General features: G+C 39.0%; 2 protein-coding genes across 2 annotated transcripts; one reads left to right on the top strand and one right to left on the bottom strand.

The window, feature by feature from the left end:
- Window positions 1-41,506: 41,506 nt before the first annotated feature.
- Window positions 41,507-42,675, top strand: LOC125472208 (cinnamoyl-CoA reductase 1-like). Its single transcript, XM_048573384.1, has 3 exons — window positions 41,507-41,687; window positions 41,737-41,843; window positions 42,163-42,675. The coding sequence occupies exons 1-3, from the start codon at window positions 41,507-41,509 to the stop codon at window positions 42,673-42,675; spliced, it is 801 nt and encodes a 266-aa protein (XP_048429341.1).
- Window positions 42,676-52,041: 9,366 nt separating this feature from the next.
- On the bottom strand, window positions 52,042-61,770 carry LOC103932373 (molybdopterin biosynthesis protein CNX1). Its single transcript, XM_048573408.1, is given in 14 exon segments — window positions 52,042-52,451; window positions 52,625-52,681; window positions 53,064-53,135; window positions 53,137-53,171; window positions 53,278-53,435; window positions 57,783-57,895; window positions 57,898-57,982; window positions 57,984-58,076; window positions 58,289-58,393; window positions 58,525-58,715; window positions 58,863-59,087; window positions 59,599-59,682; window positions 59,831-59,932; window positions 61,252-61,770. Coding segments are annotated over 14 exon segments (1,554 nt in total). The 5' UTR covers window positions 61,267-61,770; the 3' UTR covers window positions 52,042-52,232.
- Window positions 61,771-72,089: the final 10,319 nt, after the last annotated feature.

Below are 72,089 nucleotides of genomic sequence, written 5' to 3'. Positions count from 1 at the left end.
TTCTCCAAAAATGCCCATTTCATACTCTCCCATGATGTGACAGTTCCGGGGGCTAGTTCATACAACCAATCTTTAGCCTTTTTCAAGAGAGAAAAGGGAAAAGCCTTCATCTTCAAAATGCTCCCATCAACATTCACCGGGGTCATACTTGAGCAAACAACCTCAAACTCCTTCAAGTGCTTATTAGGATCTTCCATGGACAACCCATGGAACTTAGGAATATGGTGCAATAAGCTAGACTTGAGTTCAAACTCGTCGGTCTTGTCTGGGGCTGCCCTTGGATATTGAATGCATAGCGGCATGGCATTGTCCAATCCCGAAGCGGAAAGCTCCTTGATTGTTCGATTATCAGCTGCCATAACTTATTCTTCCTAAAAAATCTGAGCTGTGGCCTCCTCTCCCACTTGTATTTCGTCTTCTTCAAGATCTGGTGTAGGTTGAGGTGGTTGGGGCTCTTGTTGATTCTTCTTCCTTCTCAAAGTTCGCTCAAAATCGTCGTCAAAGTCTAAGATATGCGCATGAACCGGTTGAGAACTCCGAGTCATAAACTAGTGCCTAAAAAACAAGAAAACAAAACAAGGTCAAAAACTAGAACCAAAACACACGTACATAAACAAAAAGAAATAACAAGGGATTAGCAAAGTTGCTAATCCCTAGCAATGACGCCAAAATTTGAAGCGAAAATTAACTTAACACACAAATTAACCCTCTTTTGACCTAGTTCCTTATCCACTTTGTCTTGAGTTTAGTTCCTTCATCTTCTCATCATATTTCTAGCCTTTTGAACTCCAAATTCGTCCATCCATGTTGGCCCATATACAAGCTATCCACTTAGTGCCCAAAACTGCTCCAAAATGCACCAAAATGCACTTTCTTGGTACTTTAACCCTTTGGACCTACAAACACACGAAAATGAGTTGAAATACTATATTAACTAAGAAATAATAACACAAATGCACAAGAATAAGCTAGCTAAGTCGCCTAAATATGCTCCTATCACCAAACACCCTTGTGCTGCAACAAAGAAAGAGAAAGAAGAGAGGAGAAACCTTGGACGTTTTGGCCATTCAAGCTTGGATTGTTGGAGCGTTTCTAGGTGTATTCAATCTTTGTTTTCAATGTTTAATTTATATTCTCTTTGTTTTGTTGTAAACATGAGGAGCTAAACTTGTTTTAGCTAGGGGAGACTTGAAAACCATGATTATATTTGCAATATGAATTGATTAATTCCAGTTGTAACTTCATAAATTGTGAATGCAATTTACTAAACCGTTTGATGGATAACTTATTCTTGTTTGTTGATTAAGGGTGCACACTTAATTTGCATGCATGAATTTGGTGCTAGAATATAAGGGAGTTTCACATAATCGTCACAAACTTATATTCACAAGTAATTAAGGATGTTTTCACAATCATGTTAAGTAAATTCCTAGCATGAGTATCATGATGTCATAGTTACAAGTGCTTTGTCAATACTTATGATTTTCATTGAACGTAATGATCTTTGATTGTATCTCTATTATGATGTCATGGAGGGAACTTTTGAAGAATGCTTTGGGTTGTCGTACGATGTCATCCAATCCAATAACTTAAGGAAATTCTGAGGGTTAATTAGTGATGTCACGGTTAATCTGGGGTGTTGAGGTTCATGGTTTATTGGAAAAGCAACTGGAAATCAATTTGTGTTTGAATGTATCATGTGTGGAAAAGTATCCTTTAGCTATCTACCCATCCTTTGTTTTACTCAACTTCGTCCAAATCCTATTTAAGTCTTTTAATTACTTGTTTTTATCTTAAAATCGTCAAAAACCCAATCCCCTTTATTTAGTTGAGTCAAATCTGTCTTATTGTGTGTTTTTAAGTGTTTTGAGTCAAAACCAATTCTATTTTCGTCCAAATTGAGTCTTAGAGTGTAGATTGAGTCTTTTTGATTGTTTTGTGTTGTTTTGAGTCTTTTAAGTTTGTTTTGAGTCATATAAGTTTAGTTAAGAGTCTTTGAGTTTGTTTAAGTGTTTTTAAGCATATTTTTGTATCTTTGAGTCAGTTTTCATTAGATTAGCAATCCTCATAATCCCCGGCCTAGAATGATCCCTACTTATATCTATACTACAATTGTCAAAAAGAGGGTTTAATTTGAGTGCTATTATTTATCACATTAGAAAGAAAGCACAGACAGTGTGTGGAGACTGCCAGAATCTTACTTGTTTCTTCTAATGTTCCACATCTCTATTGGGTGGAAGCTTTCTCCACTGTTGTGTACCTCATTAATAGCTTGCCAATCTTTTAGATATCGAAGTCTCCTTGGGAATTACTTTTTCGAAAGCCACCAGACTACTCTAGACTAAAAGTGTTTGGATGCAGTTGTTCCCCATTACTCAAGCCCTATGTTCATTCAAAGTTTGATGCAAAAAGCAAAAGCTGTGTCTTTTTGGGGTATAGTTTACAACACAAGGGTTATAGATGTCTTGACCCACTAACTATCAGAATCTATATTTCAAGACATGTGCAGTTTGATGAAACTACATATCCTTTTCAATCTTTTACTAAGCGTACTGCTTCAATTCTGGAATCTACTTCATCTCCTATGGATCTTCAGTTCTCTGTTCCATTTTCAAGATCAAATTTAGGTTCTACCTCTTCAAGTTCTATCATTGGGGATGCTCAAAATCATGATTCTCTATGTTTTGTACAAAATTCAAGTTCTATTTCCATCGCAGAACCAATTTCTTCAAAGACACATCTATAACAATGCCTCCTGGTAATACTCATCCAATGGTCATTCATTCCAAAGCTGGTATACATAAGCCCAAAGTGTATGCAGCTACCAAGCATCCACTTCTATTAGATATTGATTTTGTACCAACTACAAACCTGCAAGCATCTAAACATGCTCATTGGAGATCTACCATGCAAAATGAATTCAATGCCTTGTAATCAACAGGTACTTTGACCTTAGTTCCTCCATCTTCTTCCCAAAATGTTGTTGGTTGCAAGTGGGTCTTCAGAGTAAAGAAAAAGACCGATGGTATTGTTGAGAGATTTAAAGCTCGTTTAGTAACAAAGGGATATCACCAGCAAGAAAGCATTGATTTTCAAGTGACTTTCAGTCCTGTTGCTAAACCAGTCACAATTAGAGTACTTTTATCACTTGTAGTGCAGCTTCATTGGTTTTTAAATCAATTAGACATAAGTAATGCATTTCTTCAAGGGGATTTAGAAGAAGATGTGTATGTGCAGTAGCCCCTAGGTTTCACTGATCTCAATATGCCAAATCATGTATGCAGATCGAGAAAACCTCTATATAACCTTAAACAGGCACCACGAGCTTGGTTTGACAAACACTTTCAAGCTCTTCTTCAATTCGAATTTGCGCAGTACTCCTCAGATGCCTCATTATTTGTTTTCAAGGGTCCTTCTCCAGTAATTGTACTAGTCTATGTCGATGACATATTAGTCACTTGCCCTAATCCTTCTTTATGCAATTTGTTCATCCAAAAGCTTAGTGTTATTTTTCCAGTCAAAGATTTAGGTCCATTGCACTATTTTTTGGGATTAGAAGTTCAGCGGTCTTCCGCAGGCATCTTCCTTCATCAAACTAAGTACTTACTGGATCTTCTTAGGAAAACCAATATAGATGGCGCTAGCCTTGTTGTACTCCACTTGGCTCTAAGAAACTTGATCATATAGGCTATTTTCTGTCCAATCCAACCGAGTACAGGTCCATTGTTGGTGGTTTACAATATTTAACATGGACACGCCTAGATGTTTCCTTTACAGTTAATCAAATCTACCAGTTCATGCATGCTCAATGAGAACAACACATGCGGGCTACCAAAAAGGTTTTTCAATATCTTAAAGGCACTGTCTCTGAAGGACTTTGCTTCAAAAAGGGTGATACCAAACTCATTGCCTTCTCTAATGCTGACTAGGCCGGGTGTACTTTTGATAGACACTCCACCAGTGGTTATTGTGTCTTTCTGGGATCCAACCTTATCACTTGGAGTGCCAAGAAACAATCCATCGTTGTACAATCATCCACTGAAGCTAAATACCATTCTCTAACACACACAGCTGCTGAACTTACTTAGATCTGCAAAATCTTCCGTGAAATTGGTTTCCCACTCTCTTAGGTTCTTAACCTATGGTGTGACGAAATTTCAGCTATCTCACTTGCTTCAAATTCGGTGTTTCATGCAAGAACCAAACATGTTGAAATCGACTACCATTATATCAAGGATTGGTATTGGCACATCTCATCAAAGTTCAATTTGTTTGTAGTCAAAATCAATTGGCTAACATTCACACCAAATCTCTATCTAAAAGTAGGTTTAGCTATCTCAAATCCAATCTTCCTCTTGGTTCAATAGTTAATCCCAAGCTCATCTTAAGGACGTGTATTAAGGCAGATGCCAAATCATTCAAACCAGTCACTACTTTGTTATAACCGTAAACAGTTAGTGTAATAAGCATGTGGCTATATATATATATATATATATCATCTTGTACTGTCATAATTATTCAATCAACGAAAATCAATATTGTACAAAAAGAATCTCAATTTGTATAGTTTCATCATTGTAAATTGGAAAAATAACACAGGAAGTTCCTAAGGTTAAAATCCTCGAATTTTAATTTGAATTCAGGCGCACAGAACAATAGAACTCGAAAATATCCAAATCTACAAGGATTAAGGTAGTAAACCCACTTGAGCTTTAGCAAGGTGGCTCAGAGATCTCAGATTCAAGAGTTTACTGCCATCTCAGCTTCACCTGAGCTTTAACGAGGTGGCTCAGAGATCTCAGATTCAAGAGTTCACTATCATCTCAACTTCAGATCGTCCATGAATGTGCATCACTATAATCCTTTGCCTCCCCAAGATTAGATTTGTGTGTCTGGGTTTGAGTTCAAGCCGGATTTGAAGGTTGTGGTGGTAGTTTCTCTTGGCAAAGAAAAGGGAGAGTGATAGAGAGAGTTTTCGAAGAGAAAGGTTAGAGAGAGAATTTTCAGAATAACTGAGGAGGAGAGAGACCGGATGTGGTTACCACTAGAAAATTTTCAATGTGAATTTTTGAATATGCTCTTCACTGATTTATTCATAACTCGTCTTTTCAAACTCCAAATTGGATTCCATCATCTTCCATGCACTCGGGGCTACAAAAACTAATTTAATAAAATAGAAAAATCTAAGAAATTGGAAATTAACTCAAAGGTTCATAATTCCTCAAGACACCTAACTAAGAGCATTTTTGTGACATCCCACATCGCCCAGGGGAGTGATCCTTATATGTATATTCTCATCTCTACCTAGCACGAGGCTTTTTGAGAGCTCACTGGCTTCGGGTTCCGTAGGAACTCCGAAGTTAAGCGAGAAGGGGGCTAGAGCAATCCCATGATGAGTGACCTACTGGGAAGTTGCTCGTGAGTTCCCAAAAACAAAACCGTGAGGGAATGGTAAGCCTAAAGCAAACAATATCGTGCTACGGTGGTAGAGCGGGCCCGGGAAGTGATCCGCCTCGGACAGGGATGTGACATTTTGGTCATTTCATATCTTTGGGGAACAAAATACAATATTTTAAGTTACAGGTTGTAATAAGTGTGTGCAATCTCGAAAGGCCAAACACCGGGCCCATGAATTGGACAACATAAACAATTACTCTATCAATGATGGAGTTTGTAACTGATAAGAGGTAATGAAAAAAACATAAGAGACATTTTAGATCTTGGGAACAAGTGTACCATGCCTAAGTGTTATCAATTCTGCCTAAAGATCCACTGCTTCCTTCTTTAGGCTTTAAGCACATCATCAGAGTCCTACACCTTCAACTTGCGAACATTCATTAATTTATACCATTCAACTTCATCATGGGTATTCATTAAAGTCATTTATTTTGTCCGCCCAAGGACCACCGATATTATTTTTCACCCTTTGGTAGCCACCACTCTCTTTGGAAATTAACTCAAAGGTTCATAATTACTCAAAACTCTCAACTAAGGGCATTTTGGTCATTTCACATCATGGAGTTTTAATCGCCCCAAAAAACTGCTTCTTCTTTATGAACTTGCCAACAGCCGAGTCCTCCTTCAAGAGTATATTGAAATTACCAATTAATTTCTTAAGAAAGTTATCAAGTTTTAAACCGATGATATTAAAAACTTCTTCAATCTTCGGTCTCGGACTTCATTGTAGAATGTATTGATGACACATAAGAATTTATGTACCAATCAATTACAATCAGGAGGGATTTCTGTCACAGATAACCAAATTCAGTCTTAGAGAGAATCACAGTTGATCAATTTTGGCACCATCGTTTCTGCTTTTTCATTCGAAATCTTACAAGAATGGACGATTCTCCAAAACCAATTTCAATCACGGAGATCCGACAAACTTTTCCACATATATCAAAAAGTCCAGAAAAAAATCCCACCAAGAATTTAACATAGTTATTTTCTACAAAATTTATATGTTGTTGAAGATAATGATTAACCGCTAGGATATTGGCCACATATCGCAACCGAAGAATTCTAATGTTATTTTCCTTCCATAAAATGTGTAACAGATAAACTTAAGTACGCCTTTTACAACTCAAAATCAATTTTCAGTGAACAAATCGTCAACTATCAATAACCTGCCTGATGCGTTCTTCCAGCGCTTCATAGTCTTTAATTGGTCTTTATCGTACACCTGTAGAGCTGCTCATCAAGAAACGTCTCCCAAGTCGTGTTCCAACCAGATGACTTCATTTCTCTTTTTGCAGTTCAACATTCAGTGGACAAATGCATAAACAATCCCATAAACTGTGTAACAAATCAACCTTATGTTCAAGCCTTTTACAACCCAATATCCAAAAAACAGAGACTTCAAAAAAGGCAAATCCTTTTTCAAGATGAGTTACCGTCTGTGGTTCACGTTGAATTTGACTTATGTTGTGGTAAATATGATTTTTATTTCAATTTGAATAAAGCAAATTTTTTGACTAAAAAAAAAACCTCTCTTTCAAAAGAAACAATGATTCATAATTTAAAATTTGAAATTTGAAATTGCTCTTGCATTCCTACGTGGGCTGACGTTGCTCATGGGGGCCACATCGACAAAAGTGATGAAGATCAACCTTATCATGAGTAATAGACACTTATGGTCAGGGGAGGCTGAAATACCTCTGTAAGTCTTTCCGGACTAAAAAAAGACGGATAACCGTAGTTTGCCACTAGCTGTCCCCTTTATATATATATATATATATATATAATTAAATAATTAAAATAAATTAAAATAAAATAAAAAACCCTTATCATGAGTAGTAGACACTTTCGGACATGTAAATTTATGTGTTATTTTCTTATTACAAGCGATATTCCACATTAATCTATATTAAGGAAAGAGGAATAGTTTAAACTTGAAAAGCAGTGAGTTGAAGAGAAACCCTAACCACCAAGGCAATTCACCACTTGTCACTTGGCCTGCTCTCGAACGTGTGTAGAAATATTTGTTGCATGACAAAGCAAGCGCAGTTTCTGGTTGACAACTACGTTCAAAAACTGCTTTGTGATATAAGATTTTCGGTTTTGGGTGGAGGGTTGCATACATATGACCTTAGGATTCGATATCTGTTTTTGACTTCCAAAAGAAGTTTTAAAAAAAAAAAAAAAAAATAGAAAAAATATAAAACAAAACTCTACAGTGAATCAAAATATGTAGTAAAGCTCTCTTATGATAATTTCATGGAGATTTATTTCCAGATAAGAAGATTATTTCCAAGCTGTTCGACAGTTGAACTATTTGAATTTTCACATATATATAATATATATGCCTTACAAAGATATCTTGTAATATTTCAACTTCTTGTTGTACTTTCAATTGGGATATCAGTCTCTACTTTATCTCAAAAAGGATCTGGATTGCTTGCAGCTTCCACATTCTTCAGTTTTGAGACGCAAAACACAGCCAAGTGTTCATCTCCTGCAACAAATTAGGCAGTTCAACATCAAAACATGAACAATTCCGTTTGCCAACAGAACATACTAGCAGTCTACAATTTAAGTAACACCATTCAACTAGGTTAATTTTAATCAAGAGGGCCAAAAGAAAGACAAGAAACATCAGACAGTCGATCTTCACCCATGCACTAGGTTTCTTATTTACTCCACTTATATCAATCCATGAAAATCTGAAAGAGAAAAAAAGGGTTAATGTACGTACCAAACGTAAGACAGGATCCAGGTGGCACAGTGGCAACAACTCCTGCGCTCAACTGTTTGTCGTCGATGATGTTGATGTTTAAGCTTTGCAGCTGCTTTCTGATTCAAGTTTCTTATTCTCCCTTGTAATTCAAGGTGTTCGTTCTTAGTTTGTAATGTAGGGCTCAGATTAAATCAAAGCTAATAGGCTAAATGTGTGCCACATGGCATAGCAACTCACTTATAGGTGAGCATGTGTTGTACACGTGAGTGTGTGAGGTGGATGAGTAAGTGTGCCTTCAATGGCTACACCTCACCCTCCACTCCACTGCTTTTGTAAGAAGTATCAATTCGGTTATAGCTGAAAAAGAATCCAATGGAGAAATCTCTCTGTCATCTTCTCACCTTCATTTCTTCATGCTCTTTGAGCAGAGATTATAATCTCATTTGATTTCTACTTTGATTTTGTGCTCTGATACTTCATAAAACCACATACCCAAATAAAATCATAAACTTTATCATGGCCTCAAAGCCAAGTTCATTGCTTTAATCTGGGCGTGAATCTGTGAATTCTGTGTTCTTCAGCGAATCGTTTGTCTTGAGCTTCATCACTAAAGAATCGTGTTTTTTTTTAAGCCTGTAAAAATCGAAGATCTTAGTCGAATATGGCTGGATCAACGAGTTCTGAGCTTCGCATTCCCATTTTCAATGATGAGAATTATGAATTCTAGAATATCAGAATGCGAACCATCCTCGAGTCTCATGGAATGTGGGAGCTCATAGAGTCTGGGTTCACTATCCCAAAATCATCTTCTATTGTTGTGGTAGCTGATGAAAAGAAGGAAAAGTATGCAGCTACTAAGACTCCAACAAACATTGAGATCATAATGAAGGATGCTAAGGCCCTTGGGTTGATCCAAGGAGCTGTGACCGATCAGATTTTTCCCAGGATCTTTAACGAAGAACCTCCAAGGGAGCTTGGGATATCATACAGCAAGAATTTAGAGGTGACAAATAGGTTAGAAATGTGAAATTACAAGGTTTACGCAAAGAATTTGAGTATACTAGGATGAGAGATAATGAATCCTTATCTGCATACCTTACTAAACTGTTTGACATCATGAATCAAATGAAGGGTTACGGTTAAGAACTATCTAGGGAGAGAGTTGTTCAAAAATTACTTATAAGCTTGCCTAGAAGTTATGACTCTATCTGTGCTAGTGATTGAACATTCAAAGGATATTGAAACCCTTGAAATCCAAGAAGTTGTTGCCTCTCTAAAAGGTTATGAACAAAGGCTAGATATGCATGCTGAGAGCTTTATTGAAAAGGCATTTGCTAGTCTAAATGTTGGGTCCAAGTTTCAAAAACCCAATGGGTTCTCTTGTACTCAAAAGTCAAGAAAAAATTGGAAGAACAAAGGAAAAAAATGGATACAAGCCTAACTTTGCTCCAAAGCAGAATAATTTTCATGATTCAAACAAAATAGCTTGTAAACATTGTGATAAACTGCACTATGGGAAGTGTAGGTTTAAAGGAAAACCTAAATGCACAAATTGCAATAAGGTTGGTCATGAAGCTAGAAACTACAATGGGAACAAAATGGTGCAGAAGGCCAACTATGCTTGCAATTCTGTGACTTAGGTGAAAGTCAATAATACTTGGTACATTAACAGTGGTTGCAGCAACCACATGACAGGAAATGAAAGTTTGCTAATGAATGTTAGTAGAAACCTGAATGCAAGAGTAAAAATGGGAACTGGTGAAGTTGTGAGTGTAGCAGGAATAGGTACACTTGTCATTGAAACTAAGATGGGAAGAAAACACATACAAGAAGTGATGCTGGTGCCTGGCTTGGAGGAAAATCTTCTAAGTGTGGGGCAAATGTTGGAACATGGTTACTACTTACTATTTGGTGGTAATGCAGTTTGTATCTATGATAACTAGAACTTGAATGAACTGGCTGCTAAAGTTCAAATGATTGGTAACAGGTGTTTTCCCTTAACTATAATGCCCGCTACACCACTAGCACTGAAAGCTAGTGTATCTCATTGTACTTAGACTTGGCACAAGAGGCTAGGTCATCTAAACACAAAAAGTTTGTTGCAACTTAGTGAGCAAGAAATGGTTCATTGACTACCTCACTTGGAAAATTCCAAGAATGTTTGTGAAGGATGTATGTTTGGCAAGCAACGTAGAGATGAATTTCCAAGAAAATAAGCTTGAAGAGCTAAATTCCCATTTGAATTGGTGCATACAGATATATGTGGACCAATGCAAATTGCTTCAAATGCTGGAAACAAGTACTTCATTCTGTTCACTGATGATTGTACTAGAATGGCATCGGTCTACTTTCTGAGATACAAATCTGAGGCATTTGAGTATTTCAAAAGGTTTAAAGCAATGACAGAATTGCAGTGTGGACACAAGGTCAAGTATCTAAGAAATGATAGAGGTGGTGAGTTCATGTCTTCTCTGGTATTCAAAGGTAACTAACCATGTCATACACACCACAACAGAATGGTGTGTCTGAAAGAAAGAATAGAACTATGGTGGAAATGGCAAAAACTATGCTACATGAAAAAGGCATGCCATACCAGTTTTGGGCAGAAGCTGCGCACACTACAATATATCTCCTCAACAGGTGTCCCACCAGGTCGTTGGATAAGATGACCCCTTTTGAAGCCTATAGTGGAAGAAAACCTGGAATTGCACACTTGAAGATCTTTGGTTCAGTATGCTATGTTCATGTTACCATGAATCTAAGACACAAGCTTGAGTGCAACAGTCATAAATGTGTCCTTGTGGGGTATGGAGCCAGTGAGAAAAGATACAGGGTATTTGATCCTATCACTAATAAAATTATGCTGTCTAAAGATGTAGTATTTGATGAGAGTGCCAAGTAGGATTACAATGTAAGCTCTTAAAAATATTACAATGCATCAATTATTACTAATATAGGAGAATCTGAACCAACTCAAGGATCGGAAGTTCAAGATGAAATTGTACTCCCTGAGATCACCTCTGATATTTCACAGGAAGGTTTGAGTTCTAATGCTGATGGTTCAAGCTCACAGATGGATATATCTCAGAGCTATGATTTTACTCCAAAGAAATGGAGACCCTTGAATGAAGTTCTTGCATAGTTTAACGTTTGCATTGTGGAACCTGAGAGTTATGAAGAGGCAATTCTAGATTCATCGTGGATGAAAGCTATGCAAGCTGAGCTAGACATGATTGAAAAGAATAATACATGGATGCTAATAAACAGACTATCTAGCAAACCTGTGATAGGTGTGAAGTGGGTATACAAAACAAAGCTGAACCTTAATGGAAGCATTCAGAAGAAAAAAAAAAGCTAGACTGGTTGCAAAAGGTTATTCACAGAAGCTAGGAATTGACTTTAATGAGACATTTGCACCAGTTGCTAGGCTTGACACCATAAGGACTTTGATAGCTCTTGCAGCTCAAAAAGAATGGCAACTATTTCAATTGGATGTAAAGTCTGCATTTCTCAATGGTGTACTCAAGGAAGAAGTCTATGTTGATCAACCTTAAGGATTTGTCATACAAGGCAAGGAGGATAAATTGTACAAGTTAAACAAGGCATTATATGGCCTTAAGCAAGCACCAAGAGCTTGGTATGATGAAATTGATTCCTATTTCACCAAGGCTGGTTTTAAAAGAAGTCCTGGTGAAGCTACTCTATACATTAAGATTGAACACTCAGGGATTCTTATTGTTTCTATGTATGTTGATGACATTATATACACTGGAAGTAGTGATACAATGCTTAACAAGTTTAAAAATGACATGATGCAGCACTATGAGATGACTGATTTGGGATTGCTGCACCATTTTCTTGGTATGGGAATTGTACAAATCAAGAAGAGCATCTTCATACATCAGAAGAAATATGCAATGAAGTTGCTGGAGAAATTTGGTCAAAAGGGTTGTAAATCTATGGGAACACCACTTGCAACAAATGACAGATTGTGCAAGAATGATGGAAGTGAAGCTGCAGATGAGTCTGAGTATAGGAAATTGGTGAGAAGCCTTTTGTACCTCACTGCCACTAGACCAGACATATTGTTTGGTGCCAGTCTTTTGGCAAGATTCATGTATGGTCCAACTAAGAAGCATATAAGAACAGAAAAAAGAGTACTGAGATACATTCAAGGTACTATGGATTTTGGCATTGAATATGTAAAAGGAAAGACAACATTTCTTATTAGATATTTTGATAGTGATTGGGCTGGGAGTATTGATGACATGAGAAGCACATCAGGGTATGCTTTCAATCTTGGCTCGGGTGTGTTCTCTTGGGCATCAATCAAACAAAACACAGTGGCATTATCCACTGCAGAAGCTGAATATGTAAGTGCTGCTAAAGCAAAGTCTCAGACCAAGTGGTTGAGGTTTGTTTTGGAAGATTTTGGGGAAGAACAGGTTGAACCTACTGTGCTAATGTGTGATAACACTTCAGCAATAGCTATTGCCAAGAATCCAGTGTTTCATCAGAAAATAAGACACATCAGTAGAAAATTTCATTTCATCAGGGATGTAATACAAGAGAAGTAGATTGAGCTTATTTACTGCAAATCTAAAGAACAAATGGCAGATATCTTGACTAAGGCCCTACCAAAGGAGAAGTTCATCTATTCAGAGAGATGTTAGGCGTCAAATCAGATGTCAGCTTAGAGGAGAGTGTTGATGTTTAAGCTTTGAAGCTACTTTCTGATTCAAGTTTCTTATTCTCCTTTGTAATTCAAGGTGTTTGTTCTTAGTTTGTAATGTAAGGCTCAGATTAAATCAAAGCTAATAGGTTAGATGTGTGCCACATGGCATAGCAACTCACTTATAGGTGAGCATGTGTTGTACACGTGAGTGTGTGAGGTGGATGAGTAACTGCGCCTTCAATGGCTACACCTCACCTTCCACTCCACTGCTTTTGTAAGAAGTATCAATTCAATTATAGCTGAAAAAGAATCCAAGGGAGAAATCTCTCCGTCTTCTTCGCACCTCCATTTCTTCATGCTCTTTGAGCAGAGATTATAATCTCATTTGATTTCTGCTTTGATTTTGTTCGCTGATACTTCATAAAACCACATACCCATATAAAATCATAAACTTTATCAACGTCCCATTTGTGCTGTCTAAGTCTATTACCAATAGCTTCCCTTATTTCTTTTGCAAGCATGTACACCAGATACTGTAAAGAAAGTTGGTTCTGGATATTCTTCAATATTAATTGACTCCAAGATTAATATTGAAGAATATCTGGAATTGCAGAAATATTAACTTAATATTTTGGGGATGATAACTTGTTGCCTCCATTGATTTAAAGAAAGTTGGTTCATATATCAGCTTATAAGTAATCATCTTGCTAACAAAGAATTAACGTCTAAAGAAAATTTTTACCACGAAATGAATGAATGTTTAATGTCTCACTAACAATGTATTGCTTATTTCTACAAATTAGTTTCATAAAGAATCCACTTTGAAAGCATCTTTTTCTTAAGTATACTAAAACATGTATGCTCATCTACTTAATCGAATTCAGGGTAGGATTACTAGGGACCTGTTGCAACTGGAATCACCATATCAGCTTTTTCTGGGAGGCGACCAACAGTCACCTCATTCTAAATTAGAATCAAAACAAGAAAGTCATCAATTGTTTCAGTACTTGAAATTTAGTATCAATACATATTTTAAAAAAAAATAAAGCCACAAAAGAATAACTTACAGAAGAAATTTCAAAAGCACTTGGCACCTATGTGCCTTGATTCTCCATCGCCTGTTAGGTACAAGATTTTCTACACAAATTAACCACATATGAAATCAAGAAATAATGAGACAGACATAGGTATATACATAACGTACAGACAGGCTCCAGAAGCCATGTATCTGGTGGAGTTTCAACCTCGGAAGAGGGGCAGGAGGAGGCATAAATTGTTAGGTGGTGTTTTGATTTTGGTTGGATCCTAAATACTAGAGATTCGATGTTGGAGGAGGAGCTGTGGACTTGTAATATTAATATTGTTGGAGCGCTGCTAAAAAGAAATAATGTGACTGTGAGCTGCTTGAGGAGGAAGAGGATGAAGCTTGGGAACAAGAGACTTGTAACAGTGGCAGTGAGCATTGATTTCCATTTCTTTTTCTTCGTGTATCTCCTTCTGCAGTTTCTATGGCAGTACATACGGCACTAAACTAGAAAACCACACAATGATTTGAGTATGTTGTAAAACATATTCTAAAATCACAACAACAAGACATTAAGATCACGAATAAATCAAATCAATGTAAAATAGAGATCGACTAATTATGTTAAATGTATCAGTAGAATATGGAAGACATAGTTATGAAGATGAAGCCATTGATCCTTGCGAACAAAGTAAAAGTAATCTTCTACTTCCAGTAACTCTCAATGACCTCTACTATCAAAATAGGCTTGTAATTTTCGTGAGTTTCAGTTGGTATGGAAGCAGGGACTATTCTTAGGTTATATAGCTAGGTTTTCAACCAATTCCTCCCCGTTATCGGAAATGATATCAACCCAAATCATATCTGATCAATTAGAGTCCCATCATGGATCTTATTTCTTGTATTTACTTAATAAAGGTCCATAACTGATCGCATTTAATTAGGACTCCAATATGTTTATTTCCTTAAGGCACCAAGAGTCCTAGAGATTTCATTAACTTGATTGCCAAGTCAATATTCCCTCAATTATTCTCGGCATAATTCATTGTCATTCACAAAAATGGTTTTACATTCTCCCACTTGAATGTCAATGAGAATACCTCAACGAGATAAATATATATGGTGATCATTTGAGTCCACTAAAGTATGCAATCATACCTTTCAAGTAACTTCTCACTTTGAGACTAAGTGCAGAACCAAAGAAAACAAGGCCCAAGGTACACATTGGACAGTTCCTTGCACTCCATGATTACACGCACACTTAACTCAAAGCACTATGTTACTAACAAAGTCATGATATCAAGAGCTAATAGTCAAAACATTAGCTCACAATACTCGAACTGAAAATATGAAAATATATTTCAATACAAAAGTAGTTCGCAAAAGAACTCAACAACATTGGTAACAAAATCCAACTTTTCTGTCAATTTAGAATATAATAAGAGAACAAGTAAAATAGGACATACTATTTACAAAATCAGGACCTCTTATTAAAACTTATGAACAAAATTTAAACAAAATTTACTCTTAAAGTATCAGTCACTAACACTTCAAATTTTTAACACAAAAGGTAATCTCTTACTTCCACTGATTAACAGAGACAAAATTATATATAGATAAATTATTATTACTCCCACTGATTAAGAGAGTAAAACAAAACTTTGTAAATGTCTATAAAATGAAACATATACCTTTCAAATACTCCCATTAGCAAAACATTAGTCATGGGATCTAAAACATAAAATTTGTGAGTTCAACATCTTTATTCTAGATATTTGTAGGGAAGTGACTCTTGTGACTAAAAAATTATACAAAATCATTTGGTCAGTTTTGTTCATCTAACATTTGACAAAAATAGAAAACTTTAACTAAATGTTTTCTTATCGCATTGAAAGCATATAATTCCATAATCATCTTTGGACAGAAACTAATTATATTAGGTTTGCATAGCTAAAATATAAAATGCAATGGCAAACGTATATAGGTTCAACACTTTTGAGTAGATGAAGTATATACCATCTTGTCAATTACATGCTTCACTATACATTGATTTATAGTTGTTCTGAATAAGAAAACACTTTTGAGAAGATTAATTATCCATCAATAACATATAAATCACAAGTCCAATTTCTTAAACAACAAACAAGAATTAATAAGCAAAACACTTTTGAGCAGAATATACTCATTAACCCTTCTTGAATTTCCTGCACGATTACTTGCATATATAAAATATAAACAAGTATGCTAATGTGCGTTTTATCTACCAAAACCATGACCATTAAAAGCATGCAAAATCAATGAGTGTGAAGCCCATAATACATTATTTCTCCCACTTGGGCATACACTCAATATTGCAAGATTAAACACTAGAGAAAGTGGTCATATAACAAAATATAGGCTAGTTGAATCAATAAAGATAGTGTACACAATCCATTATATAATATAACATGGCAAATTTTTACGAAGTTTGGAGTTGGAAAAATCTATCAAAATCATAATCAAATATGACACATTGCAAGGTATGCAAAACTCCATCAATATTTCCCAAGGTCTACCAAATTTTCAGATTTAATTATAATTTAAATAAGCCAATTTTGTGACATCCCACATCGCCTAGGGGAGTGATCCTTATATGTATATTCCCATCCTTACCTAGCACGAGGCCTTTTGGGAGCTCACTGGCTTCGGGTTCCGTAGGAACTCCGAAGTTAAGCGAGAAGGGGGCTAGAGCAATCCCATGATGGGTGACCCACTGGGAAGTTGCTCGTGAGTTCCCAAAAACAAAACCGTGAGGGAATGGTAAGCCCAAAGCGGACAATATCGTGCTACGGTGGTGGAGCGGGCCCAGGAAGTGATCCGTCCCAGGCCGGGATGTGACAATTTGGTATCAGAGCCTAATCTTGGTCGCGTGTGTGCCGACGAGGACGTCAGGCCCTTAAGGGGGGTGGATTGTGACATCCCACATCACCCAGGGGAGTCAAATTGTCATATCTCGGCCCGGGGCGGATCACTTCCCGGGCCCGCTCCACCACCGTAGCACAATATTGTCCGCTTTGGGCTTTACCATTCCTTCACGGTTTTGTTTTTGGGAACTCACGAGCAACTTCCCAGTGGGTCACCCATCATGGGATTGCTCTAACCCCCTTCTCGCTTAACTTCGAAGTTCCTATGGAACCCGAAGCCAGTGAGCTCCCAAAAGGCCTCGTGCTAGGTAGGGATTGGAATATACATTTAAGGATCACTCTCTTGGGCGATGTGGGATGTCACAAATTTACAATCTTTAATATGCTCAAAACACAAAAATTTCTTAAATAAATTAAAGGTTCATTTCATTAGATAAATAACCTTTAATATGCCCAAAACATTAAAATTTCTTAAACAAATTTGTTGAGTCACAAAATAGTTGGTTTGGACATAATAAACCAATCTATATGTATCAAAATTAGGCTTATATAAGGAACAATATCTCAACATTATTAATTGATCTAAAAGTGACAAATGATTAGATAAACCAATGGCTACAAAATTTATTTTAGTGTATGAGAGAAGACTCACATATGTGTTAAAGATTAGGTCATAAATTAAAAATGAAACCTAATAAGAGAATCCAACCTCAAAATTTATGTTTTAATTCTAAAACAAAGTCAACTAAAGTAAAGACATAGATATCTCAACAACAATCATTTTTCAACAATTATTTTAATCCAATTTGGAACTCACAAAAAATTAAGGCAAAAGATTCGCAAATTTACCTACTCATTCTCAATTCTGTAAGATTCATCATGGAAGTAGTCAAGTTGTGGAGGATTGAACCAACTCCAAATTGCATGATTGTTACACCTTTGGGCAGAAACTAATCATGCAAAGAAATACCTGCATAGCTAGCCAAAACATAAAATACACAAAATACATATAACTTCAACAGCTTTGGCCAGATGAAAATATGTTAGAAGTACCTTATTATTTGATATAATACCAATTTATAATTGGTGAGTGATTTCCTGTGACATCCCGCATCGCCCAGGGGAGTGATCCTTAATGTATATTCTCATCCCTACCTAGCACGAGGCCTTTTGGGAGCTCACTGGCTTTGGGTTCCGTAGGAACTCCGAAGTTAAGCGAGAAGGGGGCTAGAGCAATCCCATGATGGGTGACCCACTGGGAAGTTGCTCGTGAGTTCCCAAAAACAAAACCGTGAGGGAATGGTAAGCCCAAAGCGGACAATATCGTGCTACGGTGGTGGAGCGGGCCCGGGAAGTGATCCACTCCGGGCCGGGATGTGACAAATTGGTATCAGAGCCTAACCCTGGTGGCGCGTGTGCCGACGAGGACGTCGGGCCCCTAAGGGGGGGTGGATTGTGATATCCCGCATTGCCCAGGGGAGTGATCCTTAAATGTATATTCTCATCCCTACCTAGCACGAGGCCTTTTGGGAGCTCACTGGCTTCGGGTTCCGTAGGAACTCCGACGTTAAGCGAGAAGGGGGCTAGAGCAATCCCATGATGGGTGACCCACTGGGAAGTTGCTCGTGAGTTCCCAAAAACAAAACCGTGAGGGAATGGTAAGCCCAAAGCGGACAATATCGTGCTACGGTGGTGGAGCGGGCCCGGGAAGTGATCCGCTCCGGGCCGGGATGTGACATTTCCTGAAGTTCCTATTGGGACAAAAGTATTCACCATATAAATTATAATTATGATTTTTCAAAATAATCCTTTAGAACAGTATTAAATAACCGTTTCGTTGGATATTCAATGATTCTCAAAAGATTCAATCAGACACAAAAAGTATGTTGTTATTGATATTGAACAATAGAGTTCTCAAAAGAGGAAACATGTTTATTCAGTTATTCGATAGGGACCAAAATGATCAATTAGTAAACTAATGCCACTTTTCAATTTTCTCTCAAAAGACAATTATCATTACAATCAGAATTGATGACCAAACAAAACATTGGTTTAAGCAAAACAAACCAATACATCTTTAAATCAAAATTTAATCAGTGTTGTCTATAAAAGTCATTAGTATTGAGAATTTGCATAAAATAAGGACATATTGGAACCATAAACTTGTATAATAATTGTTACCAATAGATGTGCACAAATCAGTGAAACAAAATAACATAACAAAACTAGCTTTGAAGTACCAAAATTCCGCAGTACTACTTTAGTTTGCAAATTCACTAAAAACTCAATTCTATTTAGATTGTCATGAAATTTTTTAGGTATTCACTAGACATATATGGCTACTATTTCACAAAATTTCATAATTTAAAAAAAATTTAAGCCAGCCAGAAATGAATTCGAAAAGAAAGGTGCTTTAGAAACTGCAGAAAATGTTCAGTACATACCTGAACCCCAGTGTTAGTGCTCCCGCCCATGGACAGGGTATAGTCCTTCACGTGATGTTCACCTCCCGCACCTTACACTCACCTTGGACTCAAGGTAGGTACACAGTCCTGTCGTACAAACCACTATAGGTGGTTCCGACTCGTAGGTGACTTACGATTATTCACACAGTCTTCACGTGATCGTAACACTTGAGTGTACTTATTTACACCCAGTCCTGTTGTACAGACCACTAGAGGTGGTTCTGACTCATGTGCAGGGATATTGGTGAGATATGGATAAGTCGTACAGGTCACTATAGGTGACTCTCGACTCATATGCTAGCATTGATTGATGAGATATGAGTACAGTTGTACGGGTCACATTAGGTGATTCCAGCTGATGTATCATTTATATTAATCAAGTTCATTTGGACTACTTGTTAATGCATTGTAAAGTTGATGGACATGGCATACCCGTTGTTTTGGCCATTTTTTAGCATGGATGGATCTATATATATATATATATATATATATATATATTTGTGTGGAAATGTCCTATAGAAAACAATAAGGGATTTACTATGTGATGTGAAAATTAACTTGACACGCAAATTAAACCCTATTTGTGACAATTGTAGTAGATATGTAAGTAGGGATCGTTCTAGACCGGGGATTAACTAGGGATGCTAATCTATATAAATAAGACTCAAAAACACTAAACTAGACTCTATAGACTCAAAACTAACTTTAGACACTTAAAACAGCAACCAATAATCAAAAAGACTCAATTTTAGACTCAATAAGTGTTTTGGACGAAAATAGGACTTGACTTGACTCAAAAGACTCAAGGAAAACAAATATGAAGACTAAGTGAAATGGGGATTGTTTTTGACGAATTTCAATTTAGACACTCAAATATTCCACACATGATATATGCACACGAACCAATTTCTAGTTATTATTCCTTTAGACTATGAATGACAACGCCCCAAATTAGTTGCATCGTACAACTAACCCTCAAGTTTTCCTTATTTCATTGAATTGAATGAAAACGCATTACAACCAAAATATCTTTTTCAAGTTCTTTATATGAGACGCATAACAAAGATACATATCAAAAGTCATTAAGTTTTGTGAAAACTATAAGCATTGACAAGGCATTCATCACTATGAAACGCATGAGACTCATACCAAGGATTTACTTAACGTGATTGTGACTAGCAACCTCCACTACTTGTGAATATAAGTGAATAACTGTTACGTGAAACCCCCTTATACTCTAGCATCAAATTCATGCATGCAAATTAAGTGTTAACCCCCAACCCACATACATAAACCAGTTTTAATAACTTAGATAAGCAAATCACATTCATGCCTTAAGAAATAATAACTGGACGTAATCAATTCATATAAAACATATAATCATGGCTTCGAATTCACCTCTAACTAAAAAGAAATTAGTTCCACATGTTCATTATAATTGAAAACCAAATTAATATAAACATTGAACTAAAACTAAGGATAGAATACACCTAGAAACGCTCCACACTGCAATGGCAGATTTCGAACCCTCCTTGGATGGCAGATTGCACAAGTCTTCTTCTCCTTCCTTCCTTGCTTGCGGCACTAGGGTGGTGTAGGGTGAATTGTGGTGTTTGATGGCTGAAAGTATGAATGAATGAATGAGTGAATGGATGGATTGAAGGGTGTGGCATAGGGTTTTATTTATAGGCTAATTTATGCACAATTTCTGAAGGAAAAGGATTGCACAATCCAATGGGAAAAGGGTTAAGTCTTTGTAGAAACCAAAAGGGAAAAGGATAGGGAATTTTCGCCATAAATTAAGGGCTTCTAGAAACTAGGTATTTTTTGGCAGAATTTAGACTTCTAGAAGGGATAAAGGGTAGATTTCTGGACCTAAATGGATAAGGACTCATGATATAGGTGTAGAGGAAGGATAGCAACGCCTAAACCTACAAGGAATGGTCCACATGCGGCAAACAAATGGATAAGGCTTCTAGAAACTGAAATAGGTGTTTAAATGTGTAATTAATCCCCTCTAATTAGCTAGATTTAAGTCCTAACTTGATTTAGATAGGATAGGATAAGGTAATGTTAGAGTTAGGAAAGGATAAGGTTGGTTAGGATAGGATAAGATAAGGTTGGATAAGGTTCCTTATTTCTTGCTATTTCCTTATCTTCCTTGCATTAGGACTTCATCCACCAGATTTGTAGCCTTTCCTAGCCCTTCTTGACTTCAATTTCGTCCATCCTCTATGCTCCATAGTTAAGCTATCCAATCCATGCCCAAAACTACTCCATTTAGCTTCAAAATGCTCTTTCTTGCTCCTTTTGCCATTAGGACCTAAAAACATACGAAAATAGCTTAAAAGACTAAAATAAATAGTAATTAACTCACTAAATGCAAGGAAACAACATAACTAAGTAGCATAAATATGCTCCTATCACTGTGAGGAGTTATTACTATTAGAAAGGTAATAGTTTGGTTTTACTACTTACTCACACTTTCTGTTTTATACCCCTTCAGGTTTTAACTGCTGAGTTCGTATCGACGAGGATATATGGCTAATCTTAGTATTGGTGGCTACTTTTAAGGGTTCGATTCTTAACCATACTACTGTACTTTACTTATGCTCTGACATCGCATGTGAAATGGGTTCGCTCCCACTCGTAGCGCACTCTGGTATTTAGACACTTTTAGGTTCAAATTTATTCACATTATACACTATCACATTTTATGGCTTCGTCACCTTCCAGGTGTTGGCCAGCACAGCTCGATTCTATGTCCAAGTGGACTTTCCAGGTCGGGGTGTGTCAGTTTGGTATCAGAGCATAAGTTGGGTAGTATTGTGTTCATCTTACACGTGATGTGAGCATTCTTGGTTTTTGTGACTAATGTTCAAATCTTGCCATCTCGTTGAATACGGAAAAATATGTTAGCTTTTCTTCCGTTTTGGGGTAGTTATGTTGTCTTCACAACATTTTTGATGATTGTTTTGGCAATGTCCTTAAAATTAAAATGAAGATTTCCCTTGAGGGGGAAAGGTGTAGATTTTAGGCAAGTTGATGGCCTAAGTTAATGTATTGATAACCGTGTATCACTAGAGATTTTACCAACTAATTCCTTTATCATTCTTCCGTTGTTAGAATTGATCCTTTTGAGATTGGAAATCTCAGCTAGTTTTGATTTCTTGGTAGTACGGTTAGAATATCACTTAATAGTAATCTTGCGAAGTCCCCTTTTGTTAGGACTCTGTAAATGTCTCTTATGGCAATGTGGTGCTAAAGTGGTAACACTCAACGGAAGAACATGTTGGGAAATTTCTTTTGGTCCCTGGTAGTTTAATATTTTGTGACATTACTTTTTGATCATCAAGAAAGCTTGTTAGATTATTCTTAAATTTTACCTCTCTATTTTTGGCTTGGGACAATGTTGGAATTGTTCAGTTTTTTTTTATCATAACTCATCACTTTTGGAATCGTTTGACTTTTTAATATTAATCTACATCGGCTTTGTTCGTACCCTTAACTTCACCTCCTGGTATTAAAGGCAATTGGGTTGATTTAGAGTCACCGGCCTATTTCCCATATCAGTTGGATAGGGACAAACTATTCAAGAGGACCACTTAGACATTGAAATTGTATATTTAATCCGCATATCTTGTACTCTAGATTTCATGAACTATTTTGACCCTCAATTTCTTGAATGTTCTTTTAACCTTTATGACATGGTTTTACGCTCGGTTAGTGAGGAATTCATGACAGATCGATTTAGTAGGTGTATGCGCCACTTTCCCATCAATGCTAGCGAGAACCATTTGGAATGAACTATTTTATCCATGACTTGAAGTTAACATTTATTATTTTTGCTTAGAAATCAAATGGTATTTCTCGGTGGAGAACGTGTCCGAAATCTTTATCAACCTTAGAACTTCTTTGATACGCTCAAATTTTTGAAATGGACTAAGTTTTTGACAGTGGCAGTAGAAGAATTTAATCAGCAATTATGAGTATCGATATGGAATTACCTTTAACCTATCAAGAAATGGTTCGAATGACTTTGATCATTTTGTTATATAAGTGGAAGTTGGGAAGCATCATTATTCATTATCAGTTCAGGACATTTTGTATGTGTAGAGAATGTGAAAGTCAATAATTGGTGGTTGTTTTACTTAAGTAGAAAACAATATTCTTCCTACCCTAAAACTTGAATGGCAATAGTTATTTCCTTAAAATGGGAGTTGAAATTTCAACAACAAGACACTTGTGAAAACCACTAAGATAGAAGTGGGATGTAGTCAACCTCTTCGGGTGATGTGATCTAGAAGTTCTCTTTGTGACGTGATCAAATGTGGAAGTATGGAAGAGATAAAATCGAGGCTCCCTTTGATGTGTTTTAAATGAATCCTCACTCTAGATGTACCCTGCCTTTGAATAATGTTGTGGGGATATTAAGGATATAGAGTTCAAACTTCCTAGACAACTAGAGTTTTCTAATTGCGTCCAGAGGATGATGACTTTTTGAGAAAACAGCTCCTAGACTTCTATACAAATTCAGCAAATAGAAACCCGACAAGATTATCATCTTGGTGTATTTATATTTCATCGTGTTACATGTTTCACTTCCAAGCCTTTGGAAGTCTTTATGAAGGTTTTGAGTATTAGAAGTTGTTCGATATTGCATTTCTACCCCTAGATTAACGATTAGTTTGAAATGAGTTACTTAGACCTTTGTGGACATGTTGCATCTTGTTTGTTCCACCATTAGCATGGTTGCAGTATATCCTTATCTCTATTCTAGTCACTTGTAACAACGGTTACTATTTTGGGTTAACTATGGTATCATTGGAGTTGACGTATAGAGATTTTACGCATAGTGCATATTTAATAGACGCTCACTTTTGTTAGAATTATGGGTAACGACGGTTACATTCCTGTTTAGGAGTATGGTATCATTTCAAATATAATATAAATATTGTATGTTTGGCTTGTGATTTACAGAAGAATATTGCGAACAAATATTTGATTGACTGAGATTGTGATGTAGAAAATTTATGTTATTGACAATGTTGCCTAAGAAGGTAGCAAATGTGCACGATCGAGGCGTGTATGTGTATTTCCCAATGAGGGGCAAGATGTTAATATTGCACTCTCAGAAATTTTCACTGCTTATCCAGACAACAGTGAATTGTCGGTATTATGGACTGCAAACAGTAATATTAATAACTTATTAGTTGGGTTCGTTAAGCAGGTAAACAAGTAAATCATTCTACGTTAGTATTTGTATTTACTTATTTAATTAGTTATTTGTTGTTTGGGCTTGACCCAAATATTTTACATACTTAATTTTGAAGTACGTTATGCTATGAGTGCGCATGTGAATAATATTATATTTTGGCATGGTACTGATGAAGAGGGAAAGTTAAGCTTAGAGGCATAAAAGAGAAATCACTGCACTTCGATCGCGACGGAATGACATTCTCTTTTATGCAATCGCTCTAGTTTGATTTCTTCTTTACGTGTATATTTCTTATGAATTTTTTTTTTCAAAGTATTTTAAGTATAATTAGTGATCCCAAATTTCGAGGACGAAATTTTCTTAAGGTGGGTAGATTATGACAACCCGTTCCAAATTTTACGTTTTTATTTTATTCTAAAAACGTGAATTTACGAAAATGCCCTAGAGGCAAAGATTTTGACTTACGTTGACCATCGTCTAGAGAGACGTATGACTTATTCTTTTAACATATTCTCGTAGTACTCGTTGGTGTGAACGCATAGGCGAAAGCCGTTTGTGAGTCCAGATTATAACGGTATAGTTATGGACGTTTGAAAATTGTTAACTAAAGTTTAGTTATAAATTATTTGAATTCCCACCTTGTGGGAAAGTGGCCAATCATATTTTAGGCACAAATAGGAAGGACCAATCAAGTATAAGGTCAAGGAACCAATTAGAATTAGAGAGAGGGTGAGACCCAATCAGAAAAGAAAAAAAAAAAGGGAAAGCTTCCCGTGCACCCATGCCCAACCCTGTGTGACCACCCATTTTCCAAGGCCGATTTCGGCCAACTCCGGTGGAGTTTTTCGACGCCGCCACCTCCAACTTGAAGCTCTCATTCCCCTCTACAAAATCCACCCAAGAACCACCTTGATTAACCTTTGTATATGGCGGTTTGAGGCCAAGAAAGTTAACTGTTCTCACGGTGCCCCGGCCACCCTTTTTGATTTTTCGGCAAAACGGTAAAGCAATGGCCGATGCCACCACTTGGGCTTTGTAGCCCATCATCCCAAGAGCAAATCCCAACTAACCTTGACCCCGTTGGTCCACCGTAGACGACGAATCGACAGCGGGAAGTTTTAATCACTCCGGCTTTGTGGGAAAAATTGACCATCTTTCGTCCACTGTTGGACTTCGTGGTAGGTATAAAAGTTGCTCTACTCACTGAGATCTTCATTTCTGTGAAGTTTGAGAATTTTTGGAATTAGTAGGATTTTCTGACGAGTCGAGGCGGCCGACCGCCACCCACGGCGGTGCGTGCGGCGACGCATGGCCAATGGGCCACCAATGCTATTTTTAGGCTATGTCAAATGTCTTGAATTCAGTTTTGATATTTGAATGACGTAGGTTGATCGTTGGAACCTAAATTTGTTAAGATACGTTACTTGATAGAAATGTGAATTGACGATCTGACCGTTGGATCGTCACCAAACTTGGATACATTATAATACATAATATTTAAAGATCATAGGAATTTATGGATCAGGAATCTGACGTGCGAATATTCCCGAATTGGATTTGCAAGTTAGTAAAATAAATGTTAACCGCCACTTGGTTTTGGGCAATTGGCGGAGATCCGACCGTTGGATCGTAATGAAATTTCAATATGTTATTCTAGACGCATATGGTGGATCTTTGGGAGTTGCGGATTGGAAATCTAATATGCGGATCTTCTGGGCCGTGTTATACAAGGTGTAAATCCTACCGTCGATCTTTGATCGACGGTTGTCTTGTGGTCAATGGGTCTTGAACTATTTTAGAATGTCCTTGAGGATGTGTTTTACATGAATTACATATTCTATTGATAAGAGTTCTGAGATGTGATTCGATAATTGGTCACAGGCGCTAATCATTCAGGACGCCTCGATGCGTGCGCTAGAGAATCATAGCGTGGACTCCAGGTGAGTGGATCTTTTTATTTTTATCGTACATATTATTGATAGTTCCATCCACACTTAGGTATATTACCTTCATATAATTAATGTGAATGCTTGAAGTACTAATATGAACTACGAATAGCTTGATCCCTGTTTAGGGTACGTAGGCAGTCTAATGAGACGTTAGATGCAGCCATAATATATTTGAGACAAAAGCCTTATTTGGGAAATTGAGTAATGCGACGGAAATTGGTCAAGACAAGTTTTAGTTTTGTGAATTAGTTAGTTAAACTAATGTTAATTGTGCTTGTCACGGATAATTATCTATGAAAATAAGTAGTTCAAGAGTAGGGTGTTATTGATTGTACTTTTGACACCGTATTGTATGTAATTGGAAATGCTATGACATGGTTGAATATTAGATTGCATTATGGTATATCCATATGTATATTACTTGCACATAATTATTGTGAAGGCTTTGAAATGCAAAGGTGAACGCAGGACACCCAGGTAAGTTCAAGTGAGTTTATGGTATGAGTTGAATCGATGGAGTTATAGCATGACTACAGTTATGTGTTAGGCAACTCCGACACTGTCATACTGGTTGCCCATGAGTTGTACATGTTATATTGAGATGATTGGTGACATATGAATACCTGCACCCCGGTGTTAGTGCTTCCGCCCATGGACAGGGCATAGTCCTTCACGTGATGTTCACCTCCCACACCTTACGCTCACCTTGGATTCAAGGTAGGTTCACAGTCCTGTCGTACAGACCACTATAGGTGGTTCCGACTCGTAGGTGACCAGCGATTATTCGTACAGTCTTCACGTAATTGTAGCACTTGAGTGTACTTATTTACACCCTGTCCTGTCGTACAGACCACTAAAGGTGGTTCCGACTCGTGTGCAAGATGATTGGTGAGATATGGATACCTGCACCCCGGTGTTAGTGCTTCCGCCCATGGACAAGGCACAGTCTTTCACGTGATATTCACCTCCCGCGCCTTACGCTCACCTTGGACTCAAGGTAGGTGCACAATCCTGTCGTACATACCATTATAGGTGGTTCCGACTCGTAGGTGACCTGCAATTATTCGCACAGTCTTCACGTGATCATAGCACTTGAGCGTACTTATTTACACCCAGTCCTGTCATACAGACCGCTAGAGGAAGTTTTGACTCGTGTGCAGGGATGATTGGTGAGATATGGATACCTGCACCCCAGTGTTAGTGCTCCCGCCCATGGATAGAGCACAGTCCTTCACATGATGTTCACCTCTCTCACCTTACGCTTACCTTGGACTCAAGGTAAGTACACAGTCCTGTCGTATAGACCACTATAGGTGGTTCTGACTCGTAGGTGACCCGCGATTATTCTCACAGTCTTCACATGATCGTAGCACTTGAGCGTACTTATTTACACTCAATCCTGTCATACAAACCACTAGAGGTGGTTCCGACTCGTGTGCAAGGATGATTAGTGAGATATGGATAAGTTGTACAGGTCACAATAGGTGACTCCCGACTTATATGCTAGCATTGATTTATGAGATATGAGTACAGTCGTATGGGTCACATTAGGTGATTTCGGCTGATATATCATTTATATTGATCAAGTTCATTTGGACTACTTGTTAATGCATTGTAAAGTTGATGGACATGGCATACCCGTGGTTTTGGCCATTTTTTAGCATGGGTGGATCTATATATATATATATATATATATTCGTGTAGTACTGTCCTATAGAAAACAATAAGGGATTTACTATGAAGAGTTATTACTATTAGAAAGGTAATAGTTTGGTTTTACTGCTTACTCACACTTTCTCTTTTGTACCCCTTCAGGTTTTAACTGCTGAGTTCGTATCGACGAGGATATATGGCTAATCTTAGTATTGGTGGCTACTTTTAAGGGTTTGATTCTTACCCACACTACTGTACTTTACTTATGCTCTGATATCGCGTGTGAAATGGGTTCGCTCCCACTCGTAGCGCACTCTGGTATTTAGACACTTTTAGGTTCAAATTTATTCACATTATACACTATCACATTTTATGGCTTCGTCACCTTCCAAGTGTTAGCCAGCATAGCTTGATTCTATGTCCAAGTGGACTTTTCAAGTCGAGGTGTGTCATATATACTCAAGAAAACTGCATATTCTACCGAAAGGAAGAAAAAGGACAATTATCCGGTGATTAATTATGAACTTCAAATTCACCGTGTAGTTAAATTATTTCCCTTCTATTTTCCATGCCCAATTTCAATTTGTTTAGACCTAACCCTAAACAAAATTGCAGACTCAGTGATACAAAATTGCAGAAGCATCTTTATGAAGTCTCACGGGATCGAATAGTCAAAATAGCCAACCAAACGATAAACACAAATTATGCTTCACTTGTGTCAATCATCTATAGTTAATCAAATTACCGGTGAATCGAACCCTTAGCTTGTTGTGTGGCTTTGATAACACAAGTAAAACATATTCTGAAATCACAACAACAAGACATTAGGATCATGAATAAATCGAATCAATATAAAATAGAGATCGAATCAATATAGCCTAGTAGTTTTCATGAGTTTCAGTTGGTATGGAAGCATGGATTATTCTTAGGATATATAGCTAGGGTTTCAACCAATTACTCCCTATTACCGGAAAGGATATCAACCCAAATCATATCTAATCAATTAGCGTCCCATCATGATTCTTATTCCTTGTATTCACTTAATAAAGGTCCATAATTGATCGCATTTAATTAGGACTCCAATATGTTTATTTCCTTAAGGCATCGAGAGTCCTAGAGATTTCATTAACTTGATTGCCAAGTCAATATTCCCTCAATTATTCTCGGCATAATTCATTGTCATTCACAAAATGGTTTTACATATGTGGCAACCATTTAATGTGATGATGACAAAGCTTTTCGATAACTATTATCTTCAAACCTCATTTACCCACTATGGTGAAAATTAATTGGCGCATTTGTCCTCGAACCACTGTTATAAAAATTTCTGCCTAGTGCCGCCTAGGCTCCATCTAGGCGCTAGGCAGCTAGCCACCGACTCAATTAATCTCCAACTGTTTGAAAATTAAGAAATGGCGCCTACTGATAGGAGCATATTTATGCTACTTAGTTATGTTGTTTCCTTGTATTTAGTGAGTTAATTACTACTTATTTTAGTCTTTTAAGCTATTTTCGTATGTTTTTAGGTCCTAATGGCAAAAGGAGCAAGAAAGGGCATTTTGAAGCTAAATGGAGCAGTTTTGGGCATGGATTGGATAGCTTAACCATGGAGCAAAGAGGATGGACGAAATTGAAGTCAAGAAGGGCTAGGAAAGGCTAAAAAATTGGAGAAAGGAGTCCAAATGCAAAGAAGATAAGGAAATAGCAAGAAATAAGGAACCTTATCCAACCTTATCTTATCCTATCCTAAACAACCTTATCCTTTCCTAACTCTAACATTATCCTATCTTATCCTATCCAAATCAGGTTGTGCCTTAAATCTAGCTAATTAGAAGGGATTAGATGTATATTTAAACACATAGAACAGATTCTAGAAACCTCATTCCTTTGTATGCCGCATAGACACCATTCCTTGTAGGTTTTGGAGTTGCAATCCTTCCTCTACACCTATATCATATGTCCTTATCTCTTTAGGACCAAAAATCTGTTCTAAAACATTCTTTCTAGAACACCTTATCTTCTCCCTACATATGTGCCGCACCTATCCTTCTAGAAGGCCCTAAAACCATGCCGTGCATTACCTATCCCATTCCCCTTTGGTTTCTGCCTAGACTTAACCCTTGTCCCATGGGATTGTGCAATCCTTTTCCTTCACTAATTATGCACAATTAGCCTATAAATACAGCCATATGCCGCACCATTCAATTCATCCACTCACTCATTCATTCATTCATACTTTCAGCCATCAAACACCACAATTCACCCTATACCACACTAGTGCTGCAAGCAAGGAAGGAAGGAGATGAGGACTTGTGCAATCTACCATCCAAGGGAGTGTCGTGCATGCCATTGGAGTGTGGAGCGTTTCTTGGTTATTTCTATCCTTAGTTTTAGTTTAATGTTTATGTTAATTTGGTTTTTAATTATGATGAACATGAGGAACTAAGTTCTTTTTAGTTGGAGGTGAATTCGAAGCCATGATTATATGTTTCATATGAATTGGTTACGTCCGGTTATTGTTTCTTAAGGCATGAATGTGATTTGCTTATCTAAGTTATTAAAACTGGTTTATGTATGTGGGTTGGGGGTTGACACTTAATTTGCATGCATGAACTTGATGCTAGAGTATAAGGAGGTTTCACGTAATAGTTATTCACTTATATTCACGAGTAGTGGAGGTTGCTAGTCACAATCACATTAAGTAAATCCTTGGTGTGAGTCTCATGCGTTTCATAGTGATGAATACCTTGTCAATGCTTATGGTTTTCACAAAACTTAATGACTTTTGATATGTATCTTTGTTATGCGTTTCATATAAAGAACTTGAGAAAGATAATTTGGTTGTAATGCATTTTCATTCAATTCAATGAAATAAGGAAAACCTGAGGGTTAGTTGTGCGATGCAACTAATTTGGGGCATTGTTATTCATAGTCTAAAGGAAATATAACTGGAAGTTGGTTCATATGCATATATCATGTGTGGAGAAGGACCCTCTAACTAGCCTTTCACCCATTTATTTCACTTAAATTCGTTTTTCTAAAGTGTTTTCTATAAAGTTTGTGTTTTAAGTTTAAAATTCGTCAAAAACAATCCTCTTTTCATTTAGTCTTCATATTTGAGTCAAAACCTAATTTTCTTGAGTCTTTTGAGTCAAGTCAAGTCCTATTTTCGTCCAAAACACTTGTTGAGTCTAAAATTGAGTCTTTTTGATTGTTGGTTGCTGTTTTAAGTGTCTAAAGTTAGTTTTGAGTCTATAGAGTCTAGTTTAGTGTTTTTGAGTCTTAATTGTGTTGATTAGCATCCCTAGTTAATCCCCGGTCTAGAACGATCCCTACTTACATATCTACTACAATTGTCACAAATAGGGTTTAATTTGTGTGTCAAGTTAATTTTCACATCATCTACACTGCCTAGCCCACCCAAACCTGCCTAGGCACCTGCCTAGGTTGTGACTCTCCCTTAGACAAAAATTAAACTATCATGTTGTATTGGGATTTTTTATTTTGTAAATTGTAAGAGACTTGTTGAATACATATTATACACTTGTTCTCCATATTTTCATTGTGTTCTAATACTTTATAGGGTGAAGTGTCGATTTAATCCCTGAACTAGCACCTCAGCGAAAATTGGGTTCCTGAGTTATTTTTTCCGTAAAGTAAGTCCCTAAGTTCATTAAAATTGCTAATTTTATCCTTACTATTTTATCTAATTTTTTGTCAACTTAAGTCACTTGACACACTTTAGAGTGTAATAATGTTCTTTTCTCACCTATAAGCCCTTAACATGTCATATAGGTTGCAAATCTAATGTCTAATTTACCATCCAAAGTTAAGCAAATCTAACATCTAATTTACCGTCCAAAGTTAACTCCATATACTTGTTTTTATGTAAAATTACCAATCTACCCTCAAATGTGTATAACATGCAAGGAACATGACTTAAATTGACAAAAAATTGAATATAGTAGCTTCAAATATAATATTAGGGATCTAATTGGCAGATTTTTTTAATTCAATGACTAATTTTTCTGAAAAAAAAAAAATAGTTTAGGGACCTAATTTTCACTCAGGTGAAAATTCAGGGACTAAATTGGCAGTTCAACCTACTTTATAATCTATATATCATTCTATTTTGCAATTTATGTATCACAATGTATTTTGTATGTATAACCAAACGCTTATACTTACAATATATTAATAAATTTACATAAATCTACCTAGACCGCCTAAGCTTCCGCCTAGGCACTAGACCCCAGCCTGCCGTCAGACTAGCACAACGATGCCAATTTCTTGATACTATTTTTACCACCCGCAAAAGTATGGATAAAAGCACTTCAAAATACTTGCAAGAGAACGAGATAATCGTTGTATAGTCTGCTCTAGTAAGGTTGTTGTCCATAGGGATTGAATGAATAATTTATGTAAAACCAAATCTTAATTAATTATTTGAAACAAACTTTGGAAAATGTTGAATTTGAAATTTAAAATGTTAAAAATGAATTTTAAATAAAAACAATTTAAGAAATCAACTAGAAAACAATTTCAAGAAAATCAATTTGAAGAGAAATGCCACACCCCGACCGAGATCAAGGCGTGCTGGCTGTCACGTGAGGGTGACGTAGCCATGTGCACAATGCAGAAGCAAAAGATAATAAAAAAAAGTACGAATAAATAAAAACCAACTACTAAATAAACTAATTAAAGTAATACACTAGTGTGAGACTGTAGACATCAAAATTTCGGTGAAATGAATGTTGACCAATAATTAAAATTTCAACGCTCACGTGTCACATAAATTTTACATGTAGCGTGTGACTCAACGAAAAATCAAAATAAATTGGAAAAGTCATCAAATAGGACACGTGTCAATACCTGGCAGAAATGATTTATTTCATCTGATTATTTAAATCCAAAAATCAAGTTTTGGAATTCTATAAATAGAAGCCAAGGCATTCATTTTAAAAAAAAAAAAAAAGGAAGAGGAATTTACATTACACCAAAACCTTCAAGCCTTGAAACTCTAAAGCTCTCAAGCAAATCCCGAAGTATCAAGAAAGCACTCTTCGTTCTTCGTCAAATCCTCCTTCAAGATCAAGCCCCAACGGCCCTTGAAGAACTTCCACCAACTCAAGATCAAGCCCTGACGGCCCTTGAGGAAAGTGTTCATCGTTCATCATCCGTTCATCCTAAGATTAAGCCCCAACGGCCCTTTGGATCACCAACCTCAACAAATCCACACATCCAATCGTTCTTCAAGATTAAGCCCAAAAGCCCTTGAAGATCCGCTCATCCATCAACCTTCAAGATCAAGCCCCAACGGCCCTTGAAGAACTTCCACCAACTCAAGATCAAGCCCCGACGGCCCCTTGAAGAAAGTGTTCATCATTCATCATCCGTTCATCCTAAGATCAAGCCCCAACGGCCCTTTGGATCAACAACCTCAACAAACTCATACACCCATTCTTCAAGATCAAGCCCAACGCCCCTTGAAGATCCATTCATCAACTGTTCGTCCTTAGATCAAGCCCCGACGGCCCTTTGGATCAACAACTCATCCACAAACCTACACCCTACGAAGATAGAATCAGAGGATCAAATTACAAAGAGATTGTAACCCCAAAATCATTAATACAAAAATATATTTTGTACACGTATTCTTGTTTCTCGTTTCAGGAATTTTTCGTGTTTACAAATTTGGCACGCCCAGTGGGACAATCTCTACCTCTCATCTCTATCCTCAAATCATCGAAAAACGCAAATGGCATCAAGAAAGGATCAAGCTGTTCCTGCAACCAAAGCAAAGAACAAGAACATCATCGCCGCAAGTGGTGATATTTCGGGCATCATAACCCGAAGTAAGGCAAGAGATCTTTTTGCCGCGGCTTCCGCCCCTGCATTAACTCTGTCAAAGGAACAAGAGCACCGGAGGTACGAGCCTGTGATCACCCTAGCCTCGCTAAGGGCATCAAGGGGGGAAAGCCCGAGGAAATACTCAGAGTCCCTACTCTCCGACGCTGATTCGAGCGGCAGTACAACCATGCAAGTCATGACCACTGGAGCAACTTCAATCGAGGAGCAGCTAGCTCAGATGAATGAAGCAATCGCAAAGCTCACACGGACTGTGGAAGAGAAGGACTTGCAGATTGCCGCACTTGTCAACCAACTAGATGCGCTGCCCGACATGAAAGTCGACCCAAATGTTGGCCTATTAGAGAAAGAAGTCGACGAAGAAGAGAGCCACCAGCGTAGAATGATGTGTTTAGGATAGGGATGGATGTAGGGGATGGCAAGGCTTATTTTTGGGCAGAAAATATGAAGAATGGTGAAGTATGGATGTGTTATAGAGAGGGGATGAATTTCTGGCGTGAATTGGTGAATGAATGACTCCTTTGTGGCTGCAATGGAGGTTTATTTATAGATGGCTGAATGATTAAAGAGGGAATATGACAGCTAGGTTGGTTGGTGGCTGCCATCATGAAGAGTGCATGGATGTGGCTGAATAATCAAATGGGAAAGCATGTGGCTGAATGGGTTAAAGAGGGAATGATGATGGGAGAGCAGGTGGCTGATCACCTAAGCCGAATGGTGCATAATGAGGAGTCCCTACCCATTGCAGAGACATTCCCCGATGAACAATTGCTGTCCATAAAGGTTAGTACACCTTGGTATGCCGATATAGTCAATTTTTTGGTGTCAAAACGTATTCCAAGTGAGTTTAATAGGCACCAACGTGACAAACTTAGGCATGATGCACGGTTTTATGTATGGGATGATCCGTACTTATGGAAATTTTGCCCCAATCAGATTACACGTCGTTGTGTGCACGATTCTGAATGTCATTCAATTTTGAGTTTTTGTCACACATATGCATGTGGAGGGCACTTTGGCACACAACGCACAGCCCTCAAGGTGTTACAAAGTGGATTTTATTGGCCTAGTATTTTTAAAGATGCTAAAACTTTTTGCTTAACATGTGATAAATGCCAACGAATGGGTGGAATTAGTGCAAGGGACCAAAGGCCGCAGGTTTCTATCCTAAATGTTGAAATTTTTTATGTTTGGGGTATTGATTTTATGGGTCCCTTCCCTTCATCGTATGGTTTCATGTATATTTTGCTTGCGGTTGATTATGTGTCAAAATGGGTGGAAGCCAAGGCCACCCGGACTAATGATTCTAAAGTGGTTACAGATTTTATTAGAACTAACATTTTTGCAAGGTTTGGAATGCCACGAGTGATCATTAGTGATGGAGGGTCACACTTTTGCAATCGGACCATTGAAGCGTTATTGAGGAAATACCATGTCACCCATAAGGTTTCTACACCTTACCATCCTCAAACGAATGGCCAAGCCGAAGTTTCCAACCGAGAGATCAAGCAAATACTTGAGAAGACCGTTGGGCCAACAAGGAAGGATTGGAGCTTACGGTTAGATGATGCACTTTGGGCGTATCGTACGGCGTATAAAACCCCCATTGGGATGTCCCCCTTTCGACTTGTCTATGGCAAGGCGTGCCATCTTCCCGTTGAATTGGAGCACAAAGCACTTTGGGCCATCAAGAAGTTTAACATGAACCTCGATGAAGCATGAAGTCAAAGGAGATTGCAATTAAATGAGCTTGATGAGATAAGGCACGAGGCGTACGATAATGCAAGCATTTACAAGCAAAAGACCAAAGCTTTCCATGACAACATGATCCGTGGGAAATCATTCTCAATTGGGCAGAAAGTGCTATTGTTCAATTCCCGTTTACGTTTGTTTCCCGGTAAGTTACGTTCTAAGTGGATTGGACCATTTGTTATTACTAATGTTTTTGTTCATGGTGCAGTCCAAATCCAAAGCTTGAAAACGGGACACGAATTCAAGGTGAACGGGCATCGTTTGAAGCCCTATTATGACACCTTTGTGGAGCACACCGTGGATGACACCCCCTTGGGTGCCGTGGGCTCCAATCTGGAGTGATTGGGTTCTTCGTCCGGCTGCAAGACGTAAAAGAAAGCGCTACTTGGGAGGCAACCCATGCATTCAACAAAGGAAGACCTAGAAAGCACTCCAATTCCAGATTTGCTTCCCTAAACCTCTTCTCTTTGTTATTTACATTCTGCCATGTTTAATGAGTTTAGTTGCTGTTTATGTGTTTGCTTGTGTTTAGTGTGGTTTTAAGCTTGAAACATTGAGGATAATGTTTGATTTAAGTGTGGGGGGGTAACTAAGTATATTTGATGCAAATTCGTGGGATTTTATCACCCATAACTTCAAGTGTTGTTCCTTGCTGTTTTAAAATGTTTTTAAGCTGATTTGGAGTGTTTTAGTGTGTTCTGTTTTATAAATCCGAAAATCACATAAAAATTTGAAAAACATGTTTTGAAAAGCCTAAAAAGAGTGTTTTGAGTCGTTTTTGTGTGTTTGTGTCTTAGGGTACCTTCCAACACAATGATGAGGATTTGGTTTTTAATTGCATGACTGTTAAAAAGAGTTATAAACATGGAGAAAAGTTTGATTTACTCTTGGTATATGCTTGGTTTTGGTTATAATGTATGACTTCACATGCAATCATAAAAGAAAAATTGGTTTTTGTAACATGCTTGAAGGAAGGAACTCAAACAAACGCTACAACCTTGTGAGACTTGAGCCTAAACGTTATTTGGAGAGTTAAAATCTGTGCATTATTGTTTTCTAAAGTCGTTGCATGATCTCATTATTCTTTGCTTGGTTACTACTTAGAAGGCGTTTCATCATATAGTTCCAAATGCTAGAACTCATGCCCATTTCATTCAAAGCATGTTATTGATTTGCATAACACATATTCAAGAAGAAGTTGTGTAGTGACCACCACCAAAGCCAAATTGCCATGTATCCTACTTCATTATATGTTTAAGTTAACCCCATTGAGCCTTGTTAAGCTTACGTTCCTTGTTAACCCACACTATCCTCACCTAGCCTAGATTAGGACCATCCATACCCTTATTCTTGAAGCATAGCAAAGCATGATTTGAGTTGAACTCCTTTTGATTAATGTATGGCAGAAAACAAGTGTGGGGGAAGTAGTTTTCATGTGAGTTAGTGTGCCATAGGCACGGGTGGAAAAAGAAAAAGAAAAGAAAAAGTTGTGAAAAGAAAAAAAAAAGAGTATGAAATAAATGAAAATAAGTTCACATGTTTGTGGTAGTTGAGGAAAGGGTCCAAAAATGTTGAATATGGTCCTGAGTGTTGCTTAGATCTTCCCTTTGTGTTAAAAGTTGATTTCTGTGTTTTAAAGTGAGTTCTAAGTCTCAATTTCATTACTTCGCTTGCTATTGCTTTAAGAACCTTTGTTTTCCTTTATCCTTCCATTGTTAACCAATACCCCAAGCCCCATTACAACCCTTGACTTCTATTTTGAGTGTTGTGCATTTCAATTTGTGGAGTTTGAAGTTGGTATGAGCATATGGTGTCACTGGTTCTCGCATCTAAGTCGTAGCATTCCATTCATGAGATCATATCTAAACATGCTTATTGCTTTCTTTGTGATATATATATGTGAGTGTTCGTTTTCATGTTTACATTAATCTTCTCACATATAACTAGATTAAGGTGTGTAGTTAGAAAATCTGAGTGAAAATTGAGTGCATATCTTGTAAGGAATTGAGCAAATTCTCTAAGGCATGTTACTACATTCAAAACATGGTTTTAAATGCTTGATTGTGAACTAGTATGTGGTGACTATGATTAAGAATGTACATAAGTGTGAAGATGACTAAAATCTGTGGAGATAGTGAATTTTTAACATGTCATGTGCATTGGAAATCCCTGAGGCAACGTTGGAAGGTGTAGGTTGTGTTTTGTTCGTTTTGTCTAGTTTCGTGTTCTTTTGTTGTTTTGTTTTGCTCGAGGACTAGCAAAAGCTAAGTGTGGGGGAATTTGATAGGAGCATATTTATGCGACTTAGTTTGCTTGTTTTCGTACATTTATGTTATTAGTTCTTAGTTATTTTAGTTCTTTAAGCTTCTTTTGTGTGTTTTCAGGTTCATAAGACGTATTTGGCGAAAGGATGCATTTTGGAGCATTTTGGAGCACTTTTGGGCACAAATTGGATAGCTTATGCTTGGAGCAAAAGGAATGGACGAAATTGAAGAGTTGATGTCGCAAGGATTCCTACTACGACAAGGATTCCTACTATGACAAGGATTCCTACTACGATGAGGATTCCAATTACGAGATGGTTTCCAAATTGAAGGAGGTTTCCCACTCACATGAGGATTCCTAGTTGGACGAGGATTCCTAATCACACAAGGATTCCTACTTGAAGTAGGAAAGTTAAGCCAAAGTTTCCTATTTTGGTTGACCTTTCCTAAATCAAGAACGCTCTAAGTTTTAGCACTTAAGATGGCTCCCGAGCACCCTTGGACAACAAACAAAGGTTCTTTGCAAATTTTCCCTTCCTTGCCGTGCAAAGAAGGTGGTTTCCCTTTCTTTGTGCAAAGTTCCCTATTTTTCATATGTGTTAGGACCTTTCCCTTATCCTAACACCTCTTGTTTGGTGCCTTACCTTTCCCTAAACCTTATACCGCACCTCCCCTTATGTTTCCTGATTTCAAACTCTTATTTCCTAGTTTAATTCACTTTCCTAGTTCTAAAACTTTCCCTAAAGTCCTAATTTCTGATTTCTTGCAAGGAATTGGCTTTTCCTTCCTTCTTTTGCACCAATTTCGTTTCTTACCTTAAATCCCCTTTCCTTGCTGTGCAAGGGGTTTAATTTCTGATTCCTTGCAAGGCAAGGACATTCCCTATTTGTTTAAATTCGTGCATCCCCTTTTTCTGAAATTATTTGGACTTTATTCACTTACCTTTTCTATATAGACTAGGAAATCTGAATTCAAACTTAATTAGGTATGTTATTAACTTCCTAAAGCACATATATTCAGCCCTTGGCCGAACCCTAGAGGGGGATTCACACAGAAATTCGTCCATAGAGAACCTTCTAGCTAGCATTCATCCATATTTTCATCCAATTCACTAGACCAAGCAACGGCATTCATGGGATCTCTCTCTATCCAGCAGCTACAGGAGATGATCGCAAGCACTATCAAGACACAGTACGAAGGAAGCTCGCATGACTCCGTACTGTACTCAAAGCCTGACTCCACGAAGATTGATGCTTTGAAGATGCCAAGGGGTTATCAGCCCCCAAAATTCATGCAGTTCGATGGAAAAGGCAACCCGAAGCAACATGTCGCCCATTTCATTGAAACTTGCAACAATGCTGGGACAGAGGGAGACTACCTCGTCAAACAGTTCGTGCGTTCGCTGAAAAGTAATGCTTTTGACTGGTACACTGACCTCGAACCTGAGTCGATCAACAGTTGGGACCAGCTAGAAAGGGAATTCCTCAACCGTTTCTACAGCACTCGTCGTACTGTAAGCATGCTAGAGCTGACCAGTACGAAACAGTGGAAAGATGAACCTGTCGTCGACTACATAAATAGATGGCGTTCTTTAAGTCTGGATTGCAAAGATCGGCTTTCTGAAACCTCTGCCATTGAGATGTGCGTTCAAGGCATGCAGTGGGGACTACACTACATCCTTCAAGGCATCAAACCACGAACATTTGAGGAGTTAGCCACCCGGGCCTATGATATGGAGTTAAGCATCACCCGTCATGGGAAGAAAGAACAGATCGCCGACTACAAGAATGACAAAGTTTTGGGGCCAAAGGTGGATAAGGCTACGTGGAAACCCACCAAGGAAGCAATGACGGTCAACACAACTCCAGTCAAAATCCATACACGAAGCAAGGCGATTCAAACCGAAGCTTTTCGTGATCAAGAGATACGTAGACGCACTTTGAAGGAGCTTGAGGAGAAGACTTATCCATTCCCCGACTCTGACGTGGTTGCCATGTTGAAAGACTTGCTTGACAAAAAGGTGATCGACCTACCTGAGTGCAAACGGCCAGAAGATATGAACCGTACTGACAGTCCAAGGTACTATAAATTCCACCGCTTCATTAGTCATCCGACGGAAAAGTGCTTTGTGCTAAAAGATCTCATCATGAAGTTGGCTTAGAAAGGGATCATCGAGCTAGATCTTAATGATGTGGTGAAGTCAAACTATACCACCGTCACTTCTGGCTCTTTGAACTCAAAATCTTCACCTCAACCGCTGGGGGCATGCTCCAAAACCATGTCAGTCAAGTCAAGTGAAGTTGAAGGATGGACTTATGTCACTCCAAAGAAAATGCACAAGAAACATAGGTCTCTCCCACAAGTTCACCAATCGGAAAGGGGGCAAAGCAACTACTGTCAACCTTCAAAGCTACATGAAAGTGTTGAGGATGATGAAGTTATGACACAAAGATCGTCCGTTGCCATCACGATGCGCGATTTCTTCCCCAAAGACTTCTTCAATCACTCAGTCAAGACTCCTTGCTATAAAGATTGCAAGGAATGCCTCTCTAAGATCGTTTGACAAATTCAAAAAGCTCCTTGTTCACACGAGCCTAAAAGGTGACAACAAACGCTCCTTGCCTGCACGAGCTGAAACTGCAAACGACACCAAAAGCTCCTGGCCCGCAAGAGCATAAACTGTGTACGGCAAAATCATCATCAAAACCATCACTCATTTGAACTACGTTATGACTTGATCTCTTCTTTGGAAGAGTACATAGGCAACTTGAAACTTCAAAACTTCAAGTACAGTCACATCAAAATAAATAAATAAATGTTTCATTAAAGAAAGTCAATTTTATTACAAAAGAAAAGAAGAAAAAAAAATAAAAATAAAAAATAAAAAATACATATGTTACTATGTATTAGAAAAAAAAATATATATTCTCTACTAAAAAAAAAAAAAAAAAAAAAAGAGAAAGCAAAATGTCGACAAGCCCAAAATGGTGGGCTGGATTGTTGTGTTGAGGACGAAGGCCCATATACCCAAAAGAACCGGGCCCTACTCACTCTCAAAACCGCCATACACCCACAAAAAATCAACCTCCACAATGCATAAAACTCCTTCAGGCTCCACGCTGGACGCCGGTGGCCTCGACCTCACCCAGGCCTTCTTCAAGCCCATCTCCAATGCCGCCGCTCCCTCCCTCACCAAACGCCACGCCAAGATCTCCGTCATCAGCGCTGGCAACATCGGCATGGCCATCGCCCAGACCATCCTCACCCAAGACCTCGCCGACGAGCTCGTCCTCATCGACGCCAAGCCCGACAAGCTCCGCGGCGAGATGCTCGACCTCCAGCACGCCGCAGCCTTCCTCCCCCGCACCAAGATCGTCGCCGACGTCGACTACGCCGTCACCGTCCAATCCGACCTCTGCATCGTCGCCGCCGGCGCACGACAGATCGTTGGCGAGTCCAGCTCTCGCCATTTCTCTCCACCATTTGTCCACTGTATAAAACTTCAGCCACAGAAAGCAGAGCAACCTTGTTTTTATCTTCTCCGATTCCAATCCGGAAGATGGCGAGGAACGGTGTCGCTTCGTGGCAGAGGAAGTCGGAGAAGCTCAATCTCTCGCCGCCGTTGGAAGCTCACGTTCTCGCCGTCGACGACAGCCTCGTCGATCGCAAGGTCATCGAGCGATTGCTCAAAATTTCCTCCTGCAAAGTGACGACTGTTGACAGGGGAAAAGGCAGCCAAGGTGAAGTTAGACCCACTTCTATTTTCTGAACTTCCACCATCAAGCACAGCGGGGGCAGGAGGCGGAACAGACGGCGGGTTTAGAGGACCGTCGACGCTTCCAAAAAATTCTGAAGGGAAAGCAGCAGAGTCCAAGTTCCGAATCACATCGAGGAAGGCAGGTTCGCGATTCCTAATACTATTGAGCTCGGCGGGGTTGAGTGTCCGAATCCAATCAAGGATTTCAGGATCGACGCCCTCGTATCCATCAAGTCCGATGAGGATCTCGTTAATCTCATTGAGGAATACGACAGAGCAGCCTCTTCCGCTAATCTGAAAATTAGAGCCTTCCTCTCACTCGTCACCGCCGGCAGGACACCCAAAAGCGTTTCATCCCCTTCTTCCTCCTCGGCCTCTGCCGCCTCCACGACTTCGTCCTCCAGCAGCTCCTCGTCGTCAAATAACTACTTCGGCGCCGCTTCCGGTTCCACCCCAAGATTCCCCTTGCCGTCTTCCACCTCGCCTCTCCCTGCATCGTCGATCAAGTCCACAACCCCGAGAAGGAGCTCCTAGACCCGGCGATCAAAGGAACGCTCAATGTTCTGACGGCGGCGAAGCAGGCTGGGGTCAGCCGTGTGGTGCTGACGTCATCCATCTCCGCCATCACTCCCAGCCCAAGCTGTCCGTCCGATAAGATCAAGAGCGAGGATTGCTGGACAGACATTGACTACTGCAAGCAGAAGGGATTGTGGTATCCATTATCGAAAACGCTGGCGGAGAAAGCTGCGTGGGAATTTGCCAAGGAGAAGGGGCTGGATGTGGTTGTGGTGAATCCGGGCACGGTGATGGGCCCTGTTATCTCGCCCAGGCTCAATGCTAGCATGTTGATGCTCCTTCGCATTCTTGAGGGCTGCACTGAAACATATGAGGACCAGATCTGTGCGATGACTGAAACTATAGCCCGAATCAACGAGTTCGATGAAAGGTTGAAGTTGTCTGAGCTTGTGTGACTCGGTTGAATTGCTGAATGCGTTGAAGCTGTCGGAGGAATGGCATGCATAACGTTGGCATGAGCTCGGTAAGAATTCACGAGGGGGAGTCTATTGGCTGTGATCTACCCTCTGCTCATCACCTAGCACCGCTGTAATTCCTCCACTTCAGGCTTGACGCCTTGCACTACCTCGAGCTCGTCATTCTGGCCACCATGATCAAAATCAACGAAGAGCTTCATTGACCGCTGTCAAACGACTAGCCGGTCTTCAAACTCGACGCCTCACACTCTGCCTCAAGATCTGGCTACTTCTGCACCTCCGCCATGGCTGCTGCCTTTGAATGTGATTGACAAAACCAAAGTTTGTCAACTCACACCCAAAGATCTCTGTCCGTCTTCGTCCTCCTCTGCGAGCCATCTCCTTCTACCGATCAGCTTCAGCAGCACGTACACCCCTTCCTCCTCCGCCTTCTCTCGGACTCGGCCTGGGTTTTCACCCACAAACTCAGCCTTGCAGATCACCATATAAAAGAAAAAAAAATGATGGAATCTTGGTGGACAGCACCATGCAAAAAAAAAAAAAAATGATGGTGGACGGCACCATGTAAAAAAAATAATAATAAAAAAAAAAATTATCAAGTCTTTCATGGTGGAAGACATAAAAAAAATTATAAAGAAAGATAATGGTGGAATCCATCAGCCCATTTTGAAAAGAAGAGTAAAAAATTAAAAAGAAAAAAAAAATATAATAAAAACAATGATGGTGCTTCTGGAACCATGTGCAAAAAGAAAAAAATATATATATAATAAAAAGAAAAGAAAAAAAACAATGGTGGTGCTTCTGGGACCATCTGAAATATATATATATAAATGAATGGTGGATCAGCGCCACCGAAAGCAAAGAAAAGAATAAAAAAAATAAAAAGGAATGATGATGGACGGTGATGTATATGTTTTATCTGTATTTAGCACAATACATTGAATAAAATAAAGCATGTCCATTAATCTCCAAGAAATTACAAGTGCGTACAAAAAAAAAAAAAAAAAAAAAAAAAAGATGGAGCTTTCACAAAGGTTGTTCACGTGAAGCCCCACTACTTGGCCAAACTCCAGGAGCGGGAGGCACCGAAGATAGATCATTCGAGGCCCCAATACTTGGTGGAACGCTAGATGACGCAGGGAAAAGGTGCCTCTGGAAGAAAGACGCAAGCCTTTGACGGTCACTTTGAATTCGACCTTGAGATTCTTGCATCTCATCAAGCTTTCTCTTCATGCCTGTCGAATAATTATTTGCAAGCACGTGCAAACTTCTATTCTCGTGCTTAAGCTGTTTGATCTCTTGCTTGAGATTTTCCACCTCTGCCATTAATGATTCAACCTGACGGGATCGAGCAAGTAGGCGTTGGCCCATGTTGGACACAGAGCCCGCGCACTGAACACTGAGAGCTTGGGATTCTTGAACGGCCAACTCATCGGACCGTCTTGAAAGCAGCTGACTATCTTTAGGAGTGAGGAGGTTCCGAGCTACTATCGTAGCTGTTGTTGCATCCGTCATCACAGAATCTTCACCTGTAAGAGGGTCATTAGAAGATAAGAAAGACGGGCACCATACCTTACCCTGACGCGGCGTGACCGGATCACTGCTAAGACTCAAATCTAAGCAAATGTTACATGGGTTAGATGGGTTAGCCATTTTTCAAGAAGTTAAAAGAGAAGGGTTGGATAGAGTAAAATCTCAACGGGCCGGAGACGATGTTCACAAATGGGCAATCTTCAAAGTGTGCATGTTAGAGGTGATCGATCACCTCTATAAAAGGAGAGGCGACACAATCACCGATTCAGAATTGAAGAGACACCACTCTTCAAAGCCGGATTTTCCTGCGTAAAGTTCGCCAACTCTTCAGACACAATTTCGGCTTTCCAGATAAAGCGTTCAACTTTGTCAAAAGATCTCTGACAAAGTTAAAGACGCGTGGAGGTCTCTCGGCTTTTCAGATAAAGCGTTCAACTTTGTCAAAAGGTCTCTGACAAAGTTGAAGACGCGTGGAGGTTGCCGACAAGCGTGGGTGATAAAGCCGCAATCTCGGCTTTTCAAATAACGCGTGCAACTTTGTCAAAAGATCTCTAACAAAGTTGAAGACGCGTGGAGGTCATTGCCGCATCCGCACTACCACTTGCTATTGGGAAATCCCTATATATGTCGACCTTCATCTTTTATGGCAAGGCAGACCTGCAAAAAAAAAAAAAAAAAAATGCCCAACTCTTCCTCACCTCCGAGAGTACACTCCCAGCAAAGCATCTCAAAATGCTCAGTTTTCGTCCTCTCCGGGAATACCCTTGCAAACAAATGACACCAAGGCAAAAGTATCTCATATCATCAAGGGCGAAAGCAAAGGTATCTCATATCATGCTTTTTCCCTATCTTTTCCTTTGCCCTTGTTCTCACCTGCCAAGACAAGGACAGAGAAAGCAATATGTCGAAACCTCCACTCAAACTTGCGCTGCCACCAAGAAGTGATGGTCCATTCAAATGCAAGGTTTGCATTCCACTCCTGTATCAGAGGACAAATACTACAAGAGAAGATGCTAAACCTGCATAAGGAAATACCACTTCTACAAAGGGAGCAAGTAAGGCAAGTGAAAATGATACATCAAAGCATGTGGAGACAAGCACAACAAATATATATGCTGATTCATTCGCTGCTTCTTCAAAAGCAAAGGTATCTCATATCATGCTTTCTTCATGTCCTTTCCTTTGTCCTTGTTATTACTTGCATGGCAAAGTGAAAAGAGCAATCAGCCGGCACTTGGAGTCAGTCTTCCGATCTACCCTCTTCAATACGAATTAGAAAGATTGAACAAAGAAACAGGTCATCACCTTCACCTCGTGCTTGCCTGCCATGTGTCCGAATCCTGAAACCGCTCATGGTCCTATTTTCACTCAAGATCAAGCCTCAATGGCCCTTGAAGAAATCACAAGTCCGATTCAAAATCAAGTGTTCACCACCCTTGAATCAAATTCAACTCCAGATAAAAGGAGTAAGTTCAGACCTTCAAAGGAGACCAAAAGAATCCTCCAGCCCAGTTCAAGATTAAGCCTGCGGAAAATCAACGATTGGAGGAAACCAGAAAATCTTCCAGTCAAACTCAAGATCAAGCCTCGATGGCCCTTGAAGAAATTTCCAGCCCAATTCAAGATCAAGCCTCGACGGCCCTTGGGTTGACATCTACATTAAGGGACTTCAAAACGCATCTTCTACACGTGACAAGCACATGTCTACGACGCGCCTTGAAGTGGGGGCATTTGTAGACATCAAAATTTCGGTGAAATGAATGTTGACCAACAATTAAAATTTCAACACTCACGTGTCACATAAATTTTACATGTAGCGTGTGACTCAACGAAAAATCGAAATAAATTGGAAAAGTCATCAAATAGGACACGTGTCAATACCTGACAGAAATGATTTATTTCATCTGATTATTTAAATCCAAAAATCAAGTTTTGGAATTCTATAAATAGAAGCCAAGGCATTCATTTTGAAAAAAAAAAAGAAAGGAAGAGGAATTTACATTACACCAAAACCTTCAAGCCTTGAAACTCTAAAGCTCTCAAGCAAATCCCGAAGTATCAAGAAAGCACTCTTCGTTCTTCGTCAAATCCTCCTTCAAGATCAAGCCCCAACGGCCCTTGAAGAACTTCCACCAACTCAAGATCAAGCCCCGACGGCCCTTGAGGAAAGTGTTCATCGTTCATCATCCGTTCATCCTAAGATCAAGCCCCAACGGCCCTTTGGATCAACAACCTCAACAAATCCACACATCCAATCGTTCTTCAAGATTAAGCCCAAAAGCCCTTGAAGATCCGCTCATCCATCAACCTTCAAGATCAAGCCCCAACGGCCCTTGAAGAACTTCCACCAACTCAAGATCAAGCCCCGACGGCCCCTTGAAGAAAGTGTTCATCATTCATCATCCGTTCATCCTAAGATCAAGCCCCAACGGCCCTTTGGATCAACAACCTCAACAAACTCATACACCCATTCTTCAAGATCAAGCCCAACGCCCCTTGAAGATCCATTCATCAACTGTTCGTCCTTAGATCAAGCCCCGATGGCCCTTTGGATCAACAACTCATCCACAAACCTACACCCTACGAAGATAGAATCAGAGGATCAAATTACAAAGAGATTGTAACCCCAAAATCATTAATACAAAAATATATTTTGTACACGTATTCTTGTTTCTCGTTTCAGGAATTTTTTCGTGTTTACAGAGACTAAGTGTGATAAACATAATCAGAGCACAGAAAACCTAAGTGCAATCCAGAAGAACGAATACTAATTACACAACACCCAAAGGTGATCCTACATTTGTGATGTTCTCTCAGAACCACCATCAAGTCCTCGTGAACCACCAAAACTGCTTCTAACTAGAACCTGGAGGGGCGCAAAACAGAAAGTGTGAGTGGGAAAAAACAAAGCTTTTCAAAATCATTTCATTATCAAAAGTTCTAACCCCTCGCCGTAAAACTTGTATAGTTTCCCAGAAAATAGAATATACACATATATCAAAAACATGTTCAGAAATATGCCATGTCGAATGCCTCCACATAAAATGTAAGTAACCCAGGTAATGTCAATCAATGCAAGTAACATGTTAGGTGACTTGTATGGCTGAATCTAGAGCTCAAATCCCCAACTCACTAACTATACTTGCACACGAGTCGGAACCACCTAAAGTGGTCTATATGACAGGACTGGGTGTAAATAATTACGCTCAAGTGCTACGATCACGTGAAGACTGGGCGAATAATCGCGGGTCACCTACAAGTTGGAACCACCTATAGTGGTTTGTACGACAGGACTGTGCACCTAACTTGGATCCAAGATGAGCATATGGTGCAGGAGGTGAACATCACGTGAAGGACTGTGCCCTGCTCTGGGCGAGAGCACTAACACCGAGGGTGCAGGTTATGAGCTCTCTATGCATCTCACATAACCACTAATTCACAATCATAAACATAAACTTACTTGGCACTTACCTGTGCGTCCGTAGCACTAAACATACATATATGCCACTACTAGTGCATAAATAAATAGGCAAACGCTATGCATGGCATTTAAAACATATAAACATTCCATATCATTTTTTGGGAAAAACCACAAGTATATAGGTATATACGAAAAACCAAAGCCCACTCAGTGATATGTGGAAGGGTCGTAACCCCCTTGTCTCGATGACTGTGCTCGTCCTCATGATAGGTCTCACCTATATGCGAAACAACTATAAAAACGTCAATTTAAAGCACATAATCAAAACTAGGTAATAACTTCTCATACAATGCTCAAATTAGGTGTTTGGATATACCAACGTGATCTTCTCAACCTCACGAACAACGCCATATTTTTAAAATAATTTTTTGAGACTCTACGCGCGGCCACATGTTAGCGAGGGCACGGCCCTACGTGCCCCCACGCGCGACCAAAACTGACGAATTCCCTAACCGCCATTAGGGAATATTCCGTGAAAACTAACAAATTTCGTTAAAACTAACCTAACGCCATTAAGAATATTCCATTAACTTAATGGAATATTCCCTTGTCTTCTCCGGCACTCCTCCGGTACCATCGCCATCATCGGAAAACTGGAAATTTTTCAAATCTTAATATCTTACTCGTTTTTCAACCAAATTTCATGAAACCAGTACCAAATTGAAGCTCTTAACTTGTAGACCATTTCCTTACCTGTTTAAAGCCCCAAAGATCACGAGATGTCACCGGAGAAATTCAAGAAGATCGGCCAAACTTGCAACTCACGATCCCGATGTCCAATTTCTTCCAACGAACCAATCCGAGACTCGTGAGGACCTCCTAAAGCTCCTTGTAAGCCTGAAATTCCCCAAAAACACACAATTTTACTTGTGCATGAACAGTACCTCGAACTGGGATCTCGGGTTCTCGGGTTTTCCAAGCCTTCACGTCTAAAAACTGGTATAAATGAGTTGGTGATGATGAAATGAAGGTGATGGTACTAAACACGAGCTCGATTTGCACAGAAATGGGTTTGTTTGGTGTTGTCCATACGACTTGTACAGACGTTGCAAAAAATCAAAAGAGGGAGGAGAGAGAGAGAGAGAAGGCACGGGAATGTGGTATGGATGTGTGAGTGCGTGTGTGGTCCAAATGCAACCAACAAAACCACAAAACAATCACCCCAAAATGACAAATAACTACCAAGGGCAAAATCGTCATTTCACACCTACTGTACAAATAATTCGGGACGGGTTATCACAAGAAACGTTATGAACAAACAATAATAATAAAAATATACTAGCTTCTGCCATCACCTTAAAAATCCTATGTAATTTTGTCAACTACTTATGAATTACACATGCAACTTTGAAGGTTAGGTTTTCCTAATGCATCTCCTTGTGATATTCAAAAGAATGTATATCTAACATGTAATCCGTCTATAATATTCATATCAAATATGAACATGCAAGACTCATTAATTTTTATGAAAACCTTCTGAAAAAACATACAACCCTTAAAACTGTGATATTCGCCTTTAGTGAAATTACAATTTTTAACCACAAGAAGCAATACTCAATCGTCCTGTGATATTATGACTAAATTGCGCCTGATTACTTATCTCAGATCTAGCACTCGTTTTGTGTTTTTTGTGTTCGTGTCATTTTCGTGATATACCCGATATCTTAACAGATCGTGTCATGTAACACCCTATAAGTAAACAGGTAATGTGATCCGACCCGAAATCAATCCATTAATATTATTAGGTAATATGACCTGACTCGTTACCCGTTAAAAACAATAAATTTTAAATCAATAAATAATGAAAATGAAAAACATAATTTGACCCAAAAAAATGGAAAACATAATACTAAATTAGTTTATGCATACTTCATGGTCACATAAATATTACTTCAAAACATAAAAACATTTGTTTTTCAAGTATTACATACCCCAAAATAAGAGTCTAATGAAAAAACATTAGTACATTACTACAAAACACCAAATGTTCAAGGATATGCAAAATGAAGGGAGTTGCGTTTCATGAGATTTGGAGGCTTTTAAAAATCTAAACGACCATGTAACCATCGTCTAAGCGTAGAGGATGCAATCATTAGTGTTTATATGTGATTTCACATTTTTAAGACTTGTACATTAATGATTATGAATTTTATTTATTTTGAAATCCCTTAAAAATACCATTCATGGGGGTTTGAATGGTTTTAAAAATTCAAACAACAATGTACCCATCCTCAAAGCGTAGAGGATGCGATCATGAGCGTTTTCATATTATTTTTTTTTTTCACATTTTTTGCATTTGTAAATTAATTATTATATTTTTTACAATGTGTTTGGTATTTTTAAATTACTTGATATTTTTATTTTCATATAATTTTTTAAGCTCACTCTTTGCCTATAATATACTATAAAAAATAAAAAAAATAAAAAAACTTGAATTATTTAAAGTTATATAGAATCATAATACAATAATACATATTTAATATACAATATATACACACAGACACTATGGCTATTGTAAGTTTTTTTAGTAGTTTAAAAAATTAAAGTCATCAAAATAATTTTTTTTCTTAACGTGTCGAAACGGATTACCCCCATGTCACCCTTGTGTAAACCTGTTAAGCATCCATTATTAACGTGTTCTTATCGTATGACCGGATAACAACCCGATTAGTTATTGTATTGACCCAAAACCCATGATTTTTGTGTCGTTTAAGTGTTGTGTTAACGGGTCATGTAAGAAATTGCTAGGTCTAACTTATCTAAACATCATAATGGTAGCTAAGCATTAAGACATAAAGACAGTTTAAACATAGTGAGTAATAACTCAAAGTATGCATACATAATATCATAAGCAATTAAATAAAGACTAAGAACAAAAAGAAGCAGATCTATTCAACATCTGATAAGTACCAATACGCAATGGTAGGGGATGTCTACGGATAATGAGAAGCTTCAAAATGAAGAAATTAGTATGATAAAATATGATAAAGTCATCAAAATGAATAGAACAGCATATAAGTTATCATGCTTGCATATCCACCATTTGAGTCTCTAACAGTAAACATTTTGGTGGTTGATGATGGAGCAAGGGCTGGATAAAACATGGATAGGCAGGGAAACTTGCACGTGTGGTTCTGGCCTGAGACCGCGGTATACTGTAATATTCATGCTAAGGTAGGCTTCGCCCTAACAAAAGAAAATTAGTTACGAATAATCATAAAACAAAAGGTATTTTATTGAAATAGAAAAAGGATAGAAAACACTTGAAAGAAGAATACAAATCGTCAAAGGCTAGCCAGGTTCTCCAAATTGATGCGTCCCACACCTAATAGCTAAATAGCCTTATTTATACTACTACAAAATAAAATTCTTCCTGAAAAAGGTCTTCTAAAAATTAGGAAATAAAATAATAAATATCAAATAAAAGACTTCCTATTTAAACTAAAATTCAAACTGCAGAGACAATTAGACTTTTGACATCTTTTAGAACCTTGTTCCAAACTTCAGCCCTATTGAAGCTTTGGTTCTTAAGCTAAAAATTTGTAAGCGTTACAATGTGAAATAATGGTCTTTTTTATGAACACCATTAAAACTTTATCCAAAACAAAAGGGTGTTTAATGGCCAAATAAAGGACAAAGGTTTTAACAGAATTATCATTGCTTCACACTGCGACAAGTTCAACGATATCACAGATTTTCAATTCAAGAAGCATAGATCTAATCCGAATAAATCAGGGATCATTGCTATAATTTTCTTATGCTATACATGAGCATAATTTTCATTCTCTTTTTAACTCAACATATCGAATGTGACTAATTCTTTCTATCAAACTTGACATATCTAAGGGAATGTGAGATACGAGTAACATTCTGATTCCAAACATACCATGTGTTTTGTACCTTACAAGGAATGAAAAATTCCACATTGAAAATAATTTCATTCTCAATTTCAATCTGGTGTGAGAATTTCAATCAGGTATCATTTATCACCGAGAATCTATCCCATATATGAACAATCAAATATCATCCTGTACTTGCAGATAAAATTTAGATTAACCTTCGTCCAACTCCAATAAATAATCATATATATTACCCTAATAAAAGCTCTTTTTGATTGAATTATAACTCGTTTGGATTTAAAAGGGCCAAAAGCACTTTTGGTGGAAATATTTTTGGAATCAATCTTTAGTAGAAAAAAATAAGTAATCCTAGAAAAATCACTTGAAATGCTTCCTAGAAGCACATAACTGATGCTTCTTGCATGAAGCACTTCAAGTGTTTATAGAACCCAAAAAATTTTTGTCTAAAAGCGCTTTTAATCATTTTAAAAGTACTTCTAAACAAGCCCTTGCACACCCTCCTTTACTATACATTTATTCAAATTTGTGTAACACGTTGAAGAATCTACGCGTAAGCGCATCTTACTAGCAACCTGGCTCACTACATTACAACTATTACATTCTATGAGGAGGAGATGCAGAACAAAAGTGGAAAACGTTACATGACTCTACTAGATTCCATATTAGCGGCAACAAGAACAACCTGGCTCACTCCCACTAGCTGAGGCCAGCTTATAACTTTGTTCCCACACATCCGCGGTCGCCCCTTGTGTGTGAGGGACGTGTCAGGGATGATTTTCTCTCTTGTCTCCTCTTATCTGCTTCAATCCATGCTTGAGGGCAGGCAACAGAGCCTCCATACACTCAGCAACCGCATTTGGATTCCCATGCATGTTAATGATCTGAATGTATACAGTGACAACAGAGACTTGACAATTACGGAATGGAACCAAATCATCCACACAATCCAGATAACTTAAATACCAATCTAACGTCAATAACCATCAACAATGTTTATAGTTCCACGTCTACTAATACGAAACATAAGGAATGCACAATGACATCGTGACCTTACCAGTGATGACCCTCTTATTCCTGCTGCAGAGCGCGAGAGCATAGCAGTTGGTGTCACCTGTCTCAGATAAGAAAACATTAGTGTTTAAGCTAAACAAATCTTCGAAGTCAATCCATCAACATAGGTGCTTATGTGACTATATATTTCATTCAAATGGTTGTAAGCATGCAATGATAAGAGATTTTCGTAATCTAGATCGAGTAGAAACTGAATTTTTCATTAGAACTACAGAAACCAACCTACGTCTTAAAAGTTGCACTTAAATACTATAAAAATCACATTCATTAAATAAGCAGCAAGAGAAATAATATTTCATTTCATCATATATATATATATATTTAGTATGACCTTGTTTCAGTATTTATCTAAACTTAATTAATTAAATCCTGCAATACAGTTGATGACGTAGACGTATATGTTGCCATATAAGTTAAGCTACCTTCAAACTCTCTCGCATCATGACATGAAGAAGACCAGGTGTTTCTTTCTCAATCAACTCTTTGGTTGCTTCCAGGGGTTACACCTCGTGGGGTGAAGCCAGTACCACCTTAATTTTTTGACAAAAAATTACTTCAGAGGAATTCAAGAAAACTGTACCAAAGAGGTGCTAGTTCACAAAAAGAAACGGGCCCGCTGAAGAGCAAGAAAATCACCGAGGGTGAGGATGAGATCCATTTGGTCAATATCACTCCATCTATGCAGAACACCCTTTGTTTTGCTTACATCATCCGGGACCACAGCTGTTGAAACAACCCTAGCTCCCCCCAACCTTTCTGAACAGGAATTTACAACAGAAACTGCCCTTGGACCACTGCAAATCGAGACACATTAAATAAATACTCATAGATGAATGCAGAATGCACAAACACGAAGAAAATCCTTGTAATATGTTCAAATAAATTCTTATGAACAGAAATTTACTAAATTTAACCAAACATAAGGTCCTAACTTTTTCAGCATATCTTGTTGACTGGAGTCTACTTTCAGATACACGAACGGAGCATACAACTCTCCGTTTGGAGTGTTTATTAACCACAAGAGAACTTTATATACACAGGAACAAGAAGGTAAAGTGAAGGGTCCATTATAATATCACAAAGCATAGAGTGCATCTCATGTTGTACTTTGACAAGGAGCAATATCAGCTTTGTGTTGTTTCTTTGGCATCTATTAAGTGACCTCCTTGAAACAACCATTCAAAAAGGAGTATCTAGATGCATTTGAGTTCAATTACGGTCTACCTAAGACAGAAAAATGTAAAGAACCGTTTCGTACAATGAGCAACACAAGAAACCGCCCAAGCCCCTGGAAAAAGCAGTTTGTGGTTGGCAGTCAATGCCAAAAGAGTAATGAATTGACCATTTTCTGTCCAAAAGTGAAGTCATTGATTTTTCTAAAATAAAAATTCAGCAATTTTAAAGGAGATTCAGCCGTGAGAAACAGCTCCTATATAATTTTTCTTTTCCATATCAAGCTTTGATAATGAGGAACATCAATTGTGGTGTCGCTCCCGTATCCAAAAGGTGTAAGTTGATGCAATTAGTTTAACTGACAATCTTGACCAAAGACTTGCTAAATAACTTATCAGGAAAAAGAGAGTAAAAAGCAATTTCTTCTAGGATAAAGGATGCATTTTCAAAAGAACGGAGAAATTTTTTCTTGGGAGCATTTGTCTTCAAGATATTCAAACACACACATTTAGGTTAAACAAAATATGTTAGACTCGGGTAAGTTTAAAAACTACTTTGAGACAGGGAAACAAACTTTTATGAGGAGATCGTAAAAAAGGCATACGGTGATGTATTAGTTTAACTGACAACCTTAACGGAAGACTTGCTTCATAACTTTTCGGGAAAAAGAGAGTAAAACAATGTTTTAAAAGGCTTGCCTCCGGGGGCGGGGGGGGGGGCGCTGATAGGAGCATATTCATGCGACTTAAATGGCTTGTTCTCGTACATTTACGTTATGTTTCTTTAGTTATTTTAGTCCTTTATGCTTCTTTTGTGTGTTTTCAGGATCATAAGACGTGTTTGACGAAAGGATGCATTATGGAGTGTTTTGGGGCCTTTTGGAGCACTATTGGGCTAAGGATGGATAGCTTATGCTTGGAGCCCAAGTGTTGGATGAAATTGAAGATCAAACCATTCACTTATCACTTATCAAACCATTCACTTATCACTTATCACTTATCACTCCCATCCACTTCATCATTGCAACACAAATCACCCACATGCACTCTTAATCATTCATCCATTTGACCACAAATCATTCTTTGCCGTGCATATGGTCTTCCCTTCACATTCACCCACATGCACACACATGCAATTACACACACCATCTTCCCCTTTACAAAACACTTGTGCCGTGCTTATACATCCTTTATCCCATCCCATTTCCAACCTTTCCACATGCAATTTCTTCCACATGCATTCCCACTCTCCTAGTTGTCATCCACATGCAAACACTTCACACAAACAAACACCCCATGCCGTGCATCTCCACAATCCCATTCATCAACACATGCTTTCACAACCTAATTCACATGCACATTTAATCATTCAAACATGCAGCCACATAATCATTCACCCTATCCATTCTATGTCACAAAACAATGTCACATGCACCATCAAAACATCCTTTGCCGTGGCCCTTGCAAATCCATCCCATTTTCAGCCATTACACTCCTTCAATTCAGCCACCATTCATTCTTTATTCCACATACACTCATCATCACACACCCTAGCTATCATTCACATGCATTCACATGCATCACAACCCCAAAACCATCAAGAAAACACCCTTGCCGTGGCCTTCACTCACACTTCCAGCTTTCCACCTTGCATTTCCAGATTATTCCTTCATCACTGCATCCATTCCACATGCATTCTTCATCATTGCACCACAAATCAGCTCATCCCACACTCCATGACGTGGCCTACCTCCCATTTCCAACACCTTCACATGCATTTCCCACCTAACATTTCCCCCTTTAATGCACATGCATGCCCTTCATAAATCAGCCACATTCACACACCTTTTCTCCACCCTTTGCCGTGCAAATCATCACCATTCCAGCTTTCCAACCTAGCCACATTCACATGCATTTAATCATAATCATTCACTCACCTTGCAGCCACATTTCCACCCACCTCCTAGCTGTCATGTTCCCCCTTATTTACCTATAAATAGACATCTCATTTCATACACAACACCACACCACAAACACATCCACTTCTTCCTAGCCGTGAGTCCCCATTCCCTTATAATCCAAACACCATTCCTCATCCATTTCCATAATTCCCCAATCCATTCAAACACACCAACAACATCCCTTAGACCTTGTGCCACAATAAAGAGGAAGATAAGAGGGCCTAAACGTTCATACAATTCAAGTTTGAGTTGTTGGAATGTTTAGGCGTTTCTTTGATTTCAATGTTTAATTTCAATTCTCTTTGTTTTGTACGTATGAGGAACTAAACCCCCCCTTAGCTAGGGGGTGATTCGAAATATATGTTTATGCTTGCGTTTTGATTTGATTACTTCTAATTGCGTTTCATAAGTTGTGAATTCAATTTGTTTAACTATTTGATTGATAACCTATTTATGTATGTTTATTGAGAGTTCACGCTTAATTTTCATGCATGAATATGACGCTAGAATATAAGTGAGTTTCACGTAATAGTTATGAACTTATATTCACAAGTAGTGGAGGTTGCTTATAAACAATCGCGTTAAACAAATTCTTGGCATAAGTTTCATGCAATCATAGTAACGAATGCCTCGTCAACACTTATAATTTTCATAGAGCGTAATGATTCTTGCTTGTATCTCTATTATGCAATCATGTAGGGGACTTGTGGGGAATGTTTTGGGTTGTCGTATGCAATCATCCAATTCAATAACGTTAGGAAGATTTGAAGATTAATTTAAGCGGACCTAATTAACCCGGGGTGATGAGTTTCATAATTCATTGAAATGCAATTGGAAATCTTTTTATTATGCAAGTGTAACATGTGTGGAGATGAACCCCTTGGCTAGCATCCATTCATTCCATTTCATCCATTTCATATTTACATTCTGTCTAGTTTATTAACTTGTTTCGTTATTTCAATTTTCGTCAAACCTCAATCCCCCTTTTGCTTTAATGTTCAATTTAGTTAGAAATCAATTTAGTTTGTGTTTTTAAAGCATTTTGAGTCTTTTGGTTTGTCTTAGTGTTTTAACGTTTAGTTTCACATTCTTTGAGTCTAGTTTAGTGTTTTATATTGTTTTTACGTTTTTGAAGTCAAATCCAAGTGATTAATAATCCCTCCTAATCCCCGGTCCAGAACAATCCCTACTTACGTACTTACTACAATTGATAAAAAGAGGGTTTAATTTGTGCGCGTATAATTTCACGCACCAGGCGCCGCCTAGGCGGCGGCCCCTGAGGCTGGGCGTGAGGATTGCCGCCTCTATTTTGAGAGTGTGGGCAGAAGGCGTCACCGGAGGGCCTAAATTTTGGGTGGGGTTTTAACTGCCTCATATCTCTTGCTTGCACTATCGTCTCTCTGCGTTTTTTTTTTTTTATATAATGGATGTGTGTGTTGTCTACGTGCATTGTTAGTGCTCATTGTATATATATTTATAATATATGTGTGCTCAGGATAATTATTGATTAATAATCTTCTTTTTTTAATATAATATAATATATATGTGTACACTCAGTGTATATATTAAAAAATTTAGGTCCTGTGAGACTTCGCCTCATGCCTAGGCCGGGCTATCCCTCGGACGCCTCGCCCACGCCTCGGCCTTTTAATACACCGGAGTAAAAATGCAATTTCTTCAAGGATAAAAGATGCATTTTCAAAATAACAGATAATTTTTTTCTCGGGAACATTTGACTTCAAGATATTTAAACACACACATTTAGGATAAACAAAATATTTTAGTTTCGGGTACGTTTACAAAAATTTTATGAGACAGGGAAACAAACTGTGATGAGGAGATCGTAAACTTTCACCATGTGGAAAGTACTATAAAAATTATCATATTTTACAGAACATAATAAGTTTCATGTTCACAAGTTCGTTAAATGAGCACTAGCTCCGCAGTCCTTAAATCATTTATGGACACATATATATGTACTATCCATGTTGGTAGGAAGGTATCATACCTTCTATCAGGCCCAGCCCCTGATGCAACAGTATCACTCACTGTAAGAATTGCTACTCTAACGCCGGCATCCTGAGACTCAGCTACAGTTCTTGCATTATAGATCTTTGGAAAGATGATGCCGAATCAGGTGACGAAGAAATTTTGCAAATAGCATTGCTTATATCAGAAATAATGATGGCTGGCACAGAAGTCCCAGCTACTGCCTGTTGCTGGCAACTCCAACAAAGCATTAGCAGACTTCATACTTAAAATCCGACTGCTCCTCTGGTGGCCAGTACTCTCAGCAACAAAGCTGAAAAGCAAAATAGAAACATTTTTTTACCTTTATTGTAAACGGAGGATTAGAACATACAAACACTCAAAAAGGCACTAAACTAAACACCCTACATGACAAGTTCCTTAAACAACCTACACGACAAGTTCCTTAAACAACTTACATGACAAGTTCCTTAAACAACTTACCCAGGATAACCCAGTCCATCATTTAACTCATTAGAGACTTACCCAGGATATCCCAGTCCATCATTTAACTCCCATCTAACGATAGCATGATGAAATTCTGGGCGTGCAGGATCTGTCTTTAAAGGCTGAAGAGGACAAGCTTGCACTCTGTACATTAGAAATTATAAAAAATAAGGTGGGTGTAATATCAATCTCTAGAAATTTACTTCAGTAACAAAGGCACAGATGAGAGAGAGAGAGAGAAAGAGAGAGAGAGAGAGCTTCAGAATTTCAGCAACCTCAAAAGATGAGGATTTTCCCATCCAGCAAGACGGTGGATAGTAGGGACCACAAATATGCGGAAGCAGACAAGACCGCTAACTGGATTTCCAGGCAACCCGAATGTAAAAATCTTTTTCATTGGCATATTCTCTGCAAGTCTGGAATTGATCTCTGCAAAATTCAAAGGCTTCCCTGGTTTCATCCAAACCTGAAGAGCCGGTTAAATTCCAAACCACCTTTCATTTCAATACACCATCACAAATTGGCATTTGGTTCCAATTTCCTACACCCATCCTACAAGGAAATATAAAGTGCGACAGAAAACATATGAGCAATGACTGCAGATTCAGCCTACCTTACTAAAATGCAATGTCCCTCTCTTTTGAAGTAGTGGTTTGACATAGTCCCTGTCTCCCATGGAAACACCTCCAGATGTAAGAATAATATCAACTCCAGCAGAAATGGCAGTACTCATGATGTTGTCCTGTACTTCATCATCTCTAGCAATACCTAGGTCAAGAACTTTGCAATGATGCTGTAGTGAAGCTGCCAGTATCATAGCCCAGTTGGAGTCTGTAATCTGCACAAGAACTGCATCAGCCTACTCTGTATACATACACATGTGACGTAGCACCACCATTAATAACGATGCGTCAATACAATTGCAATTATAATAAACCCTATATGCAAAATAACTAACAACAGACTAAAATACCTACCATTGTCTTGTAATGTGATGAGACACGGGCGGGGTATGAATTTGTGGACCAAAGTAGAGGACAAAATGATGAATAAGTATTGACTTTGTGGAACATTTAATTAATAATACCTTACAATCGAGGTTTTAAGCTTTGTTGAATATTTTTCTACCACTTTTTCCTGACTAACAAGGGTGAGCTTACATTAGCATCTGAGCCATGCACCACTTTCAGCATATGAAAGTACTTTCATAGACTTTTAAAACTAAATTGGCCATTCGCTGTACTGTTATTTTTGTACTACAAAGTGAAGGACCTTATATATATATATATATAGAGAGAGAGAGAGAGAGAGAGAGAGAGAGAGAGAGAGATTTCAGTAGCTTGCAGTACCTGGCCACGATTTAAACAGCCTGTCGTTGGCTCCACCAGTTCATCTCCTGTGGAAAGCACACCAATTGTTGGGGTGGGATATACCTATATGACATACTAGCTTCAGTGTCAATCTATTATTCTTATTTTTTTTTATAAGGAACACAAATTCATTCCTAAACAAATGGAAAATACATGGCACAGTTGCTCTCAGTGACAAATTATTAAGCACAGCATTACATTCTTTTAATACCTTCACCATTGTCACTCCTACAGTAGCAAGCAAACCAATTTCTGAAGCACCAATTCTTTGCCCAGATGTCAATACTACAGCATCTGTTTCAATGTCACAACCCTGGCAAACATATTTTTTCAATGAGCTTCTAAAACTTCATTAGATTAAACAAGTATGGAAAACTGTAGGTTCGCAAAAGTGATTCCTTTTTTTCCTTGATAGATCACGACTGAAAAAAGGTACAAATGAATATATCCATCATGGAATAATGCTAACATAGTCGCTTATGCAACTGTAGTGCACACTCTAACTTTACTGCCCTCCATGTGATTAAATAGTTCTAAGAAACTCTCTATTTTCCAGTTTTGATCCTCTGCCAAACCAATAAAGCACTATGCCCATCTTCTTCCAATTAATCACTGGGAACTATACACACAGACCAGTTCTTCGTCAGTCAAGTTTATGTACTTAGGTTGTCAGTTTTCGTTTCGTATTTAGGAATTTTAATTGCAGGGTTAGTTTTAGAATCCTGGCTTAATCTAGTTTTCATTGGATTCTAGGTGAGACTCCTAGGAAACCATTGTTAAATTCTAAGATAGTGTTCTTCTTTCTCTCTACTTCCTATTTTTGCTCCATAAGTGATCCAACTTATTTCAAGCAACAGGTACTTTATGTAAGAAACAAAAATGTATTAATACAAAGGTGCTAGGAAGACGAGACATTCTCAAATTAAAAGGAAGAAACAAAAATGTTAATTGACCGTCAAAGAATGACACCATACTACTGGACGAATATCTACTCCTTTGCTTGTTGGTATAAATATTCTTACTTCCTTGAATCAAGTGAATGCTTATCAATTTCTTCGGTGTCCTCAACTTGTACCACTGCATCAGCACCATCAGGTATTGGTCCTAAAACGATGCACACTGGAAGAACGGGTTAAAGGCAAAAGAACCAATACTCTGATGAGTACAAACATCAATAATGTGCAGAATTTGGGATTATAGTAAAAACACGGTTGATAGTACTAGGCTAGGGGATCATGATGCACAAATGGTTTGTTGGCTTGATATGCACCAAGGATGATGAGTAGTGAGCCTAGGGAGTTTGCGAGTTCATTCTCTGAAACAAATGATTCTTTAGGGCTCATTTGGTGTCTAGGCATGGATTGGATAACTCACTATATTCGAAAAATATGTCCAACTTGAAGGTAGAAGATGGATTACTCGTCACGAAAACTTTTCCATTCCAATCCCTCCCAAAAAAGAGATAAATTTCCTAATGTCTACTCGCCTTATAATCCCCCCAAAATAAAAAATAAAAAAATCATTCACCTCTACTTTCAATATACTCAAATTCTACAAGTTAACCAATCCAATCCTAGCATCCATCGAAATAACTGAGACTGCCAAATTAATTCAAAATAATTATTATTTTACCTCCAGTGGTAACATAGGCTACAGTTCCAGGAGTGACGGTGATGCCAAGTCCATCGTTGCCAGCTCTTGCTTCAGCGATTACAGGATACTCGCCAGGCCCATCTGAAGCCACCACTGCGTACCCATCCTTCATCGAACCAGGGTACGGCGGCAGAGGGTCACGCGAGCGAATGTCCTCGGCCAGCACCTTCCCAGCCGCATCGTGAAGGGGCACAGTGAGGAGCGGCAGGCGATGGACCACTCTCAGAACTGTTTCGAGAGCGTCCTCTACTGAGATGGCGGTGCCTTCGCTGCTGCTGCTATCCTCTCTCGTCCCCCCCCCCCCCCCCCATCGTCAACTGCGGCTCTTTAGCCACGCCACCCTTTATACAACCGGATTTTGTTTTGTTTATTTATTTTTTTATTATTATTCCCCGTTTGTGTTATAAAATCATGAATATACACGACGGACGTGTCTCCAGATGCATCAACGGGAAGCGAGGTTGCTCGCCCAGAAACCAATAGCTACAAATCTTACGGGATGTCCATTTTTTTTTTTTTTTTTTCCATCACAAAATGTCATTCAAATTTAATAGTTTTTTTGGAAGTATATTTTTAGGGTAATGCTAGAAAGATCAAATTTTTAAATCAAAATTTGTAAGTCAAATGATATAAATTTTGATGATTGAATTATTACTTAAGTATTAATAAACGTGATTATTTTTTATCGGATAAAACTGTAACAATGATCCCTCAACTTTAACTCAATACGAGAAATGATCTCTCAACCAAAAATTCATGACCAATAATCCCTTAACTCCTCAAAACGTGCAGTTATGGTCCTTTTCGTCAACTGCGTCAGAATTTTTGTTAAAACGGATCTGTAGACATGTAAATTTTGTTGCATACAAATAATGCATCACAAAGCTCCATGTGACATATGACTCATCACAAATGGACAAGTCATCAATGACATGTGGCACAAATCAAGTAAAGGAAGCTAAAAAGATTCCTAAAATGCGGCAAAGGGGAAGAAATCTCCCTAAAATCGGCAAGGGACCCAAATTGCACTCAAAACTAGAAAGAAAGCTAAAACATCATCACAAAACAAGTAAGGATTGAAGATTGTTCACAAAATAGGCAAGAAATCCCTATAGATTTCGGCCAAGCAAGGGAAAGTGGTTGAAATTAAGACTCAAAACATGCCTAAATTCTCTCATGGACAAATCAAGACACAAATCAAACCAAATCCACCAAGGCAACTGAAAGTTTACGGTCCCACAAGGAACATTGGGGCCAATCTCACAAGCCTCTGAATCTTTGAAGCTAATTACAAAGCTCTCTTCGAAGAACGTATAACCAAAGTCGAAGCATCCCCTTGAAGAATCAACAAGCACTTGTGCCGATTTCTTTAAGACTTTGTTGCAAGCTTAAAACTTGTAACAATGTTTGATTTAAGATCAAGTCTCCAAGACCCTTGAATCAACAAAATCCCACATCAACATCACATTTGCCGCAGCCCTAAACCTGAGGTGAAAACTATCCAAGCGTTGTTTCAAGCTCAAAACTTGAAGCAATCGTTCAATCGATCGTCCGAGATCCAGTCATCGCGATCCTTGGATCAACAAACTATGCATCTATATCAATTTTGAAGACTGAATCAGAGGAAAGTTGTAAACAAAGATTGTAACCCTACAAATTCATCAATACAAATCTACTTTGTACACGTGTTCTCGTTTCATTCGTTACAAAATTTTCGTGCTTACAAATTTGGCACGCTCAGTGGGACCTCTCGACCTCTCATCTTTGTCTTCAAATCCATAAGAAACACACATGGCATCAAGAAAGGATCAACCTGTTCCTGCAACCAACGCGAAGAACAAGAACATCTTTGTCGCAAATGGTGGAACTTTGGGCGTCACAATCTAAAGTAAGGCAAAAGCTCTCTCTGTCGTGCCTTCCACCCCTATAGTAACTTTGCCGAAGGAGCAAGAGCACCCGAGACACGAGCCCATGATCACCCTGGCCTCGCTAAGGGCACCAACGGAAGAAAGCCCGAGAAAGTACTCCGAGTCGGTGACTTCCAATACCGACTCAAGCAGCAGCTCATATCCCGTAGCCATGCAAGTCATGACTACTAGTGCGACTTCAATCGAAGAGCAGCTGGCACAAATGAGTAAAACAATCGCAAGGCTGACAAGGACCATGGAGGAAAAGAATTCGCAGATTACTACACTCGTCAACCGTCTAGAGGCGCAGCACGACAATAAAGCTGACCCGAAAGTTGATCCACCAAAGGAGGAAGCTGACGAAAACGATGAGCCTCTGATGGACAAAGTTGGAGGATAAGCTAAAGGTGGACCGAGTTATGACGCTTATAGGATATCTCTCTATCCAACAACTGCAAGAGATGATCATAAGCATCATCAAGGCGCAGTACGAAGGAAGCTCACATGACTCCGTGCTGTATTCAAAGCCTTAATCTAAAAAGATTACGCCTTAAGGATGCCAAGGGGTTATCAGCTGCCAAAATTCATGCAATTCGATGGAAAAAGGCAATCCTAAATAACATATTGCCCATTTCATCGAAACCAGCAACAATGATGGGATAAAGGGAGACTACCTCGTCAAGCAGTTCATGCGCTCACTAAAAGGTAATGCCTTTGACTGGTACACTGACCTCGAGCTCAAGTATATCAACAGTTGGGACCAGCTTGAAAGGGAATTCCTCAACCGCTTCTACAGCACTCGCCACATCGTAAGCATGCTACAGCTAAAGAGTACAAAATTGTGGAATGATGAACATGCAATCGACTACATTAATAGGTGGCGTTCATTAAGTCTAGATTGCAAAGATCGGCTTTCTGAAGCCTCCGCCATTAAGATGTGTGTCCAAGGCATGGATTGTGGGTTACATTACATCCTCCAAGGCGTAAAACTGAGAACATTAGAAAAATTGGCAACTCGATCCCATGATATAGAGCTAAGTATTGCCAATCATAGGAAGAAGGAGTCGATCATCGACTTAAAAAGGATAAAGTGTTCGCTCCAAAGGTAGACAAGACTCCACCAAGGAAGCTTTTGCCATCCATACTTTCCCCATCGAGACCTTTTCCGTGCCCGTCAAGATCTTCCAGAAACAAAACAAATGAAATAAAGAGAGGTGAGCCTTCTCACACCCAAGACAAGTACAAAAACACCTTGAGGGAACTAGATCAGAAGACGTACGCTTTTCCTGACTCTAACGTGGCTGCAATGCTAGACGACTTGCTGGAAAAAAAGGTGATTGAGTTACATGAATGCAAGCGCCCCAAAGAGATGAATCGCATTAACGATCCTAGGTACTGCAAATACCATCGTATCATAAGTCATCTTGTCAGTAAGTGCTTCGTCTTCAAGGAACTCATCATGAAACTAGCACAACAAGGGCAGATCGAGCTTAACCTTGAAGACATAGCCGCAACACATACTACTACAATCGTGTTTGGATCCTTCGATGCTGTGCCTCTCTAAGTAACGCACGACCACTCCCGTCCATGCTCAAGCTATACAGCACTTTCTGCACAACAATCGCTAGGTAAACGACTAGAATGCACCTACCAATGATGAACAAAAGTGGACACTGGTAACCTACAAAAAAACAACGAAGCTAAGACCACAAGCCACACGTCCAAAGGTTGAACAAGGGAGAAAGCACCACCGTTGCAATAATAGAAATACCAACAGGAGTGTAAGAGCTGCAAAGCCAACATACGCTGGGGAGCCTATGAGAAAAGAGCCACGTATTCCTGTCTCCTTGCACGAGTACTTCCTGAATGATTTATTCTAATAGTGCACTACCATTGCTTGTCACATGGTTGAAATAGAGATAGAAGAGCCTTCAAAAGGCAAAGTTACCGTTGTCGAGGAAGAGAAGACCATCACGCCCAAAAAAGGCCTGCCAACATACTTTAGCATCGAGAAAGCACTACGATTGCCTAAGGAGATGCGAAAAGCACTAGTAGCGGTATTGGCGAGCCTTGATGACCATGAAGTGCAAGAAAGCAAGGACAAAGGCTTGAAGCTTCAACCACACGAATATGTCGCGTGTTGTGTCACCCATGATGCAATCAACTTCACTGACGAAGACTTGTTGCTGGGATCAAAGCCTCACAACCATCATATCTTCCTCTTTGGGTACGTGAGAGAGAACAAAATCAACTGTATACTTGTGGATGGTGGGTCGGCCATAAACATCATGCCGAAGTCAACAATGACCACAATCGGCATCAAGGTGGATGAACTATCCCGAAACTATCTGCTAATCCAAGGTTTTAACCTAGGAGGACAGAGCAATAGGCATGATCCAAGTCGAGATGACCATTGGCGAACTCAAATTAAGCACGTTATTCCACGTAATTGATGTAAAAACTTCCTACAACTTGCTCTTATCAAGGCCTTGGATCCACGAGAATGGAATAGTGTCATCCACCCTTCATCAATTCTTAAAGTTCTACTGAGAATGACTAAAGGTAATATAAGGTGACACCAAGCCATTCACCGAAGCCGAATCACACTTTGCGGATGCCAAGTTCTACATGGATGAAGACATGGTGCCCGAAGCTCTTCCAAAAGAAATCGAATCCATAGGCAAAACCACTACAAGGTTTTGTAAAACCCATGCCAAAAGGGAAGGAACCAAGCACTCTTCCAACCAAGAAGACCGAAGAAGGTTTCAACCCAAACGCTTGCAAACTCATGTCAAAGGCTAGGTACGATTTCGCTTCCTCTTCAAATCTTAGAAAAAGGTATCAAACACCATCAACGACAAAGAACGTAACTTCACCGAGACTCAAAAGAAGTTGAAGGAGCATGGTTACGAAGTTGATAACAACAAAGCTGGACTTGGCTTCACACCAAATACACCTGTGAAGATTTCAAGAAAAGCAAAAAATGCTAGCGCTCAAAACATCAGTATAAGCGTTGAATAAGATCAAGAGGAGCCTAAACCCACCCCTTGAACATCAGTCTTCGATAGGCTGAATCATTCAAAACCCAAAATTTCGACACTTGATCGCATTGGTGGTCTAAACTTAAGAAACAAAGCAACACGGCTAGCTTTCCTCCATGACATTTGGCCTTGGAAATACTTGAAGAAACCAAGCAACCTTCCAGAAAAAGGAAGATAACACCAAAGAAGAAAAGCTTGACGGTCTAGCAACAAAGGACGACGTTCGAAGCTCAATTATTCAAGGATGAAGCACCAAGCAACCTTGGAAGTTGACACAAAAGGACAACTAAAAGTAAAGAGTAGCACTATCATCCACACTGGCCAATATGCACGCCAACAAGCCCAAGAAAACAAGCACTAAAGAGGAGGTCCAAGATGTTTTCCGCATCAAAATCCAAAAAGACAAAGAAGACGAAATCCCCAAGGAGAACGTCATTGCTATGCCACCACAGCTCAAGGAATGGGGGCAAGCCACGGCTAATGATCTCATGGAGCTCAACTTAGGCATAAGCAAGGAACCGAAGCCTATCTTCGTAAGTGCACTACTAAGTATGGATGAGATCGAGGAGTACTACCAACTGCTATTGGAGTACAAAGACATCTTTGCTTAGACCTACAAGGAAATGCTCAGCCTTAACCCTATCATCTCGTGCATCATCTTATAGTCAAGCCTAGAATGCGACCAATAAACCAAACTTAAAGACGCTATCGATATAAGTTCATCCCATAAATTGAGGCCAAGAATGACAAGCTAATCGAAGCAGGCTTCATTCGAGAGGTGCAATACCCTAAATGGATCTCCAACAACTGTCATTGAGTACCAAGTGTTGATCATTGGACTCCAAATGGCGATCGACATGGAAATCACAACACTAAAAGTGTATGGCAACTCCAAACTCATAATCAATCAACTCTTGACTGAATATGAAGTAAGGAAAGATGATCTCGTCCCATACTTCCGGCTTATATCTCAACTACTACAAAAGTTCGAGGCTATGATGCCAGAACATGTGCCAAGAAAAGAAAATCAAATGGATGACGCTCTCGCTAACTTAGCCTCAAGTATGGTGCTAGGAGAAGATGAAGCTGCGGACATGCCAGTTTTCCAAAATGGGTGATCCCGCCCATCACTGAAATGTTACTAGACGATACAAACATCATCTATGTACTTCCAGTTGATATTGATCAACTACTTAGAGACAGCCACTGATCGACTACTTGGAGCATGGAAAGCTTCCAGACAATCCTGGACACCGTTCTAAAATACGTCAACGAGCACTTCACTTCCTCTACTACAAATGAACACTCTACCGACACTCTTTTGAATGAGTACTTCTAAGATGCCTAGGTGAGGAAGAAGCCAATCAAGCCATGGAAGAAGCATACTCAGATGTATGTGAGGCGCATTAGTCTAGACCAAAGCTACATTTCCAGTTCAAAAGAATGGGTTACTACTGGCCAAGCATGATGAATGATTGCTTGGAGTATGCCAAAAGGTGCCAAGCCTGCCAATTCTCTACCAACTTTATACATCAACCACTTGAGCCATTACACCCTACAGTTACTTCATGGTCGTTCAATGCATGGGGATTGGACGTTGTAAGACCAATCACACCAAAATTATCTACAAGAAAAGCCTACATCCTAGCCGCAACAAATTACTTCTCAAAGTAGGTTGAAGTTGTACCCCTAAGGGAAGTCAAAAAGGAAACTGTCATACGTTTCATCAAAGAGCATATCATCCATCGATATGGTGTGCCTCACTACATAATCACCGACAACGGAAAACAGTTCTCCAACCGACTCATGGACAAGCTTTGCGAGAAATACAAATTTAAGCAGCACAAGTCTTCCATATATCATGCTCCAGCCAACGGTCTTACGGAAACATTCAACAAAATGTTGTGCAACCTCCTGAAGAAGGTGATCGATCGAACAAAAAGAGACAGGCACAAAAGAATAAGCTTATAGGATGGCACATAGAACTCCTACCTAAGCTACGCCTTATTCTCTCGTATATGGCGTGGAAGCTGTTCTGCCACTCAAAAGTTAAATCCCCTCACTAATGATGGCTATACAAAAAGGCTTGACTGAAGAGGAAAATGCAAAGCTACGACTTCAAGAGTTGGAAGCACTCGACAAAAGAAGGCTCGAAGCTCAACAACATTTGGAATGCTACCAAGCACGACTATCCAAGGCATTCAACAAGAAGGTTCGCCCAAGGTCTTTCCAAACTGAAGATCTTGTCTTAGCATTACGAAGGCCTATCATCACAACTCATAAGACAAAAAGCAAGTTCACATCAAAGTGGGATGAACCTTACATAATACAAGAGATCTACACCAACGGTGACTACTTAATCATGGTGGAAGACGGCTTGAAGATCGGCCCCATCAATGGCAGATTCTTGAAGTGCTATAACCTCTAAACTAAACAAGCAATGATCCTCGCCTGCATGAGCCTAAACTACACACGGCACAATGCTCTATGTTCGCACGAGCTTAAAAGGCGACACTCAATGGTCCTTGTTCACACAAGTTTAAAAGGCTACACTCAACAATCCTTGTTCGCACGAGTTTAAAAGACGACACACAATGCTCCTCGCCTACATGAGCCTAAACTACACACGGCACAATGCTTCTTGTTCGCATGAGCTTAAAAGGCGACACTCAACACTCCTTGTTCGCATGAGTTTAAAAGGCGACACTCAAAACTCAACACTCCTTGTTTGCAAGAGTTTAAAAGGTGACACTTAATGCTCCTCGCCTGCATGAGCCTAAACTGCACACGACACATTGCTCCTTGTTCGCACAAGCCTAAAAGGCGATGCTTAACACTCCTTGTTCACACGAGCTTAAAATGCAACACTCAACGCTCCTGGCCTGCAAGAGCATAAACTGTGTAGGGCAAAATCACCATCAAAAAACAATTCATCATTCCTTTGAACTACGTCATGACTTGATCCCTCCTCAATCGAGGGTATGTAGGCAACATGAAACTTCAAAACTTCAAGTATAGTCACATCACCAACAAAAAATAAAATGCAAACACTTTGAAGAATAAAGAGCAAATTAAAAATGTGAATACTTTATCTCTTTAAAAGAAAAAGTCGGTTCCAAAGTCTTATTACAAAACAAAACAAAAAGGTTTAAAATACAAAGAACGGAAGGCATTACTTGAAAGCTATGTCCCTAAAACTACGATGACGATCTTCAAGCAAGCCTTCCAAAGTCTTTAAAGTCTCCATATTAATGGGAGACAAGGTGGGCAACTCCATAGCCGTGCCTTTCTCTTGCTCTAGTTGTGAAATCTCTTCTTGATGTTGAGAAAGTGTAGCTTCTGCTCCGAGATAACACCTTGAAGTCGTGATACTTCGATTTCCAACTGCTCTCGTTCTCGCGCCAACACTTCTAGACAAACCTAGATGGAAGCTAAAGAAGTCCCTGTGACTTGATAACCTTCCGAAACAGCTTGCTGAAAAGACCGAACTTGGGCAATTGATGAGTCCATTGCCGCAAGTTGTTAAGCTCTAACCTCTAGACTCAACTTCTTCAAGGAAATAGCATGCAAGGAAGAATACTCAGTTGAGGCGGCCATAAGTTCAGCAATCTTGACTCTTAAGAGCGAGGAATCAACATTAAGGTTGTCAATCGCAAAAACAAGCTTCGACAAGTCCTCCTTGAGCAATGCAATGTCCTCTAATAGGCACTTTGAAATCCTCTTCTCAATATGGTTTTGATATCCATGGATGTACGAAGGTTGATGCAATGGATAAGCTGCTCAGTGCCACTAAGGTTCGGCCCTCTCAAAGAGATCTTAGAGCTTGTTGGCAAAGGTGTTGGACGCATGATGGATTCTCACATGCCTTCACCTACACACGGTAAACTTAGGGCAACTTGGTGAATTTGGAACAAGATCTGCACCGCGCAGATCCCCAATCTCCTCATCTAGGTAGATCGCCTCCAAATAACATCTCTGTAAAGGAATGAAATCCCATGTTCACCAAGTCAAAAGAACAAGAGGGCCTAGCCTAAAGAAGACAAAGAAAGGTGTTAGAAACAAAAGCTAAACCAATGAAAGCAGAAGAAATCACAAGAAAGAAGAAAATACATACATCTTTCTTAAGTGACACACGACCATCATGCGGTTGCTTTCTTTTTCTTATGACGGAAAATAACGTCGTTGTCATCCAAAGCACCCTCATGCGGTCGCTTGTTCAAAACTTGTAGACGATGCCGTAAAACAAGTTATTCTTCATGCGAATCAACTGCGTCACCCTGCCTCTTCAGAAGCATCCAAATGTTAAGAAGACAAGCATGGGCATTGAGGAGCTAAAGCCGCAAGTCCATCTTGCAAAGGAGCTGCACTTGCACAATCAAAAGGTGCCAACTGCATAGAAACCGCAGAACAACCCTTTATCGGCACATCATTTCGTGAATGAGAAGAATTGGTGTCACTTGCCGCCCCCAAGTTTTCATGACATACCTTTGACCACCAACCTACGTAGGCACAGGTCACTAGATTACTCTTGAACTCATCCTTGGCTGGCAGGGTGATAAGAGCATTTGTACATGCACGGGTGCAAGACTCCCAATGCACATACACAGTTTGCAAGGATTTTGACTGTGCGTTTTCCTTCAGCTTTCCTGGCACATGTTGGACAAAACCAGACTACCTGCTGAAACGTTGAGGACTATATGGCTGAAAAATACATTGATCTCCTTGCCACAAAGAAACATACCCTTATGAAGACTTGTAAAATAAGACAAGTCCTGAGAAACGAAGGTGTGAATCATCTATGAGGCCTCGCCGCGCGAGCCAACTCTTGCCAGATGATCCATTCTCAAACCTTCACAACTTCTAAACAACGCTTGCACCTACAAATCATCAAGGCTCTTTGCAGAAAACACGTCATAGTACTTTGTCATCAAAGGCCCCGACTTGGCTGAAGTTGACGAATAAGGCCTCAACTTGTCTAAAGTCGACGAAGGAAAATGAATGCCAAAGTCCTCACCCAACCAACCATACATATAGTGGTTAAGAAGTACCGCATCACGATCTTCAGTGCTCGCTACTCAAGTCGTTGTAAATGTTGGCTAAAACTAGAATAGCAAGGCTAAAGGATTCACCTGCAACCATCTTACTAGCCACTTTGAAGATTCCAGGATGGGTAAAGTTGATTTCGTCTTTGGGGAAAACAAACTTACAAAGCTAACAATCTAAGAAAGCGGCTAGGTAAGATTCTTCCACATGCTTTGACATTACACCAAGATCCTCAAACACTTTCAACTCAGCAGGAGCACGGTGCCTAGCTGAACCAATGGCACTTGACGGGTCTGAGTCTCCCTTTGGCTTAGTGGTCTTGTTGCGATCATTTTTTCTTCGAAGACTTCTTGTACTTCATGGCATCCTAATACCAAAATCGGATCCATGAAGAAATCTTTAGGCCTGACTTACCCTGAGCCTTCTGGGAAAGCTTGTGATACGCCCAAAACAAATAGCGGCAACTCGTAGGCAATCCTCGGCTATTGTGATGAAAAAATTCCTTCACGCTAGGAATAACCTTGTTGTAAAACTTACCCTGGATTGGCAAGCCTCATATCTTGTGGAGATCCCAAAGTGAAATCGACATCTCCCCTTGTGACATGTAAAGTGTGTTGGTCGCTAAACACCAATGCTCAAGCAATGCACGAAGGACAAAAGGATGGCGATCATAACTAAATAAAGATGCGTACACGGTGTGATAAAGTCCCACCTAGGTAAGCACATCTTTAGATCGTCTCAAGACATCTTCAAGCCACTCTTAATAAAACTCAGCAAAGACGGTCTCTCCAGTAGTAAACAAGATGCCATTCCAAGTCATAGGTCC

Source organism: the organism of the source record quoted next, unplaced genomic scaffold (assembly GCF_019419815.1).
Source record: "Pyrus x bretschneideri cultivar Hongxiangsu unplaced genomic scaffold, Pyrus_bretschneideri_v1 Contig67, whole genome shotgun sequence".
NCBI lineage: Eukaryota > Viridiplantae > Streptophyta > Magnoliopsida > Rosales > Rosaceae > Pyrus > Pyrus x bretschneideri.
Note: the sequence above shows the minus strand (reverse complement) of the source record. Positions and strands in the feature narration are given on the sequence as shown.

Bases quoted from the DNA above. Each gene is read 5' to 3' on its own strand.
- LOC125472208 (XM_048573384.1), top strand. From the start codon at position 41,507: ATGGCGAGGAACGGTGTCGCTTCGTGGCAGAGGAAGTCGGAGAAGCTC. The intron at 41,688-41,736 runs GTGAAGTTAGAC...CATCAAGCACAG, and splicing joins CAGGGGAAAAGGCAGCCAAG to CGGGGGCAGGAGGCGGAACA. The intron at 41,844-42,162 runs GCAGGTTCGCGA...TTCCACCCCAAG, and splicing joins TCCGAATCACATCGAGGAAG to ATTCCCCTTGCCGTCTTCCA.